At 35.6% G+C, this 72,089-nt stretch overlaps 1 protein-coding gene across 4 annotated transcripts; it reads left to right on the top strand.

Annotated features, from left to right (window-relative positions):
• The first annotated feature begins 13,501 nt into the window (after nucleotides 1-13,501).
• LOC149203165 (protein TIFY 9-like) lies at nucleotides 13,502-43,992 on the top strand. Of its 4 annotated transcripts, none has more exons than XM_089400128.1 (6): nucleotides 13,502-13,839; nucleotides 13,930-14,146; nucleotides 14,244-14,340; nucleotides 14,693-14,891; nucleotides 15,039-15,099; nucleotides 23,650-24,009. In XM_089400128.1, exons 1-6 carry the CDS (start codon nucleotides 13,734-13,736, stop codon nucleotides 23,774-23,776), a joined length of 807 nt encoding a protein of 268 aa, XP_089256254.1. In that variant the 5' UTR covers nucleotides 13,502-13,733; the 3' UTR covers nucleotides 23,777-24,009. The 4 variants fall into 4 exon arrangements, with proteins under 4 accessions (XP_089256254.1, XP_089256256.1, XP_089256257.1 ...); XM_089400130.1 differs by lacking the exon at nucleotides 23,650-24,009 and adding an exon at nucleotides 43,941-43,992 and having other exon boundaries at nucleotides 13,518-13,839; XM_089400131.1 differs by having other exon boundaries at nucleotides 13,524-13,839; nucleotides 23,666-23,687.
• The last annotated feature ends 28,097 nt before the right edge of the window (nucleotides 43,993-72,089 follow it).

Here is a 72,089-nt window from a genome sequence, read left to right as displayed (position 1 = left end):
ATGTCACCCTGAGTACACCACATATCTCCTTCACCAATGCATCCTGACATCCATTGTGAATGAGAATTGATTTGGCCTCATTCATATAAAGGCCCGAAGCATCTCCAATTTTTCTGATAATTTTTTGGTATTCTACCCAAACACTGATACTTTTTTCCCTCCTAGTAATACATCATCAACAAACATCAAATGTGTTACTTGTAGATGTCTGGCAACTTTCACCCCTCTAATAATACCTTTATTCGAAGATTCTTTGAATTTCCTGCTCATAGTATCCACCACCAATAGAAATAGTAAAGGGGACATGGCACATCTCTGCCTCAAACCCCTGTGTGCCGGAAAAAACCAAGAGGGAAATCCATTAATAATCACGGCGAAAATGATGGACTTGATGCAGCTCATAATCTAGTGAACTTTCCTCAATTTTATCCCCATTTTGTATACAATTAGAGTAAAAAATTCCCAATCAATGCAGTCATAGGCCTTTATCAGGTCAACCTTAAGAAGGCAATATTTATGAGCAATAGAATTGATCAAATGTAACATTTCTTGTGCAATGTTGATTGCATCATGAATTTCTCTACCCTCCATAAACCCAAATTGTTTAGGGGAAATAAATCTCGACGTAAGGGGCTTAATTATACATGCAGTCAGCATGGAAATTATTTTGTAAATCGAGTTGCATAGGGAGATAGGCCTAAATTCCCCAAAAGTAGATGGTTTTTTCTTTTTTGGAATCAAAGCAAGAAAGGTGGTATTGATTGCCCCTGAGATGATCCCCCTCATCCTAACTTCTTCTACCACCACCAGAAGATCCTGAAGCATCAAATCCTTATAATGGATAAAAAGCTCAACCCCCCAACCATTAGGGCCTGGGATTTTTTCCTTCGCGCAATCCTTTAATGTTGCTAGTAGCTCATCACAAGTGATAACTTGACCCAATATTACATTTTCCTCCTGTGAGATTAGAGTGGGAACCATTTCTATAAATCCCTCTTGGTCCCCAAATCCATGGTTCCTTGCCTTAAAATGCTCACTGAAATGCGATGTTGCTACCTGTTCCAGTGAGGATTGTGATTTATGGCAATTCCCGTCGGAATCCCAAATCCTTCTAATCGCATTATTATGCATCCTCATGTTAAAGTGCCTGTGAAAATATTTAGTGTTTTTATCCCCTGCTTGGACCCAAATGGCCTGACTTTTCAGTCTAATGTCCTCTTTCTGTGCCTATGACATAACATTTCTGCGGCCCTCCAAAGCTACTATCCTGTCTCGATATAGAACCAAAAAATATAGAGGGTCCTAAGTATTACAAAGTGCACACAGCTCTGCTTCTATCTCCACTAAAGCACATTTTTTCGCTCGCCTCTTAATTTTAACCCATTTCCTAGCTTCAGTTTTCAGCATCCGCAATTTCCGCCATACATCATCCATCAGTGACATAGTTTTCGAAAAATTTGGATCATTCCAAACCTGGTATACTATATCCTTGAATGCTTCCTCCTCTAACCATCGAGGGTTGAAATTGAAAGGGTCGACCCTCCTCGCCTCCATCCCCCTCCACCCTAGTAAGACTCGACATCCACCATATGACTATACAATGTCTGACTAATCAGAAACCGATCAATTTGTTTGGATATGCCCTCCCCTCCAATTCTCTCATTTCTCCAATTAGAAGCCATTTTATATGGAATTACATTGGTCAAAGCATTGGCCTCCATAATGCCTTTGAAGAAAGTTGAGAGTAGGTCTTATTGAGCATTCGAACCCCAGATCTCTGAAGGTTCCAATGTGAAATTAAGATGCCCTACTAGTTTTAAATCACTCAGGCTTAATAATCCTGAATTTACCACTCTATTCCAGAACTGCCTACTCCCGTTATACGACACATATGTTTTAATAATTTTGATCTTGTCCTCTGAACCTTTCATGTACCTGGTTAACAAAATACCTGCACATGTGTAGAGGGCATTTAGTTCAAAATGACATGGATTCCACATCACTCCCAACCCACCTAAGAGTCCTAACGCATCTATAGCACAAATTGCCCATTCAGGGAAATTTTTTAACATGGCATCTCATGCTCTATCCTCCCTCACCATCATCTCCTACATAAGAATCATAGATGGTTGGTAAAGTCTAACCAATCCCCTGATCGAGTTGATTTTAGGGTGAGCCCCAACTCCCAAATGTTTAGAGAGATAATGGTCATGGGGAAAATCCACTATCGGGTAATTCTCCTCTAAGGGCTTGAGTGCAGTCACAATCCGAAATAGTGACCAAACCAGAAGTGAAAGAAGGATCAATAAAGAAGAAGGTGTCACCCCTGACACGACGCAACTGGGAGAGAAACGTAGACTAGCTACAATCCAAGACATTTTTGTATCTAGGATGTCGCTTCTTTCAATGGTTCACATTTGAAACATCGACCTTAAGGCTAGTCTCTCTAGAGGGCATGAAGAAAGACTGCTTGATCACTAAGGGTTCCATTTCCACGGTGGAATCCAGAACACCTATGATATCTCTATCTGGAGAAACGGTCAAGTCATTTCCCCCCTATAAAAGCAAGATAGAAGAAACAAAATTTGTAATAAAACCAGGCAGGTTTGAACCCGCTACAGAATTCTGGACATGACTACACTCCCCAGGGAGGGGAAAAATGACAACAGGGTCTAGACGAATGGAGGAGTCTATATACCCCACTCTCGAAACATGAACAACTGATCCCTTAGCAATTCTCGAGGAAATGATAGTGGTTCCACTATCACCAGCTAAACCGGGACCAATCCCGTAATAGAGAGATGGTCCCCCATTAAAATGCCTATCAATGGACTCATGCATAACAGAATTGGATACAGAAATTTGATCAAGGGAAATATCAAAAATACCTGATGAAACTCTGGAGGGAACCTCATTATCCAGCTCAACATTTTCCGCAGGGCTAGAGCATGAAGAATCCCATAACTCTTCCTCAATCCCGCGACCCAAAATTTTTGCCATCAACTGGCCCGTCTTATGGCATAAAAGACATCGAAAGGGTAGAGCCCAATAGTCAATTTTGAATAGTACTGCACATCAATCTCTGCCAGAAAACCACACCCTAACTCAACTTCTACTAGCACCCAAGGCAAACATTTGTTGAGCTTCCCAAATGAGCTTTCATCCCAAAAATAGAACTTGCCAACTCTGTTTGCAATTTCCGCCACCCCCATTGGATCCCAAAGTTCCAGCGGTAAGCCTGGAAATTTTGTCCAAATTAGCTTACAACAAGGGATTTCGACCAACAGATCAAATCCGGCTTTCCACCTCTACAATTGAAGAAATCCTCGGCCTTTCACCCAAGGGTCCCTAAACTCGGCATCCTCCACACTCAAGAAATGGAAGCATAACCAATCATTCGATATCACACTAACCTTTGGCCGATACTTTAATACAGGGAACCATCTATCTGCCACCCACTCCTTCAATTGTTGTCCAGACATTTTTAGTTGCTGCCACCGCCCCACCAATGCCTTGTTTCTAAGTCTTTCAATGCTCTCGTTGAACACGCTAGCACCCAAAACTAGTAGAGCCTACCCTGAAATTGCCCCCAAAGGCTTGTGTTTTGTATTTGTCCGTCTAGTATTCACCATCGAGCGAACCAGAGTAGGGATATCACCCTCAATAGCTCCCTCAACTAACACAACACCAAGCGACTCTAGGGGAGACGAAGTCGCAAAAATAGCTTGTTTCGCCCAAATAGTGGATTCAATCAGTAGTGCCTCGGCCGATAGAGATCCCTGTCCTACATACTGGCTAATTTTTCCCCATCTCTTTCCATCCCCTACCAACAAGATGATGGAGCTTAGTGGAAAGGAGTTGCCTTCACTAAGTGGGCCTGTAGGCAAATTATGGCACAAAGTCTATTTTTAGACATATGGATCATGGTCTATGAGTTGCAGGATGCTGTTTATGGATGATTGGTCATGTTGGGAAAAATAGATGGACTTCTATTTTTGGATCACAGCACGAGTTATCAGAGTCTATTTTTAGACTGCTAGTCAAAAATAGAAAAGTCAAATATTATTGTCTCATAATAATATTTACACTATAAACTTTATGTTATCCTCTTGGAGCACTTCAGTTTGAGCTACAGATGTGGCACATGCAGCTGTCAGAAGGAAATACTCTTTTCTTATGAGTCAGTTGAGCTATTGCATGCAGGACATCAATTAGAACTCATGCATGTGAGTTATGTGGAGTTGGATGTGGAGTTGATGGAGTTGTGTTTAGTTTGAATTGGTTAAACTAGTTGTAATTAGTTTAACTGCAAATAGACTAGTGATGAGTGATGTGAATTAATTGATTAAATTAATTCACTAATTATTAACTCATAATGCAACTGAAGAATACATCAGTTAACTCAGTGCATGTACAGTTCAGTGGAGACAGGTGTTAGAGGTTGAGATTGCTATTAGTTGTGACTATAGTTGTGCATGAGATCTTGCACAAGAAATGTATTGAGTATGCCCATGATGATTGCCCAGTATATGCCCAGTAGAATAGCCTGTGCTCACATGATTTCCAGTGTGAGTGATTCTTAGCAGGTATTGTGCAATAGAGGTAGGCAAAGCAGCGGAGGAGATTTGAACCTGTGACTTGTTCGGATTCGAGCTAGTTTTGTTTGTAACAGGTGGAGATAGTGCTGGATACTTGTGAGGAGTATTGTACTATATATTGTTGCATGTTCTCAATCAATATAATATACAGATAGTTGGGGGTTTTCAGCTGTATGCTTTCCCCGTGATATACTGTGTTGATATGTGTGATTGATGCTTCAATGTGCGCATGCGATTGTTTCTGAATACTGCAAAATTGATGATCAATGTAGAGGAGGTTATGTATTATGAATGTATTCGCAATAGTGTATAATCGGGATAATCTCTGTGAATAAGTGTTTATTATTCAAAATTTCTACATGGTATCGGAGCTGTTGATCATCAAATCTATTATTCAGAAAGTGTTTACATCTTATTTCTTCAGGCAGAGTCTATAATCGGGCCAGGTAGCCTCTGGATTCATCCTTCCTTTGGAAGGTGAGATATCCGGTAAAAGCCTATACAGTCAATCTCTGTACGAGAAATACTTTGTTCTCACGAATCTTAGATTAGAGGCGGTTGAGTTTGGAGCTGGTGGAATTCGAATTTGCGACAATGTTTTCTTGGTGTCAATGTTGCAATGTCTTTCAACGGATTGCGATTGGAGTATGCTCTTGAGGGCAGCTCAAACTATATTGCATGGAAGGACAGGATGGAGGTGGTGTTGGATGATAATGGGCTGAAGGATTTCATAGAGGCTGATGTCCCAAAGCCTACTGATGCTACGCAGGTTGATGCTTGGCAAAAGAAGACAACAAAGTGTCGAAGGATTCTATTGGAGGGCATGAAGGATCACATTGTGTCCAGCCTGCATGGAAAGGCTTCTCCATACTTGATGTGGAAATCTTTGAAGATCTATTCCAAAGCAAGAGCGATCAGAGGAAGCTGGCGTCAAGGATAAACTCAGAAACATCAAATGTGAGAAGGGAGATAGTATGCCCAAGTATCTCACGAAGTTCACTTAGTGCAGAGATGAGCTGGGAAGTGTGGGGGTGACTGTCGATGATGAGGACTTGGTGAGCTTGGCTCTCCTTGGTCTTCCGAAGAGTTGGCATTCCTATCAGGACTCTGTCAATGGTCGGGAGAAATTGCCAGGATGGGAGAGACTTTGGTCAGATCTTGTGCAAGAGGAGATCAGGCGGAATACTAGGGACATATCTTCATCAAAGGGAACTAATGAAGAAAATTGTGCTTTGGCTGCCAAAGCAAAGAAGGGGAAGAACAAGAAAGCTTCTTAGTCTGGTGCGAAAGGAAAGAAGCAAGACATGTCCAAGGTGAAGTGCTTTCACTGTCACTAGCACGGACACTATGCCACTAATTGTCCGCAGAAGAAGAAGAACAAGCAAGCTATTGGATCTGCAGCAGGAGAGGCTCTAGCCTCGCAGTTTGAGCTTGATTTTTCATTGATCGCATGCTTGGTTTCAAGTGTGATGGGATTGGTGTGGTTCTTGGACAGTGGTGCGTCTTTTCACATGACAAGAGATCGAGATTTGTTTTCTGATCTGGAGGACAAAGATCTTGGAGTGCACATCGAGATGGGTGATGATGGTAGATACAATGCGACCGGTATCGATACCATTTCCTTTGAGAGGGAGTCTGGTAAACCCTTCATATTGAAGGAAGTGATGCATGTTCCAAGATTGAATAAGAATATTATCTCTGTGGCGATGTTAGAAGACAAGGAATATGATGTTGTTTTCAGCGAGGGAAAGGCTTTCCTATGCAGCAAGACAATTGGGGAAACCCAGAAGATAGGGGTTCGAGTGAGGAACATTTATCAGTTGCATGTAGATGGATGCACAGCAATGGCATGCAACGCAGAAGGATTGGTGAGCCGGGATGATGGCGAGTTATGGCACAGGAGATTGGGTTACCTTCACCATGGAGCCTTGAAGATACTGCAGCAGATCACTACAGGGCTTCCTAAAGGCACTCTTGCGCAGTCAGATCAATGTAAGGGGTGTACTTTGGGAAAGTTTGTGAAAGCCACCTTTCACGAGAAGGATAGTCGCGCCACGATGATCCTTGAGATAACTCACACAGACGTGTGTGGACCTTTCTCAGTAGCTTCGATAGCAAAACACAGGTATTATGTGATTTTTGTTGATGATTTCTCTCGTAAGTGCTGGATCTTGTTCATGCAGAAGAAGAGTGAGACATACTCAAAGTTCTGTGAGTTCAAAGCACTGGTCAAGAAGGAGTCAGGGAAAAAGGTGAAGGCTCTTAGGAGCGATAATGGTGGTGAATACATATCTAGCAAGTTCAAGGATTTCTGCAGTGCAGGAGGGATTCGAAGAGAGCTCATAGCTCCTGATAACCCACAACAGAATGGGGTTACTGAGCGGAAGAACAAAACGATCGTGGGTGCTGCACGGGCGATGTTGCATGATCAGGGCCTACCCATTCACTTGTGGGCGGAAGCATGCAATACTGCAGTATATGTGCAGAACCGTTGTCCTCATAGGATACTTGGCATGAGTACACCCAAGGAGGCTTATTCTGGTAAGAAGCGTGATCTTTCTCATTTGAGGATTTTTGGTGCTAATGTTTACATGCATGTGACGAAGGATGCTAGGAAGAAGTTGGAGCTGACCGCAGAGGTTGGGATATTTGTGGGGTACACTGATACGCCCCACAACTATCATGTGTATTTGCCAGACAGTGGTAAGACTGTTGTGCGACGAGATATAAAATTTCAGGAGGAGAAAGCCATGAAGTGTTCGCTTGAGAGGGAGCCACACTTGCATGCAAATGAGGAGCTATTAGTTCCTAAGGATGAGCTTCGGGACATGGATCAGCCACAGGACGAGGTTCATGGAGTGGAAGAGACCACTCATGCAACGCCAACCATCAGAGGGCGAAAGCGCTTGACAGAAGCTGAGCGATTAGCTCAAGATGCAAAGAAAGGTGTAGGACCACCTACAACCCAACGCACGCAGAGACAGTCACCTGATCGGTACACTGGATACATGGATCTTATGAGAAAATGTGTTGTGACCGAGCCATCCTCTTTCGAGGTAGCTGTGGAGGATCCCGCATGGGTAGTTGCCATGGTGGAAAAGTATGATTCGATTGTCAGAAACAGTGCATGGGAGATTGTTCCAAGACCGGAAGGGAAATTAGTGGTGGGTTCGAGATGGATCTACAAAGTTAAGCAGGCGGCTGACGGGAGTGTGGAGAAGTACAAGGCAATATTTGTTGCCCGAGGCTTTTCACAGATAGAGGGGATCGATTATGCGGAGACCTTTGCACCAGTCGCAAGGTATTCTTCCATACGGACGATTCTTGCTTCTCAGTGCAGATGGGGTGGCACATTCATCAGATGGATGTGAAGACTGCGTTCCTCAACGGAGTCATTGAGGAGGAGGTGTACATAGAACAACCGGAATGTTTTAAGATCTTCAACAGCGAGTACATGTGTGCAGGCTCAAGAGAGCGTTGTATGGGTTGAAACAAGCACCACGTGCTTGGTACACACGAATAGACAGTTATTTCACCAGACTTGGATTCTCCAAGAGTGAGGTGGATCTTAACCTATACTAGATTGTGGTGGAGGGTAAGTTGCTTATCATTGTACTGTATGTAGATGATTTGATTCTAACGGGTGATGAGCTATTGATACTTTCATGCAAGGATGATCTTGCTAAGGAGTTTGAGATGAAGGACTTGGGTCTCCTTCATTATTTCCCGGGATTGGAAATTTGGCAGCGCAGTGATGGAATATTTGTTTCTCAGGGTAAGTATCCTCGGGAGCTACTGGAGAAGTTCAACATGCAGGGCTGCAAGCCTGTTGATACTCCTCTTCTTGGAGGTTGGAGGAAGGAGGATTCCACTTCAGCATAAGAAGTGGATGCCACTGTTTATCGACAGTTGGTGGGGTCGCTTATGTATCTGGTCAATACACGACCTGATATATGCTATGCTGTTAACCAGCTTTCACAAGCTACGGTTAAGCTAACCAAGCTCTTCTGGAAGGCAGGAAAGCATGTATTTCGTTATTTGAGAGGCACATCGGGATATGGTTTGTGGTACAGACAGGAGGATGAGGTGAAGTTATGTAGCTTCACGGATGCAGATTGGGCAAGGAGCCCAACGGATAGAAAGAGAAAATCAGGAGGGGTCTTCAGTATCAGGTCGACAACAGTTTCTTGGTACAGCAGGAAGCAGAGATCCGTGGCACTTAGTTCAACAGAGGCTGAGTATATGGCAGCAAGTTTGGCTGCATGCGAGGCTATATGGATGAGGAAGATCCTAGTCGGTTTGTTCGGTTCTCACTTGGAGCCTACTGTGATTTACTGTGATAACCAAAGTTGCATTAAACTCTCGGCTAATCCTGTATTTCATGATAGATCTAAGCATATTGACATCTGATACCATCATATCAGAGATTGTGTGCAGCGGAGAATCATGTTACTTTCATACATTCCAACGGAGGATCGAGATGCTGATATCTTGATGAAGGCGCTCACCAGGAGCAAATTCGAATACCACCGAGGCAGGATAGGGGTTGCTGATAATCCATATCTTGTTGAGAGGGAGTGTTGAGAATGCAACAAGATGATGGAGCTTAGTGGAAAGGAGTCGCCTTCACTAAGTGGGCCCGGAGGCAAATTATGGCGCAAAGTCTATTTTTAGACTATGTCTATTTTTAGACATATGGATCATGGTCTATGAATTGCAGGATACTGTTTATGGATGATTGGTCATGTTGGGAAAAAATAGATGGACTTCTATTTTTGGATCACAGCAGGAGTGATCAGAGTCTATTTTTAGACTGCTAATCAAAAATAGAGAAGTCAAATATTATTGTCTCATAATAATATTTAGACTATAAACTTTATCTTATCCTCTTGGAGCACTTCAGTTTGAGCTACAGATGTGGCACATGCAGTTGTCAGAAGGAAATACGCTTTTCTTATGAGTCAGTTGAGCTATTGCATGCAGGACATCAGTTAGAACTCATGCATGTGAGTTCTGTGGAGTTGGATGTGGAGTTGATGGAGTTGTGTTCAGTTTGACTTGGTTAAACTAGTTGTAATTAGTCTAACTGCAAATAGACTAGTGATGAGTGATGTGAATTAGTTGATTAAATTAATTCACTAATTATTAACTCATAATGCAACTGAAGAATACATCAGTTAACTCAGTGCATGTACAGTTTAGTGGAGACAGGTGTTAGAGGTTGAGATTGCTATCAGTTGTGACTATAGTTGTGCATGAGATCTTGCACAAGCAATGTATTGAGTATGCCCATGATGATTGCCCACTATATGCCCAATAGAATAGACTGTGCTCATGTGATTTCCAGTGTGAGTGATTCTCAGCAGGTATTGTGCAATAGAGGCAGGCAAAGCAGCGGAGGAGATTTGAACTTGTGACTTGTTCGGATCTGAGCTAGTTTTGTGTGTAATAGGTGGAGATAGTGCTGGATACTTGTGAGGAGTATTGTACTATGTATTGTTACATGTTCTCAATCAATATAATATACAGATAGTTGAGGGTTTTCAGCGATATGTTTTCCCCGTGATATACTGTGTTGATATGTGTGATTGATGTTTCAATGGGCGCATGCGATTGTTTCTGAATACTGCAAAATTGATGATCAACGTAGAGGAAGTTATGTATTATGCATGTATTCGGCAATAGTGTATAATTAGGATAATCTTTGAATAAATATTTATTATTCAAAATTTCTACACAAGACTCCAAACAAAGCGACTCACATATATATATATAATATAACCGATTCTCATATTATATATATATATATATAACAATAATTTCACGTAGAAAAGCAACAACCACGACGAGAAACAAACGCTTAGAAGGGTAAACATAAAATGACACACAAAACTCGAGGTTCATGAATCTATAAACCTGAGGTTAGGAGTCTATTGTACGTAAAAACCATATCAGACGGCTCCTATAGCGAAGGATCTGCAAGAAAACCTACAAGGTTAACCATTTCATTTTATATCACTTTTTCGTTGTCTTTTTTTGCAAAGTAACCCTTTTGTCGTTACCAAAAATCTGGTGCAGAGAGACAAAGTAGTTAGGTAGAAGGACGCTTCATGGCAGAACACGGGACGAAAAGTCATGAAATATAAATGTAAATTGAATTGCAATGTGAGAGATAAGAAGACACGTTTTGAAGAAAGTTCATCTCAGAACACCGGGATGAAAAGTCACGAAATATAAATGTTTTGAATTGGAATATAAGAGAGAAGAATACACGGTTTGACTGGAAACATAAAGGCAAAGCTTGCACAGACAAATTTTAGGGAAACCACCCCAACTTTTGAATTTTGAATAAAGTGAAATTTAAAATGGTGACAGATATATTGAAAATAAACAACATGGACTGAATATTGTATCACCTAATACTCATATTTTAATTTAACAGAGCAAAGTCAAATATCCGTTGAATACCAAAAATCATAATCAATATAACCTAAGTCTCACTTAAATATATATTATGAAATATTCACCTTCACTGCTCAGGAGGAAAATATTTTTTAATATGATATTTTTAATAGTGTATTGCTTAAATTTAAGTTAAAAAAAGTGTTTAATAATTTTCTTATATATTTATTTTGAACATCATATGAGGGAGTTTGCAATCAACTTTTCTAAAAACTATATTTTCTTTTTTCTTTTTAAAAAAAGAAAATGGTTTAAATTTTTTTATTTTTTTCTAACTTGATTTTTGGTGAGATTATAATGTTTTATTATTTAAATTTCATATTTAAATATTTTTTTATTTGTCAAGTTGCTTATATTTTTTATATTTTTTATTTAAGAAACTTCTATTCAGAAACATCAAAATCACTAAGGAATCGCACTTTAACAGGCTCACTCTAAACCTACCAAACTTTAACATGACTAGATTTTCTCTCACAGAGTTTTGAAAAAGTGACTTTCATATAAGAAAATGACTTAACAATACACCCCATCACTATCTATTATAAAAATAATTAGCTAATTATATATTAAAAAAACAATAAAAATTAAATCTTACTTTATTTCTAAATTAATTACTTATTTAAAAAATATAAAAATAAAGTCATCAAACTACTGCTCTGAATTAATTACTTATTTAAAAAATATAAAAATAAAGTCATCAAACTACTGCTCTGGAAAACAATAAAAGACAATATTACTAGACTAGTGCTCTGAAAGACAATAGAGACAATATTCATAATTACAAACGATTTCTTCCACATGGATTCTTCCTTCAACCTTATGCATTGTTTCACATGGCTTCCGGTTCTCCACTATCGGTTACGTGTAAAAATCCATAATTTCTCTTTCGAATCGGTAGCTTTTGAAGAACCAATCAAATGATTCTGTCAGTCTTCAGAGGACAATTCATGGAGTGGTTGCGTAGGAAAATGGGCAAAGAACAGTCAAAAGTATAAAAACGAGCACCATGTGACTGTCTTTAATATTAAGACATTTCAAAAGAGAAGTTCTGATATGCATACAGAGCACGTGGTGGAATAAAGTAGAAGTTGAGCTGTAAACGAACACATCTACCCCTATCAACACCCAACAGGAACATGTTTGGCCTTTAGTTCAACTGATCTTTCCCTTATACTTTCGCTCTAAATAAGTTAAATTTAGTAACCAAAAAGTTATCATTTTTTAATAAGCTTTCCCTTATACTTTCGCTCTGAATAAGTTAAATTTAGTAACCAAAAGGTTATCATTTTTGAATAAGTTAAATTTAGTAGCAAAGTTATCCCAGAGAAAAAGCTTTTATGTGCATGGATTGGTATGTTTATTTTAATAAAATTTTAATTTAGTTAATCATAATAATAATAATTTAAATTTAATTATTGTGAATTATTTTTAGTAATAAATTAAAGTTTGAAATTTATTTTCAAAATAGTTATGAACCTTTTTTCTAATTAATTAAAAAAATATGTGATAGGTATAAGTGTCATATGGAATGAACTATGAATTTTTGTGCATATACTGTTGATTAGTCATGGTATTTCTCCATGCTATTGTAATCAATCATATTTATAAATTAAAAATCTCTATGATAAAGTGGGGATGATTCTTCATAATTATAATATAGTTAGTTCTTATGTTTTTTTTTTTTAATTTTAGCAATTTGAGATGTATGATAAATTAAGAATTTTTATGCTTATTATAAATTAATGTTTATGGATATTTATAATTATAAATTTAAATAAACAAGATTAGATCAATTTTGTTTAATACCCAAAATTAAACGCAATTAACATCAAAATTTTGATTCTATTTTAATAAAGGCATCTTTAAGTCCATTGCAAATTCCAAAAATATTTTCAAAATAAACTAGGTCAATTTTTAAACTTTGACCATATCCATGGAATCCTAAAATATTCCAGAAATCCAGCTAACCAACTTAAACTCAAAATTTTTAATAATAAAAACTATAATTATACAACTTTATTTGACCTTGTTTTAAAATCTAAATCATACAAATCTAAAATTTAAAACAACTTAAAATCTAAATAATTAAAATTTAGAATTTAAAACAATCTAAATAGTTTGAAAATCTCTTTGAATATATGTTTCTCCTCCTACACAATTTATATCCAGCCAACCAATATTTGTTAAGATTTGGGAAAAATAAAAAGAAACCTATTCCAAAAATTTGCCCTACCAAAAACCAAATCTCACTCTCACTCCATACCTTCTTAGTTTTGGTCAGATCAATCTCCCATTTCCACATTGCCCTCATCTTCTCATTTGCGTTTGTCAACGTGGTCAGATCACGCCCCCATCTTCGATAAGATTCGCCCATGCGACGAGTGGTGCGCGGTTGACCCAAACAAAATCTGGTCACGCTTACTCACCAAACTCCCACTAATTAATCACAATCAATACAGTGAATTCAGATCATTTACTAGGGTTTGATTCATTACAATCAATAGACTGAATTCAGATCATTTACCATAGTTTGGGAAATTAATGTTGTGTGTCTATATATAGATCAAGTAACTTAGGCCACAGCTCAGTTGTTTTCTCCAGAGATCAAGTAACTGAGGACACAGGTCAGTTGTTTTCTCAAGAGCTGTTGTGATAGTTGCTGGATTCGTCAGAATGTCTCGAGGGCAGGAGCTGGTTACCATGGACTTCTTAGGAATGGACGGGAGCAAGAAAAGCGCTTCGCAAATAGAATACTGCACTCCAGGCCCCATTGTAAACTGTACGTAGGCTATTATGCCTTCAAGCGTTCAGTCATTTCATGTTGTAGATTTGTATTAATGTTGTCGGTTTTCTTTTGTGATGGACGCAGCCATTCATTGGATGAAGCCGCAGATGGTGCAGCAGGCATTCTCGTCGAGAGGGTTATTCAAGGAATATTGCAAGGCTTCAACGGATTCTGAAATCCCTAAATTGTTGGCCGCATCAAGAATAATGAAGGAACTGTTTCCCCAGAGCACGGCCCACGGTTCGAACCCTACAGCCGAACAGAATATTGCAACAACCCTTGGCAATTCTTCCATTTGCAGGTATATTCATCTTTCACTTTTCCCTCTGCGGTTTTTATTCAACCGGATCCTGAAAGTCATGTCGACCTTATGTTTTGCTGGCTGTTCTTCTGAGCAGATCTGCTCACGCAGCTCACCCCGGCGAACCATCCACCGCCCAGCTCACCATATTCTATAACGGGACCGTGAACGTGTACGATGTTGTTGAAAAACAGGTATAATTGGAATATTTGCAAAATCTCTGCATATTCGTTTTGTAAAACTTTTCATGTTCAGGGATTTTGGGTCGTTTTGTAAAACTTTTCATAAGTTCAGGGATTTTGGGGTTTGGTGAAATTAGTTTCTTTGAGTTCAGGTTTCCGGAGACATAATGTAATTAGCTTATTTGTATCGTTTCAAGGGTTGGGTGAAATTAGTTTTTTTGAGTTCAAGTTTCTACAGACGTATTGTAATTAGATTATTTGTAACATTTCAAGACACATATTAAATTAGCTTATTTGTAACATTTATAAAATAGTTATATTTCATCTCATTTATTTATATGTTAATCTATATTGTAATGTTCAGGCCGAAGATATCATCAAGTTCGCCTGCAATGATACTAGCTCTCAGCAATTGCATTCTGTCTGTTTCGACGGCCATGCCCCTTCCAAAACAAGTACTATATCGTCTACGAGCACAAACAATCAATCGGAAGAACCATTGCCGTTGAATCCTGCAAAGAATAGTACTGCTCGACAAGTAGTTATTCAAAAATTAAATACAGGTAAGAACGATTTCCAAAACGTTCAAAAGATCAGTTCAATTGATTAGAGTGAACGAAGGAATTTAATCGCTTTCATAATTAGCATAGATTTATATTATTTCCTGTCCATGATTATGTTTAATTCCAATTTGTTGGGATCATCTGCAGATCTTCCACTACAAAGAAAGCAATCTCTGCAGCGCTTTCTACAGAATCGCAAGGAATACAGGTACATTGGATTATTATTAAAATAAATTGGGTTTTTTTTAAACATTTGCTTGTCCTTGCTCTTGTTATTGAGAAATTCAAGAGCTAATTTAGTTAGATAAAGAACTAATTTAGTTAGATAAAGACCATTATAAGAAGCTCAGAACTAATTTAGTTAGATAAAGACCATTATAAGAAGCTTCCATGTTGTTAGATTTAAGATTTTTGTGATTCATTGTCCATCTTTAGGATTAATCACATGGTTAGGATTGGATCGATATTTCGATTAATCCACCCAATCTTAACCATATGATTAATCCAAAAAGCTACTATCTAAATTATTATTATTAATATATCTTAACCATCACCATTAAAATACATATACATATAAGCTGTAAATCTGATGGTTCTTGGGTGGTGCATTCGCAGAATGAATAAGGCGGCTCCTTATTCTCAGTCTCATACGCAACCCCTATCGAAGAAATTAAGCCCAGACTGCGAGCTGCTGGATTATGATCGGCACGATTTCCTCGAATATAATTGACAGATTAGGTCATGAGATATTTGAAGAAATCGCATTGCTCATGCAATGGTTGTTCACGTCAAGATTCTGGGCTGTTTTGGTGGCGGCCACATGAGCGTGTGGTTTTCGCTCACTAAATTTACTGTTGAAGTCTACAATGACATTTCTAATTTTCTAGTCGTGGGCGGCTAAGGACTCCACTGAGTCAAGAAAAGCGCCCATCTTTTTGGCCGTTCAAACTGCTAATTGATTCCTAAGTCTTTTTGGTATGTAACGAAGTCCATCGAGTTTCGATAGGAGTTCCCTTTTGCCATTGACTCGTGGGCTGAGACAACGCCAAAAAAACACTGGTCGCCATTTTCTGGGCTACCTAAAAAGCTAGTAGTTGAGTATTAGTGGATTATTCTTTGTAACCAAATTTCATTTCAATAATTAAAGCGTGTATGTTACGGGCTTTGATGTTTACGTTTAAACTCAATAACATGCAACTCTCGTTGGCCTGGTTGGTTATTGAATGGGGCAGAGAAATTCAAAGCAACGTGTCATTTTTGTCTATTTCGCCTATTTCGCGACTTTAGCTGATTATCTCAATAACACGAGAGAACATTCAAAGCACATCAAGAAGATGCCATTCTAGTTTACACGGTCATACATCAACACTGAAAAAAAAAATGCAAGACAATAAGTGTAATTCATATAAAAGGGTAAATAAAATACAAAATAAAGTGTGAATCATATAAAATGGTAAATAAAATATAAAATAATGTGTAATACATAAAGTGTGGGAGAGAATGGGATGCATATATTATCAAAGGCGGTAGTTTACTTCTAGTTATATTTTGAGAAAATCTGCTAAGGGATTTTGTAAATCCAAGTTATAGTGGTTAAATTTCAAAATTTTAGGTGCCTTGGACGTTTTTGATGGTACCGAATCTATTTCCACCATCAAAAACAAGATTCAAACACTGGTTCTACAAAACTTTTTGAATTTTTCTTGCTTGGATTCCTTCGCCTCTGTCCATGACTCTTATCAAAAGAAACTCGTTAAAAAAGCCATCTCCGGTTATGTTCCACGTTGTTTTAACTATTTATGATATTTAGTATTTTACGTTTTAATTATTTAATTAATATTAATATACTTTAGATTCATTTTAATTCTTAATTTATTTAGCTTAGAGAAGGATTAAATTTCTTTTCAATGTAAATTTTTTTATGTTTCTGGATGTTGGCTAGATGAATGGTTAAAATGAATTTAGATTGGTTTAAAATAAATAATTAAATAGTCATAAATAATTCACACTTTATTTTTAGATAAAAATATCATTGCCAAAATCATGGGTTGTAAAATCTTGGAGCCTAAAAATAGCTGAAAATAAATTTCCTATTTTGACTCACAATTATTTTTATTATTAATTTTATTTTTTATTTAATTTATTTTTATTTTTATGTAATTTCATTAAATCAAAATCCCTTCTATACTATTACCTATATAATAATATTTGTATTCAATATTTAATTTGGAATATATCTATATATTATGTTGTGTGTTTATTATTTTATTTTATAAAATATATATTTTTATAATATTTATATTTTTATAATATTTATATATTTTTAGAAATTGTTAATGTTAATTTTTATAGTTAATAGATTAATTTTATTCCAATTTTAATAAGTTCTTTTATGATAATTTCCTCATTATTATTTATAACATTCATTTATATATAAGCAAATTTTACTTAACAAAATGGTCCATTTTACAATAAAATGTGTAATTCTTTTTTTTTTCCTTAAGTTAAAGTTGATCCATAACCTAAAGATGTGTATTAATAAGACATTCTTGGTATTGCAATAATTTTTTAGTTATATTTATAAAGCTTTTGGCTATATCAACTACATTTATATTTTTAATGTAGTTGTACTAATTTTTATAGTTAATATATTGATCTTAAATAATTTCAACATTTCAATGATATTATTTTTTTAACTAAAGTCCTCTATTTGAATTTGACATTATAATCAAAGATCATATATAAATTTAGAAAATATTAATAATAATATATATATATATATTTTAAATTTATTTTATTTATAATAGTAAAACAATATTATTTTTTTTGAAATGTTTATGATTTTTCTATTATTAATATTATGGTTTATGGTTTCAAGGTCAGACTTTTTTACATCTTTAATATGAGTTTATCTACTAAATTCAACTATAAACCAAAAAAAATTCTCACTGGTTAGTGTATCTCCATATTACATTATTAATTTAACCTAACCTATATATCGTCCCAAATATTCCTATTATAGCTACAATACATGATTTAACAGGAAAAGTTTGCTCCAGATTTAGAGTTGGATTCTTCTTGCTTCTCTTCCGGTTGCTTTAGCTGCAGGGAAACATCTTCCAGAACTTCTTCCTACCTCCAACTCCTTATGCTATTGCTCTTCACCATCGTTCAGAGGAGCCATCAACTTGACGTCCTCAATTAAAGCCAACCCACATTCCACAACCTCAGTCCCTCTCAAAGCTTCCAAATTCGACAGACGTTGTTCCATATATTCGACATTGATATGCAACCTCTCTACATTGGTCTGTAGAAGACCAATGTTCTCGTTCATAAGTGAAAATCGAGCCTCATATCAGAAGACCCCATTTCCCCTTGCCTAGTAAGTAGAGTCAGTATATATTTTGTGGACTTCGTGAGAAAATCCAAATGTTTTGCAAATTCCTCCTTCTCGGAGACGGGCGATTGAGCCATGACGAGACCAATTCCACCATAGAATTTGCCTGCATGCAACTTGGTAATGACATATTGATGAGAGAATGCCTCTTATAACTCAAACCTGCTACCTCGAATTCTTGATGCGGTCTCCAATTTCGATGCCATTAATTGCTCTGCACAGGCCAGGACCAAACATTCAATCACTGAATTTACTTCCCGGCTCATTCTTACTTTTGCCATAACAAATCTGCTTTGTTTACCGAAGTGGAGGATTGCTGTCAAAATAGTAGTTGTAATTCGGATAAAAGAAAATTCAACAAATTTTGTAGAAACAGTATTGAAATTATATTTCTGATAATAGAAATAGATTCAACACCATCAAAAATTCTAATTCTCAAAATAAATATAATTTAGATTTACAAATTTTTTTATCAAAATATTACAAAAATTTCTATAATTTTTAACCCAAAAAAAAAAAACAAATCTGTACTACGGCTTACAAATCTATATCTCAAACGTGCAAGCTTCTCCTCGATACCACGATTGACAACCTTTCACATCCATTCATATTTCATGACGAATTTGGAAGAGATCCATCTGGCTCTTCGGATGTATGGAAGCACATGGGCGCCCAGACTCGTATCCTGGCGAAGAGGTGGGGGAGTAAGAAGTCGGAAAAATGAAGAATATGGCTGACAGAAAACCATCGTTCCAATCACCATTTATGGGCAGCCTTATCAGTATTTAAAAAAAAAAAAAAACTTTTTCTCCTATATATTCTTTGAATTTTCACGACAATGATTTAAATAACCCATCTAAGTTGTCTGGTACCAAGATGCCTTATTCTAGGGCGGCTCCCTTGTTAGCCATAGTATCCATTTTTGCATTGAGGTGTGGCTTAATAGGGTAGAATTTAACTTTTTTAAATTTTGCTAGTTGAAGATTTATTTTTTGCAGGATGGAGGGGCTTATTTGGTGTTTTGTTAAAGTTTTTTAATTTACTGCGATCGTTTCTATAAATTAATAACTATCTTTATAAACCAATAATTATCTGATTTTTTTTGAAATACCCAGATCTAGTCTTTTTCACAAGGTTAAAAATTCAACTTGATTGTTTGTAACTTTTCCAAGCCCATACATTTTGGATGTGTACTTCTTCATTAAGACACAAGATAACCCCTCGTGCTCCTTGCTTCCCTTAAAAGAATAATTTTATAACATATTAGATTTCTTTAATTATTAATACATTTTATGTAAAATAATTTTAATATATTTATATTCATAAGAAATATATTTTATATATATGAAATTTATTTTTTCTTAATAGTTTGATAATTGATTATAAAAGTAATGAATAATTTGACAATCAATTAATTATTTTTTGTTCTATATAGTTCACAGATCTAGGTGATCGCTACTTCTACATAGTATTGTATTGAAAGGATCACTATTTAGCAATTCAACTATAAAAACTGTAACCTCTTAATAACAAAAATACTTTAATAATAGTAACTCGATGAAGCAAAATAACCCTTTATCTCAGATCAATTAACTAACTCATAAACCAATAATGTTTAATTAAGTACCTCATAAACAAATACGAACTCTATTTCATGTATAAAAAAATTATATTATTTGTTATTTATATTAAAATTAAATTAAAAAATTAAATATGGAATTTAGTTTTATTATGCCAAATTGTGTTTAAGAGACTCCATACAGTGGAAAAATGTCGAGTTACATCTAGGTATGGATTTGGTGAAGGTAATGCCATATCAACTTATAAACCAATCGGCCCTTGCTTCATTGCTTTATCGACTGAATAAATTCGATATTGTCATTATAATCTTATAATTCACATTAAAAGTAAGAGCTTTCGTTTCTTTGTTATATTATACTAAGTTTTTGACTTAAATGTTTTTGTGTTTATATTTAAATTAATTTTGTACAATATACTATTGGTTAATATGATTGAGGGCTTATTATCATCATTTTTTTTTGTTGTTGGGTAAACTAAGAGAGGGGGTGGGGGCTCATAATTGTGTGAGAAGAGGTTAATGAGATAGGGGTTTTGAAAAATTTATATGTAATATTTATCATTATTTCAAGATGTTTTTGTAGTTTTAGAATAAGTTTTTATGAGGCATTTGGCAATTTTGGAATAGTGTAATTTTTGAAACCAAATTTTCTAATTATAAATATATTTCTATGAAAATAGTGGCATACTATATGGAAGTAGGCCTTTGCAAATCTGTTTTTTCCTGACATAGAGTGGCTTTTAAAGAGTTTGATAATACCCATTAATGGGATATTTCAACAGAGCTACTACAAATAGATTATGTGGTTGTAGGGCTATCATCTCCACTAGTCCCTCCATGGCCTATCAATTCCACTGGTCTAGGGGTGTAGGTACCAACACAAGAGCTGAAGTGTTGGCGTTATGGAGGTACTCTATTGTGTTAGCTGACTTGCACTTGAGGATATTGCAATGGCAGGGGATTTGAAGATGATGATTGAATGGGCTATTGGTCGAGAATATTTGCAAGTGCCTACTCTCCTCCATTGGATGGAACAAGTCCATGTGTTAAAGGCCTCCTTTGCATCCATCCATTTTTTCCATATCTAGCGGGAGAAAAACGCCCTTGCGGATAGGCTATATAAAAGAGGATCCTCTACTCATATGGGGAGGATTTTCTATGAGTTGTATATCAATGACACCATTCTCAGTGGTGGATCATTCCCTTACTAGCAGCGTAGTCTTTTGCATGCTTTTCTCATTCAAGTTATTTATGGTGGCAGTTTGAATTTTTCATTAGATAGTAAAGCGTTTGTCTATGACACAACCTTCTTTTTTGTAATTTCCAGAATTTTAATGATTACCCTACTTGATGGCACATCTAGGAGAGAACTGGTTACATGTGGTGTTTCTTTTTTTGTTGAAATGATTTTGCACGCCAATGTTATAGAAGAAACACTTTTTTTTTTTCAATAAAAGATTGCTGTTTTTTCCTTTGGAAAAAAAAGACCTTGTGGGATTTAACTTTTTCAAATGTAAAAATTTCTCATTCTTTCACCATTGGATCTAATCTCTTTGGACATTAACCATCCATTAATAGGTAGTCTTCGATTTAAATATTTTAAATAATGTGATTATATTAGTAAATAACCTAAGTTTGAAGTCTTATTGGAAAATACCTTGTGTTACCCAATACCATGGACTTGGAAACCTTAAATCATCGACATTAAATCCATTAATGAACAAAACAAAATCCATTAATGAACAAATCAAGATGATCTCAATTACCTTATAACCAACTCAATATCAAACAAACATCCCTCTTTATATTTAATTTTGGATAAATCCCTATTCCACTTAACATTTATTTTTACAATGTTTCTACATTTCAATTGGAATATTAGTTTAGTGACAACATTTACAAAACCATAGAATCAAAGGATTTTGTATTTCACAATGTTGAAAAAACATGCTAGTTTATTTTGTGTTAAATGCAAAACAAATCAATTTTCAAATTTCAATGGGGTAGGTATTAGTTACAATCTTGTTCAAGTCTTGAGGGTTAGCTCGATACCTCAAGTCTTTTTCCTCAAAGTACTTTTGCTATTGAGAAGTCACAGGTTAATTCACAATGTTGAAAAAACATGCTAGTTTATTTTGTGTTAAATGCAAAACAAATCAATTTTCAAATTTCAATGGGGTAGGTATTAGTCACAATCTTGTTCAAGTCTCGAGGATTAGCTCGATTCCGTGAGTCTTTTTCCTCAAAGTACTTTTGATATTGAGAAGTCACAGGTTAACTTCTCTCCACACTATATTTTAATATTTGTAAGAATTGTTGTAACAAGAGCTATATTTTTCATAATCAAATATAGTGTGGCAAATATTTTGAAAAAGAAAATGGGTGTGAATAAGAGCCAGACAATCCAATCCAAAGAAAAATGATTTTCTTGTGCTATAGTTCCTTTTCTATTTAATATAAATTTAATATTTAACATTTAAAAAAAATATTTCAATACCAACCACTATAAAAATATTTCAATACCAATTAAATGAAATATTTTTTTATATAAAATTAAAATAATTAAAAATAATAAAAAAAATATTTACATCTTTACCGATTTTATTTATATCAATTTATAATAAATTCAATATTAATTTTCATAAAACTTCATCTCACTATTTTTTAATAATTAATATTAATATTTAATAATTTACTAAATTATTTAATAATTAACTACATAAAAATAAAAATAATTAATATTAATAATTAAGTACATTATAAAATCCTCTCCATATAACTTCATCTCGCTATTTTTTTAATTGAGATATTCATTAATCTTATTTATGTATTGTGTTACTTATTACCTATATTAATGCTTATATATCCTTAATAATTAACGAGTACATTGATAGTTAAATTTAGATTTAAAATATGTTTTTTCTATTTATAACATATTTTAATGTTTACAGTACCATTAATAGTTGAAGTGTCTTCAAGATTGAAACTGCATTTAATTATTATTATTTTTTTGAAATATTTTCAAATTAATTTTAAATAAAATTTTCTAAATGTCAATTATATATACATTTAAAAGGAGTTGTCTATAATAAGATTTTTTGGAGATTCCGGTGACCAGAATCCGGCGAAGAAATTGAGGTTAAATCTTTATTTGTTGTAGTTAAAATGTTTTTTTAACTGTATATTTGGATTCAGCACCCTGGAAAACCCCTGGGACACTTTGATTGTGCAGAAACTAGCTATCAAACTTGTGATTCCAATAAATTGCTACCAAATTTTGACAGGAAAAACCCACTGAAAAAGCTTCCAAAAAATCGCATTATAAACAACTGTGATTTAAAATACTAAACAACCAAAAATTACAATTTCCCAAAATATTAAAGTATTGGATGCTCCGATTCCTACCCATAAAAAAAAACCAAAACGCAGACTAGCTAATTGGACAGCCCTTTAAATTTTCATCATACACATCAAAATTGTACAATGCACTTTTAGCTGAATCGTTTAATCGTTGACACATCTCATACAAAGTGTACACTATCTCGTATTAAAGTCCATTGTTAGGAATTTCCTTTACTCCTCTGGCCTTCTACTAAACGTCTTGTGCCTTTCATATCAGGTTATTCGTAAGCTTTAAAAACAGTCAGAAATCTTAACTAGAGGCGTATTGTCCATTTTGGTGCGACTAATTGTTGGGAATGGCCGGTGCTGTGTCATTGTTTTGTGGCTTGTATTTTCTGCAGGGAAGTTGTTGCTTTGTCTCTAATTTGTTGCTCTGTCAGTTCTGGTTGTACGCAGGATGTAATTGTCAATGCCAATGTTGAGAGATATTATTGTGTAAAGAAAAAGGACGCGTGGGTGGTTGAGAAGTCCATTGAGTGCACATGGTCCCATTTTCTTGGCCATTAAAAGGGAGAATTAATCACTGTATTTACCCTGCAAATAACTTCATTGAAATGAATGCAACACGTATAGTTGAAGTCTAAAATGCCATTAACTTGTGGGCTGCCGAGGACGCCGAAAAGCTGTCTGGTCACCATCTTCTCGGCTATTTAATTGGCACATTGATAATTTATTTATGCTTTGTAAGGAATTTCAATGTAATGAATCTGATAAAATGGTTTGCAAGAGACATGTTTTTGTTAATTTAAAGCTTGGATGGTACATGATCCATAACGTTACTTTGAAATCAATCACCTGCCTTTTGTCGACTTGGTTAGTGAATGTGAGAGAATTTATGTAGGTTGCAAGGTGTAATTAATAAGGGTGTTGTAACACCCCATGATGATATTTGATTTACTATATTTACATTACTTTGTATTATTTGAGACTATTGTAAATGGGGTCGTGGAAGTTGGTTTTGTGGAAGCCTAGTGAAATTTCTGTTAAATATTTAAATACATAGTAATGTTATTTTATTATGAGAATTTTGAAATTTAAGAGGGTTGACCAATAAATGAATTCCAACTTCCACGCAGTTAGAAACAATTACTTCTCTCTTCCTTGGAGAGAAAGAAGGATCTCAATTGGAAAAAAGGGGTTTTGCTTTTTGTTGTTCATGATAAAAAGAAAGAAAAGTCTGTGAATCTGGCAGGATGCTGCCAAGAAGGGACTTCTTGAACTGGACTAGAGCCAGTGGAGAACTCCGGTACAGACAGAGTTCAGTAAGTACTAGGCTAGACTATGGTCTTGATGCTTATTACCTGACTCTAAACGATTATTTCTGTCTAATGTTCTAGAGCGGAAGCTTAGGGGGAGAAGTGGACGTAATTGCCATTCTCAAGGTTGGGTGGAACGATCTTAGCCCTATCGGATTCGTGGGATAGTCATTATACATATAAGTATTTGTTCCTGAATATGTATGTATTGTTTGGATTTAATTTATGTTGCAAAGAAAAGGTTGTGGTTGCATTAGTTGCAATGTAACAAATTCCACGAAAGAATCTTTGAGTTTACCTACTGAAGAGTGAAAGGCTAAACTAATTACTGGTTGTGGCTGACTGTATTTCCTTATTGTAAATGGTCCCTATGCTCACTTATTGTTCTGGTTACTATGCTTACTTTATTTATGCACTGTACATGGTTGGGATAAATTGTAAGTAAATTATTAAGAGATAATATACACCATGTGTAATGGTGAGGCAGGGTATTGTGGAGACGTCTTTCCTACGAGCACTGGAATGCAACTATGAAACCCGCAAGGGATTACTTATATGAAGGGAGTCTCATCAAGTTTGGGCAGAGGTAAAACTAAGGGTATTGGTCGTGGATGGGAATTGTTCATTTACCCTGCATTCCATGTAAAAAGGGGTACGGGTAGCCTGGGTCAGGGTGTTCCTGGAGTGAAGATGTGGGTTGCAGTGACTGTTATGATGAAGGTTAGATATCACTGTGATGGGTAGAAATTACTAGAGTGAGGCTGTAGTGAAAAAAAACTATATAGTGAGATTGGGTGGTGGATTCTGTGAGGTAAACTCAAAAATATAGTTAAAAAATTATTAGAATTGTTTTCTTACTAAACCCATCTAATGCCGAAAAGACTGTGGTGAGGAAGGCATGATGTTGGGTATAAGGGGACTGAGGGGGTTGAGACCATGGGCCATCAAAATGAACCAGTAGTCGGGTTCACTCTCCCTCATATCTCTATTACATTTTAATCAATATAGGAAACTAAAATATGAACTTAAACATACTTGTCGAGAGCCAATAAAATATACGGGAATTGTAAATGTAATAGAAGGAAAAATAAAGCCTGGTTGAAGAGAAAATAATTTCAGAATGACAAAATCAATTATATGCACAGTTCTATAAATGTAAAACACGTTGAAGAAATTATATGCAAACTCTCTTCTTTCTTCAGAATAAAACAACTTTACACATGTATGAACAAAGAAATTCTTTCCTAGACAAGGTCTGCCTCGAGGCCCAAATCTTAACAGGAAACAATAAATTCGAGAGACAAACAATACTCCAGCTTTGGCTCTAAGAAATGACATAAAAGCCTATACAAATTTCTGGGCCATTACTTCTCCCAAGTCGGGAGTCAAAGTAAAACTTACAAAATACTACTACAATTTTCACTTAAATAGTAAACTCGTTAATAGAGTTTCAACACCTGGTCAAGACGAAAGGATATAGTCTTAGGTAAAAACTTATCCATTTGCCTCAAAACGCTTACTGAAGGAAACCTATGATGAGAAACAAAAAGATTATCGATGTTATTTGTGAAAAACTTAGCAAGTATAGGGTTAGACAGAAGACTGTGTATCTAGGTAACTTACCATGTGTCTAAAAAGGTTAAAACCCCAAAAACCCTTGCTTGCAACTTGGAATTAGCTTCCTCTATTTTCTTTGCACTGAAGTCTAAAAAAGAATGAAGTAATTGAGCAGTTAATATAAAGGAAGTGTTATACTTGCATGGAAGTGCAACAACAACCCACAGGTAAACTATTCTTTCGTAGAAGGGATATACCTAAGTTCTATTCATGAATTAAGGGAGGCACATGCCACAATTTTCAACCTCCACATCCAAAATGGAATTTGTTGCAAGAAAATAATACTAGGAAGGTGGATTTCAACACCAAGCAAACACCTACAAGAACCCATGTCATGGACATTAGTGAGAGCTTAGCTTAAACCCTAACTTACTTCGTAATTCCATAAAAAAACCCAGGAAGACCTCAACTCACCCGTGCTAGTGTTGTCATTGTTAGTAACACTTGGAAGAAGCATGTGTAGTGTGGATTGCAGAGCTCGACTAGTTGGAAGTGCTAAAGCAAATGAGCATGTTGAGCAGTGGATGGGGTAGGGATTAGTTACCCTAACCATTCACCTTTGATTGGTGACTGTCGGATCGGAAACCTTGTAGTCTACATGGAGGTCTTTCCACTTGTCATTATCCCTTGACCGACAATTGCTAGTTGTGGCCCTTCAAGAAGATTCTAGGTGAACTTCATCTTATATGCTTAGGTTAAGGAACAGTTAAGTGTCGATTAAGGTCTAAACATTAACTCTAGCAATAATCGCTATTTATATTATTAACCATGGGAACCCCAAAAGTATGATATAGTAATGTCATATGTGATGCATGTTTGGTTGTAGTGTGTAGTACTAATAATTATTATGATGTAGTATTATAATGTTACTATTATGCTTTAGCATGTTACAAGTGGTATCAAAGCCACAGGTTGCATCATTACGACCTCGTGGGAAAAATATTGTAAATAACCAAAGTGTTTATAATGCATAGAGAGAGAAAGAGAGATAGTTGAAGTAGTATGAGGAGGGGAGTTAGAGCCACCCCACCAAGTGGACCCTCAGCAAGAGCTGGATCCAACCTAGAGATGTGGATCCTGTTAGGAGAATGCACTAAAAATGTGAATCTTATGTTGTTGGAGACCGTCCAACAGTTTCGAGCTGAGATGACGAATTTAAGAGCTGATAATGAGAGACTGAGGTTGGAGCAGGAAAGGATCATGAAAAGTCTCTCGAATAAACAAAATACAAGGAACCTAGATCCTAGTCCAAATAATGGGAATAGGGAAGAGACAAGGTGACAGTAGGGGGATCATCCAGAAGGTGAGGGAGATCAGATGGATAATGAGGAAGATTATGGCAATACTTCCAGTGGCAAGGGGCCAAGAGGCCAAAAATTGAGTTACAAGGGGAATTCAAAAAAATAAATCCCTCATTGTTTGATGGAGAAGTAGAAGAGGCTGCGGAAGCCTGGTTGATCAATATAAATAATTACTTTCAAATTTATGAATATGAGGATAATTTAAAGGCTTGAGTAGTAGTCTATCAATTGTAGGGTAAAGCCACACTATGGTGGGAAGAAATTAAAATAGTCTACAACATCGATGAGCAAGAAGTGACTTGGGATACCTTCCAAAAATATTTTAAGGAGAAATACCTAACCGAGATGTTTTATGATGAGAAGGTGAAGGAATTTCATGATTTGAAATTGGGACAACAATCCATGGATGAGTTTATAACCAAGTTCACCTCTTTGTTACGCTATGTTCCTTACATACGAGAAGAAAAGGAAAAGGTGCAGCAATTTGTAAGCAGTCTGCTAACTTTTATGAAGGAAAGGCTGGAGTTCGATAATCCCAAGACAATGGATGAGACCATAAGAAAGGCTCATATTTTCTATCAGCAGATGTGGAAAAAAAGAGAGAATAGTAAAGGTTGGATGGGTAAAATGGGAGAGAGGAGTTTTCAGAGTAATAATAAGAATACCAGATTTACTGGGATAAAATATGCACCCAGAAAATCTATGGGAGAAACTGTGGGAAAGGGTCAGTAGCGAAATAGAGCATCAAGTGAGCCTAAACAAGCTGAGGCATCAAATAAATTAGAACCTAGGCAGTCACAGAAGCCTCCCTTGCAGTGTTGGGGTTATGGGAAACCCCACTACTATAAGAATTGTCCTCAACACACTAGAATCAGGCTCACTACAAGCGTTCAAGAAGCCTATATAGTCGGAGAAGTGGCCAGAAACATACCGAGTATCAATGCCTCCCCGAAGGATCATCAAGAAAAATATCAACCCGCCATGGTGGAGCTTGAAGGTAAGATAGCTAACCAATCCGTGTCTATTTTAATTGACCCAGGAGCAAGTCTTAGTTATGTTAGTGCGAAAAAGTTGAATTGTGTCACTTGTCAAGTATTAAGTTTAAAAATTCATAGCTAGTGCAACTGGCCACTGGGGAAAACGCAAGGTGACAACCAAAGTGGAAGGTTGTCCTATTGAGATTAGGGTGCAACAGATTAAGGTAAAATTAAATATATTACCTGTAGGATCATATGATGTGTTGATTGGGATGGATTGGCTGGAGGGACATTGGTCCCTAGTAAACTGTAAAGACAAAACCATCAGTTTCCTCATAGATGAAAGAAATAGACAAGAAATTCAAGGTATTAAAAGAAATGTTAAGTTGTGATCCATCACTACTAATCAATTGAAGAAATGTGTCAGAAAAGGTTGCCAAGTTTTTACAGTACAGGTGGGTTATGCTAACACCAAGGACAAGTTAATTGCTTTAGAAAATATACTTGCCATTCAAGAATTTGTAGATGTGTTTCTTGAAGAAATGCTGAGACTACTCCCAAAAAGAAGTATTGAATTTACTATAGAACTTATTCCTGGAGCTACCCTGGTGTCGAAAGCACCATATCGTATGAGTATACCTGAGTTAATTGAACTCAAGATACAGTTGCAGGAACTACTTGATAAAGGGCACATCTGACCAAGTGTCGCCTTGGGGGGCACTGGTGTTGTTTGTCAAGAAGAATGATGGAATGTTGCGACTGTGTATTGATTATAGGTAGCTAAATAAGTTAACTATAAAAACTAAGTACCCTTTGCCAAGGTTCGATGATTTGTTTGATCAAGTTAAAGGTATCTCGGTATTATCTAAGATTGATCTGCAATCGGGACATCACCAAATCAGAATTAAGGATGAAGATGCTTGTAAAACCACATTTAGAACACGCTATGGCCACTATGAATTTATTGGGTTTCCTTTTGGTCTTACAAACACTCCTGGAATCTTCATGAGTTTGATGAATCTGATTTTCCACCTCTATTTAGACAAATTTGTTCAAATTTTTATTGATGATATTCTGATTTATTCGAAGAATGCAAAGGAGCATAAGGAACATTTGCGGATAGTTCTACAAATCTTAAGAGAAAGCCATCTCTATGGAAAATTCAGTAGATGTGAATTCTTTAAGGAACAAATTCAATATTTGGGACATATAATATCTTCTTAAGGTATTTTTGTTGATCTAGAAAAGATCAGGACTATCCTAAACTCGCCGTTCCTAGAAATTTTGCGGATATTCGGTCTTTTATGGGATTAGATGGTTATTATCGTTGTTTCATTGAGGGGTTTTCTAGAATTTACTACCCCATAACATCTCTACAAAAAAAGGGGAGAATGTTTAAGTGGACAACTGAGTGTCAACATAGTTTTGAACAATTGAAACACTTATTGACATCAACTCCAGCGTTAAAAAAATTTGATCCAGAAAAGGAATTTATTGTATGTACCAATTCTTGTCAAGAAGGAGTGGGAGATGTCTTATTGCAGGATGGAAAATTAATAGCCTATGAATCACAGAAGTTAAAGGAACATGAGCAGAAGTATTTGACTTAAAATTTAGAATTTATTGCGGTGGTTCATGCTTTAAAAGTATGGCATCATTACCTAGTTGGGAAGAAGTTCATGTTAATTATAGATCATAGTAGTTTAACTAATTTCTCCCAAAAACCTAATTTAAATGCACAACAAGCTAGGTGGACTACGTTCCTGAGTGAGTTTGACTTTGATATAAGACACCTTAAAGGGAAGTAAAGCCGTGTAGTTGATGCCTTATGTAGAAAGGTGGGACGTGTTTATGAAATTTGATACCATCGCATTGAATTTGATGTGTTAGAACAACTTAAAGAAGTTGCTCTTAAGGATACAAAATATGAATTCTTATGGTAGAAAACTAAGTAGATACAAGATTCTGGAAAATAATCTAAGTATGGTATAAATGATAGAAATTTGTTGAATTTCAAGGGAAGTGTTTATGTTCCTAATCAAATGGTCATTAAACGGTTGTTTCTAGATGAATTTCACCGTAGCCCTTATGATGCTCACCCTGGGTATCAAAAGTTATTCTATGCAATTAAGAGATAGTACTTTTGGCTTGGAATGAGCTTGGAAAGATATCACTATATATCTAGCCAAATTTGTGGAGTGTCAACAAGTTAAGGTTGGACATCAACACCCTGCTGGTTTACTCTATCCACTTCCTATTCCTAAATGGAAGTGGGAAAATATTAAATTGGATTTTATAAACGGATTACCCAAAACCTGGAAACAACATGATTCCATCATGGTAGTGGTGGACAAATTAAGAAAAAAAACTCATTTTATTCTTGTTAAATCTACCTATAAAATTGTGAAAATTGTAAATATCTTTATGAAGGAAATATTTTGGTTGCATGACATGCTGAAGGTAGTAATTTCAGACAAGGATGTAAATTTCACATATGCATTTTGGAAATATCTTTTTACGAGGCTGTGTACAAATATCTAATTTAGTACCGCTTATCACCCTCAAAACGGATGGACAAACTAAGCGGGTAAATCAAATATTGGAAGATATGTTACAGATGTACATAATGAAGCAACCAACCAAATGGGAAGAATATATTCATTTGGTTGAGTTTTCTTATAATAACAGTTACCATGAATCATTAAAAATGAGCCTGTATGAGGTATTGTATGGCAGGAAGTGTAGAACACCTTATAACTGGAGTAGGTCGGAGTACAAAATGATTTTAGGGCCTAACATGTTGGTAGAAATGGAGCAAGAGGTGAAAAAAGTTCGACAAAATTTAAAAGTTTCCCAAGATAGGAAAAAATCATACGTAGATAAAAAGAGAAATCATAAAGAATTCCAGATAGGAGATCATGTTTATGTTTGGATAAAACCCAGGAAGAGCACCCTATAGTGGGGTAGTTGTGCTAAGTTAGAACCCCACTTTTGTGGACCTTGAAAGAATAGAACCAATAGCTTGCCAACTTGCCCTTCCAAGCCATATAAAGGTTCATGATGTATTTCAAATTTCTCAGTTAAAGAAGTATGTGTATTATTCCAGACACATTATTAAGTGGCAAGATCTAAAAGTAAGTATAATTTGAATTCTGAAAATATATGTACAATTGGATGAAGAATATATAAACTAATGATAATAATAATGCTCTGATAGGTCAAACCGGATGGGGAGTTCCTGGTCAAACCTCTGGGTATTTTCGACCAAAGAGAAACAATGTTTTGGAGGCGAGCTATCATCCAAGTTAAAGTGCAGTGGAGGTACTTTAGCCTAGAGGAAGCCACCTGGGAAGACAAAAGTCTTATGTGACATGCTCACCTTGACTTGTTCCATGGGCTAGAATAAACACTAACGACAATGTTTTGCCTAGGGGGGGAGATGTAACACCCCAAGATGATATTTGAGTTATTGACATTTACATTATTTGCATTATTTGAGATGGTCATAAATGGGGCTCATGGAAGCCTAGTGAAACTTTTGTTAAATATTTAAATACATAGTAATGTTGTTTTATTAGAGGAATCTAATAATTTAAGAGGGCTGACTGGTAAACGAATTCCAACCTCCAGGAAGTTAGAAACAATTACTCCTCTCTTCCCTAGAGATAAAGGAGGATCTTAGTGGGAAGAAGGGGGTTCTGCTTTTCATTGTTCCTTATGTAAAGAAAGAAAAATCTTTGAATCTGTCATGATGCTATTAAGGAGGGAATTCCTCAGCTAGACTAGAGCCATTGGAGAACTTTGATACAGAAAGAGATCAATAAGTACTAGGATGAGCTATGGTCCTGATGTCTATTACCTTACTCTAAACGATTACTGTTGTCTACTGTTTTGGAGTGGAAGCTTAGGGGGAGAAGTGGACATAATTTCCCGTGTCAAGGTTGGGTGGAATGGTCTTAGCCTTGTCGAATTCGTGGGATAGTCATTATATAGATAAGTATATGTGCCTGAATATTTATGTGCTATTTGGATTTAATTTCCATTGAAAAGAAAAGGTTGTGGTAGCATTAGTTGCACTTTAACAAATTCCATGGAAGAATCTTTGAGTTTACCTATTGAAGAATGAAAGGCTAAACTAATTATTGGTTGCGGTTGACTGTATTTCCTTGTTGTAAATGGTCCATGTGCTCACTTGTTGTTCTGGTTACTGTGCTTTCTTTATATATTCACAGTACATGGCGAGGATAAATTGTAAGTAAATTAATAAGAGATACTGTGCACCATGTGTAATGGTGAGGTAGCATATCACGAAGACATCATTCCTACGAGCATTAGAATGCAACTATGAAACCTGCAAGGAATTACTTATATGCAGATTGTCTCATTAAGGTTGGGCAGAGTTAAAACCAAGGGTATTGGTCGTGGATGGAAATTGTTCATTTACGCTGCATTCCACATGGATGGGGGTACGGGTAGCCTGGGTCTGGGTGTTCTTGGAGTGGTGATGTGGGTCACAAGGATTGTTACAATGATGGTTTGATATCACCATGATGGGTAGAAATTACGAGAGTGAGGCCATAGTGAAAAAAGACTATGTAGTGAGATTGATTGGTGGATTCAGTGAGGTAAACTCAAAAATATAGTTAAAAACTTGTTAGAATTGATTTCTTACCAAACCCATATAATGTTGAAAAGACTGTAGGTGAGGAAGGCATGATGTTGGGTATAAGGGGATTGAGGGGGTTGAGACCATGGGCTACTGAAATGAGCCAACGGTTGGGTCCAGTCTCCCTCATATCTCTATTACATTTTAATCAAGATAGGAAATTGAACTATGAAGTTAAGCATACTTGTCGAGAGCCAATGAAATAAATGGGAATTGTAAATGCAACAGAAGGAAAAATAAAGCCTGGTTGAAGAGGAACTAATTTTAGAATGACAAAATCAATTATATGCATGGTTCTGTAAATGTAAAACACACAGAAGTACTTATATGCAAACTCTCTTCTTTCTTCATAATAAAACAATTGTACACATATATAAATAGAGAAATTATTTCCTGGCTAAGGTCCGCCTCGAGGCCCAAATCTTAATAGGAAATAATAAATTCGAGAGACAAACAACACTCCACATTTGGCTCTAAGAAATGACAGAAAAAGCCTATAAACATTTATGGTCCATTACTTCTCCCAAACCGGGAGCCAAAGAAAAACTTACAAAATACTACTACAACTATCACTTAAATAGGAAACTTGTGAACAGAGTTCCAACACCTGGTCAAGCCACAAGGATATAGTCTCAGCTAAAAACTTAGTCATTTTCCTCAAAATGGTCACTGAAGGAAACCTGCAATGACCAACAGAAATATTACCGATATTATTTGTGAAAAACTTAGCAAGTATATGGTTAAACAAAATATTTTGTATCTGGGTAACTTACTGTGTATCCAGAAGGGTTAAAACCCCAAAAATCCTTGCCTGCAACTTGGAAAAATCCTCCTCTATAGTCTTCGCACTGAAGTCTGAAAAAGAATGAGTTAATTGAGCAGTTAATTTAAATAAAGGGTTATATTTGCATGGAAGTGCAACAAAAACCCACAAGGAAACTATTCTTGCACAGAAGAGCTATACCTGAGTTCTATTCATGAATTAAGGGAGGCACATGCCACAATTCACAACCTCTACCATCAAAATTGAATTTGTTGTAAGAAAACAATAGGAAGGTGGATTTCAACACTAAGCGAACACCTGCAAGAACCCATGTCATGGAACATTAGAGAGAGCTTAGTTTAAACCCTAAATTACCTCGTAATGCCATAAAATTACATAGGATGACCTCAACTCACCTGCGCTAGTGTTGTGGTTGTCAATAACACCTGGAAGAAGCCTCTGTAGTGCAGATTGTTGAGTTCAAATGGTTGGAAGTGCTATAAAAAATGAACAGGTTGAGCAGTGGATGGGGTAGGGATTAGTTACCCTAACCATTCCCTGTTGATCTGTGACCACCAGATTGGAAGCCTTGTAGTCTATAGTGGAGATCTTTCCACTTGCCCTTATCCCTTGACCTACAACTGCGAATTGTGGCCCTTCGAGAATATTCCAAGTGAACTTCATCTTATATGCTTAGGTTAAGGCACAATTAAGGGTTGATTAAGGTCAAAACATTAACTCTAGCAATAATCACTATTTAGATTATTAACCATGGGATTCTCACAAGTATGACATAGTAATGTCAAATGTGATGAATGTTTGGTTGTAGTGTGTAGTAGTAATAATAGTTTTTTTTACTATTATAATGTTACTGTTGTGCTTTAGCATGTTACAGATGTTTATTTTTGGTAGGGTTTTAGATTTTTTTTTTTTCAAGTGAAGAAATGTGTCTAGATTAGTTTTTAGGAATACATAGTCATTCTTAGGATTGGACCATACACCCTGTGGAGACCAAACCTCCCAACTTAACCATTTTGACCATATCCACACTATTTATTTAATTATCAATAATTATTTGCTAGATGATAGAGATTTATCCTCCACCAAATATTTTAAAATATTTTTAATAGTAGTTACAAATTAAAATTGATATTTATTTTAAAAATAGTTATTTCCTTTTTGTTGTTTTAATTAACTTGATTAATTAAAAAATGTTATATGAAAATGTGTCATACATGGTTTTTTTGGTATGTAGTATTGGTAAGTCATGATATTCTAACAAAGCCTAATTACAAGTTAGGAATCTCCATAGTAAAGTGAGAGTGAATATCTTTGGTTAAAAATCTTGTTATATATATATATATATATATATATAGATATAGATGTTAAACTCATATATTAATTTTTTTATAATTAATAATAGTAATTTAAAATAAAGTTATAATTTAGTTAATTTTTATGTTTTTTCAATTTAAGATGTATTATGAAATAAGTGTGAATGTTTATTTACTAGTTATTTAATTTAATATATTTGCATAATATTTTTTATTTTTTATTTTATAGTCATCTCACTTTACTTTAGTGATTGTTGGAATAAAATAGATAAGATATTTTTTATTTTTTCATTTTTAAGTCTATTGATTTGAAATTTAATTAAAAGAAGCTGTAATTTTAAATTGCTAAATTGATTATTTTAAATATTTTAAATTTAATTATTTAAAATAATTTTTATGGTATTAAATTTTATTTTATTTCAAAATTATAATTTAAATGATAAAATAGTGACACTTTATCACAAATCATATTATTCAATAAAAGTTAAAAAAAAATCATCTCATTAATCTATTTACAATAAAAATAAAAAAAATGATATTATAAATTATAAAGATAATATTATAATTTGAAGGATTAAACTTTTGGAGAAATTTTTTGCGAAGGAGAAAAATGGCAATCCGAAAGGTTTTATAAAAAGTGAATTTTAACATTTATTAATTCCCAATGTTTTCTTTAAAAGTAGATCAATTATTTCGTGGAGTTTTCCATGATGCATTATAAATGATACTTCACATCCGTGTCTTCACATTTCTAAAATGAGCATCTTTTTCAACACTAATATAAATTAATATATCACACACTTATTGTACATTGTACAATGCAACAATGCAATTCTTAAACGTGTTATTTCCTGTGATGTATATGTATACATGGTAAGAGCACTCAAATTTCTAGAAGGAGGATGTATAATTGATGAATGTTTTTTTGGGAATAATCTTATGTTTTCTAATGTATGGGGTACATCGTTTCAAACGATGATGCTTCAAATCTTTCAATTTGCATGTAGTCACGCATTTACAAATTGTTTTAATTTTCAAATGTGTATCATATGGCTAATGTTATTTTTTATTTAAATAAGAGTAATAGTTGTAATGTATTATAGTTTTGTTTTTATTGTTAATTAATTGATTAAAGTAATTTGGAGTATATGTTTTGTCGTTATTTATATTTCTGCATTGTGCACAAAATCTAACATATGTGGTTATTTATTGTTATTATCGTGTCCATATTCCGCATTCTGTATTGCGTGCAATAGAAGACGACTTTGCATAGTTTTCTCCGCACTTCCGCATTTCACACATGTGACCGGTCAACAAAATGTCTTAGAATTTTTGATACATTGTTCGAAGTGCAGAGCTTCAGATTAAGGCCATGCTTCTTTCTGCAAGGTCTGGATTTTGTCATGTACATGTTCACATTTTCATATTTTGTACAATGAAAATTATACTGAGCTAATACTAAGAAATATTATATATCATATGTTGGGAGCAATATTATATATGAGTTTATTTGCGGAGAGGGGAATGTATGCAGAAGTGCAAGTTCGTCCATTGTGCAGAGTTTGAAAATTCATATTAAGCATATATTGAGGAATACTAAGCCTGGAAAATTACAATCTTCCTTGTGTGGATTGATACATTGTGCGAGTCTCGAGATTCATATGAAGCAAATATTGAGCAATGTTACATATCAGTTCCACAATGAAGTTTTTCTTCGTATAATGGAAGGTTTATTGAGTTATTTCCGCACAATGAAAGCTTACCTATTTATCCAATTTATCTTTGCATAGCTTCGTCCATTTATCCAACTGCACTAGGAAATGCAGAAATAACTTTTATTGAAGGTACAAAGTTTTTAGAGTGCATAAATGTTGGATAGAATAATAAATTGTTTATTAGAGGTTAAATAGATAAGGTAAAAATATGCAAAGGAAGGAGAAAGAGTCTGCGGAAAGTTTAGAGTGTGGAGGTGAACTCAATTTTTTTATTATGCTTCGTGCTTCTCCTTATTTCCTTACCTTGACATATAACCATTCTCCGCATAGGAGAAAGAGTGCATGGAAAGTGTAGATTGCGAAGGGCAATGTGAAATTTTTATTGTGTTCAGTGCTTCTCCATATTTCCTTACATCGACATATATCCATTCTTTTCACACAATTTCTCTGCACACTCTTTCTCCTTCCTCTGCATATCACAAAATTAACATTTTTTGTTGATGCCTTGAATCTGCGTACTAAATTAGCATTATGCAGAGTGCGGAGGAAGAAAGTTTAACTTGATACAGTCCCTACTCTTTAACAAACTCTCAAGCTTAGATAGGTTTCGTACTTGCAATAAAATTCATTGTTGACACAATGAAGGGTTTACTGAGCTACTGCTGCATAATGAAAGCTTATCCACATTATACCAAGCATAACAATGTCAGAGCAGTCAGTAATGAAATGACCACTAACAAAATCAACTTTTTTTGTCCATGCCTCAATTATGTGATTAAAGAAATACGTGGTAGTCCTTGTTATTTAACAAATGTTGCACACAATTTCTCCACACACTCTTTCTTATTCCATTGCATGTCACAAAATTAGCATTTTTTGCTGATGCCTCGACTCTGTATACTAAATTACCATTACGTAGAGTGTGGAGGAATAAATCTTAAATCGATATAGTCCGTGCTCTTTGACAAATCCCCCCCTTACATCAATTTCGTAGATGCAATAAAAAAAAATTTGCATGGACCGTCGAGATTGATATGAGGAAGATATTGAGAAATATTACATATCAATTCACAATGAAGTTCTTCTCCATACAATTAAAAATCTATGAGTTGTTTGCATATAATGAAAGCTTAATCATGTTGTGCATAACAAAATATTTTTCTACATTGGTGTAGTGAAAGCTTCCTCCAAAGATGCGAATTCCACACAGTAAAAGTCTCTCTTGTATTGAAGCCACGAAGATACAAAACATTGCATGGAAATATTTTATGTTCCTTGCTCCGCACACCTGTTGTCCCATACAACACTTCTTCCTTACATCTATACACGTGTTCTCACACACATCACTTATTTCTTATACACATCAAAATGACACTTTATTTAATATTGGATACTAAGTTTTTGATTAAATACCGCATTAAAAAGACACTTAATTGAATATTCGATAATAAGTATTTAATTAATAGTATTTGAAAGCATCCGACATAACGAATGTGCGGAAGAAATTTGCCAATAGGAAATTTATGTGGAGGAATACGATGTTGTGGATGAAATTTTATGTCACATTACGAGTTAAAGTTTATGTTCCTTGTTGTGCACACCCGTTCTCCCACACAACACTCCTTTATCACTCACATAAAAAAGACACTTCATTTAATATTGGATACTAAATTTCTAATTAAAGTTTAAATAATTTAATATGTATTGAATAAATTTCCGTGTGCAACATTGCCCCACATTATTAATTTATTAATAATATGTACTATTGTGTAGGACATATATGTGCGGAGGGAGGACTAAAACATTGCAAATGAAAGTCTCTGTTTGTTGCTCCTTGATGTGATGTTCCTTGATGTTTTTTTTTGTTATGAAATATAGGTAGTCATTGATATTGATTCCCTAGGTGAGATGCCAAAATTGATATTGCAAGTCCCTTAGGTAAGTGAGGGGCGGGGGGAGAGGGAAGGTCTAAGTGCTATTATTTTGTTGTGCGGAGAAGGGTGTATAAGAACTGCGGGACTAGGGAACATATTGAATCAAGATTTATTCCTCTGCATTATGCATAATGCTAATTTGAAACCGTAGGATAAATTTACTTAGCAAGAAGAAATGCTTAGAGAATATCACATTTTAATATAAATCGTATTATGAATTATAATGTGCTTATATTATTGTGCAGAGGAGCGGAACAAGTAACATTAATGCATTGTACATAGTGCCTAAAGATTATATGGATCCTTAATACAGTTGCATGTTTTGTTTGATATTTGCAAAGCAGCTGGATATAACAGATTCGAAGGAGACTGGTCAAGTTTTAGAGTGGAAAGACTTTTTTTTTTTTTCTCTGAAAACAAAATTAATAAATTAATATGCATATGCATAATTATTAATACTAATAGTAGATTCAAAGGAGATGGGGAAAATTGTGGATTGAAAATTCTTTCAAAGGAGGAAGTACTCATGGAGAATTATTTAGGAAATGTAGATGCAAGGCTATTGAAAACTTTACATTTGCTATTACTTATTAGTAGTAGAATGACGATGCTTTTATTCACAATTTTATGTAATATTAAGTGAAGTGTTGTTTTGTGTGGAAGAATGCTGGTGCGGGGCAGGGTTTTATCGTATTCCTCTATACAACATTACATATCACATAGTAGATAGAAAAAATATAAAAAAAAAACATAGGTATGTATAATGTTATAATAATAGTCAAATGAGAATAAATAGAACATAAGCATATCTCTTAGCAAAGTTATCATTGTCTTAATTTAAATGATTCTTGATTGAAACAATTGAAAACACTAAATACACTTGGACACTCAAGATTACGGAAATACTTAGCAGTAATTCCTGTGATTATCGCTCTTCGTTAACTCTTTTACTATTTTTTTCCATTTTCACTTTTTTATGATATTTCATATTAGCATCATGTATAGGGGAGTGAGCTTTGATTGTGAAAAATGGGGGAGTGCGGAGGAAGCACAATCAAAGCTTCCTTTGCACTTCCATATTCCACATAATGAAATTAATTTGATTCTACAGACATGGTGTTAGAATACTGTATTCTTTAGAGATGTATGCCTAAGATCCAAAATTGTTGTCAAATTTTAATTTTAATTTTAATCAATAACACAACATTAGATATAATACAAAGGCTCAAAGCATATGTTCGAAAAATTATACAAAACATTATCATAAAATTGGTACAGACTTAGTTTTGTGCTTGAGAAGCATTTAAGAGTAAGCAATATAGTTACAGTAACAAGAACTGTATCCAGATTCAAATTCCAATTAGTAGAGCTATAATTCGAGATCATTTTCAAAACATAGTCATAAATACAAAATTTCTTAATAGAGTCAAAACTGTAACAACGAGAATTGAAAATATTGATACAATATCATAAAATTAAATGCATTTATCTCAATGGGAACTGGGATTGGGCTCCCATGAATCGTGATATGAAAAAGGAATCTGCAATGAAAAACAAGAATTTGTATATAGGAATTAGCTAAGGTCATGGTAACATAATCAACAAAGTTGAATTATCTAATACAAGTAAATAAAAACTCGAATGTTGAATGATTTGAGAAAACTTACAGTATGTAAAAGCGTCCACCATGACTATGTATTTATTAGATGTCTATCACGTTAATGATTTTTTCACAATTTTTTCCACTATAGTTTTAATGAAATATTTGTCAGGAGCAACTGTAACCTACATTTTCATTTTTTTATTGAATATCTCCTTTTCAATTTTTCCAGCCTCTTCTTGCAATTGTACAACCAAGACAGAGTTCTTGTCATTGATTCTAGAAAAAGTAATTAGCCATTTGGTAATTTCTTCTACAACAAAATCAATTATGTCATCAAACTTCATTGCCTTTGACTATTTTAGCTTGTCCAATTTATCTTTCAGCACGTCTCTTCAGATTAATTCAGAATTCAGTGTGATGTGTGGACCATTTAGGCCCTATATAATATTTATTTCCTTCAGAAAGGAATCACCTCTTCTAGTGTTTATGCTATCACATTTAGAGATGATGTCCTATAGTTACTAATTCTCTCTGACCATCCAACTTCCACTTGATTTTCTCAATTAGCATCTAGAAGTCCTTTATTTTCTTTCTCAATAACAAAGAGTAATTCCATCCTCTGACTGAGAGTAACTAAATCATTTTCCACCAATTTCTTGTCTAGATTAAGATTACTATCAACCAAATTTAATAATGTCTTAACTTCCTATTTCAAACACAATAAATCGAAAGGTACTTGCAATGCATGATCAATAGTTTCTAATATTTGGAATATGTTATTGATGATATATGATTTCACTGCATTAGTAATATTGTCAACTTTATTACATCTATGTTGTGCAAAAGGAGCATAAATCGGCAATGGTGGTGTCTGTATTGCTAGTGGAATCATTAACATAGGACCAAAATTTAGAGTGTCTTCCAACTCATTTATTCTCCTTTTCAGTCTTATATTCTTTGCTTCCTGTTTATTAATAGAATGTGCAAATGCATGACCAGTAGATTGATGGAATACCATGAGCCTCTTTTCTCCAATGCTAGACACATCAATATCCATTTGTTCTTGATCAATAACCTTTTTATTATGAAATTTTACTTTTTCAATTCTCAATTTTTTGTTGCCCTTGTCATATTTTTCATTTTACAATGTGACACAACATTCATCGAAAATAATAACATCTTTTTCAATTTTCTTCATTATTTTTTGATTATCTATTAAACAAGAAGTAAGCCAATCAGGTGGTATACTGCTGTCATTTTCCACATCTATAGCTTGTTCAATGCGTTCTTTATTTGTGGGACTTTTGGATTTGGTTGTTTGAACCATATGCACTTTGCCTAGAGTATGTTCGAAGAGGCTCTTCATCATCTCCATGACCTGATAGCTCACCATGAACCAGGTTTTTAGTGGCAGTAACTTTTCTCTTTCCTAAACTAGAGGATGAGGTTACACTAGTACCAAGCATGGAAGTTGCAGATTGGTGTGTAGGATTTATGACTCATTGCTTGTATTTTGCTTCCCTGTTAACATTGGCTTCTTGAGCAATTTTTTCTAGTATCTATTATCAGATTTTTATTTTTGGTTCTTTGTAACTCTTGTAAATTATCTATTATGCAAATACATTTTGAATTAGATAAATATTTAAACAGACGAGGCTTGGAGATTATGAGATATGAAAATTGCATTGGTTCTTTGTTTAGATTCAATTTAGGTTAATAGTGTAATTTGTCAAAGACATGGAATCAAACTACATCTATTATTGCTGGACAAATTGACTAAATGTAAGGTAAATTCATTGAAAATAAAATTAGCTTAGTTGAATATACATTTTATTGTGTACCAGTAAGAAGGAAAATAAATAATGGATTTTGGGACATTTGTTGTAGTTCTTGTGTTCATCAGGCAGGGAAAGAGGCAATAGAAATCCCTAGATGACTATGTAAATAAATAAATATCTAGAAGAGAAAGATGGGAAAGAACTCGAGAAGTTGACAAAATGAATTGTTGAATAATGTTGACTCCGTGCAGTTCTGAGCTCAAGAAACTATTTGTTTTAGTCAATTTCAAGCAGTTTTCGCTATAACATTCATCAATTTTCTCTTGCAAATGTCATTGTTTCTTTTCTTTTTTGTTGACAGATTCACATACCACTAATATGTAGATGACCAATGAAAGTTATCATTTATATGAGCAAATTAGTTAATTGTATGAATGAAAACAATTTCTTTCCTTTCTCTGCTACCCATTTTTGCTCTCAATCCTGCTTAACTTTTCATTTCTCCACTCTAATCACAATCATCGGCTATTACTGTTTCTCGTTTGAAAAATTTAACATATGGCACTCTTAATAAATAGCAATTGAAGCTATCAAAGCTAATATTTATGGGAAGTAATGGAAATAAATCTCAAAATTCCAAAACCATCTTGTCCATTTACTCTTGCTTTAATATCATTGATATATGTGCCATAACAAGTGGAAACTTACCATATAAAATAATTATGAATTATTTTGTGATTATGACAATTAGATTAGAAACTCTCAATAATAAATGTAAATATAAAATTGTGCAAGGACAATTGCAAAAACGTATTATGTGAAAACGCGCTCAACTACCTCTACCATGAATCAACTTAGTGGATGAACTGGTACCCACCACTATGTCAATTTCGATTCGTTTTATTTGATATGAAAGTACGAAGAAAGGTTGAACCAAATTTGATTTATGAATAACCTGACATGCGATTTTGAAGACTATGATATGAAGCTAACTGTCACAACACGTTCAAGATGGTTACACCAAGAAAGCAATAGAAACTCTCCTTCGACATACTCTATATCTGCATACACATTTAGTTCACACATTTCTTTTTCATACTTCCCTTATAAACTTCATTACATATTAATCAATTGGTTATCTGTTTTCACGTATTAAAGTTTCCATAATGAAAACTTTGGTTTATGTGTATATCAGATATGAATATTCACAGTGTACAAAAGAAAAGATTGTGATTGTTAAATATGACAACTGTCTTCCGCATCCATGATTTCTAAAAAAAGTATTCACCAACTAATGCTACCAATCATGAATTAATAGTTTATGCCAATAGTTCTATGTTCAATGTGATTGTCTATTTGTCTGAAATCAAATACTTTTGGAGAAACTCCACATTTTTCATTTGCTACTTCAAATATTATTTCTATTCTTATCCTTCATTGTTGGGTTCAAATCCTATCTATACACACTCGATTACTAGAATTCATCATTGATAAAAGCAAGTGAGTTATTCGTATCAGTGCAAATAACTTATTTCATTTAACTATAAATTTCTCGATATGCTTGATGAGCCTCATAAATGGGTAATTATATGGGCTCATTTTACCTCCTAACCTAGTCAAATCAACCATTCTCTTAGCTTATTGTGTGATTTTCTGATTATATTTATGCTTATAGAGTGAGTTGAGTTAGTTATGATGCCATGTGGTCTAACATGTGTTTAATGCAGATTATTGATGATTTTTGAGGTCAAAGTCAAGGATTGAGTGGACAAAGGAGAGGACTTATAGGAGGGAATCTCCCTCATTTATTACTCTTCACTTCGAATTCCCCTTCATTCAACTTGGAGTACAAGCAGCCAAGTCATGCACTAGAAGGTAGCCGAGCAAGTGGAGGATGACTGATGATTATCTCGAGTTTTGGGAGCCAAGCTTCCCTGATTTTAAGGACGTTGTTGGTAGATTCATTTGTATAAGTAGAGAGGCCTAGGGCCTCACTAGGGTTGGATTTTGTTGTACTTTTGCTCATGTAAACTCTGCTCAACTTCGAGCTTATTTTTTGTGACAGTTTCATGTAGTCTTGTTCTTGTTTTGAAATAAAGATGGAATCCCTTTTGAGTTAGCATTGATTCACCTTAGAGGGTTGAAGCTCTTGGGTTAAGGCCCAATCCAAGTAGCCAAGCTCCTCTTTACTTGTATTTGTATGTTTTATTTCAGTTTGTAGATTAGGTTGCTGTTAGATGCATTTCTTTTATGGTTAAGAATAGGTTGCTTTCGATGATTCAATAGTTTGCTTCCATTTGTGCTTTCTATAGCAGGTTAAATAGTGATAAAGAAAAGATCCAAAAGGCTAGCAACAGTGCCTTGGCCTCTTTTCCTCGCTTTGGGACCATGATTTGAGGCAAAGACCCTCTTGCTGCCCCAAAAACACAGATTTTCCTCATTCATAGGACTTCTAGTGTTTGCAGCTTTTTAGTTGGTTAATAGTCTAGTTTGCTTTGCTTCAAAACTTCTTCATCATGCTCACTTCTTTATTTACCATAGTCTTATTCCATGCTTTCCTTCCTTGCAGCAGTTATCAGCATTTCCTTTCCTAGATCACAGTTTAGATCAGTTTGATGCAAAACTCTGTTTTTCTAGATGCACTTATTTCATTGCTTGCTTAATCTCAGTGGTTGAATCTCATTTGTTTATGCAGTAGAGATCTTCTAGTAGCAGGCCAGCCTATCATCCATCCCATCCTCCATCTGATCCATGCCCTACAGGTTGCCCAAGTCTCCCCTCAATTCTACCTTAGTTTCCTGCATTTTCCATAGAATTTCTTCCTCTCTCCTTGAGCAAATCCAATCATATTTCTCTCTCCTAATGATTCTTGGTAGACCCTAGGTGCCCTAACACTTCATTCCAACCTTCATTCACCTTTTCCACCCACTCTCACACCCTCAAAATAGCCAAAACTGCTCTCGGCCTCCTCCTGTAGGCCTCCTGTAGAACGCTGTTTTTCCTCTTGTAGATTTCCTGTGTCCTCCTGTAGATTTTCCTGTAGGCTTTCTTTTGAAGGCCGAGTGTGGAGAAAGCCTCCAGAAGGCCACCTGAGACCTCCTAGGACCTAACTACACCATCCTACATCCTCACAAGTCCCAAAACCGCCCTTCAACACCACCTATCCACTGCTACATTCACAAACAATAAATCACATGCATGTCAAATTCACATAAAAATACATAAAAATACAAAAAGATGTTTTTTGCTCATTTATTTCCAAAAATAGCTTAGTTAGATGTTGTCTACTTCTTTGAATAGATAAATGGCATTCTTTTCATGGTTTTCATAGTGCTTTCTGCAAAAGTAGGATTAGTTGGTTAAGTAGGATTTACTTGGTTTGCTTTACATTTCAGTCTTTCTCCTTTCTGCAGTTAGAGTAGTATCTGTAGAGTAGTCTTTCTTTCCTTTCATCACATATAGAGCTTCTTTTGGAATCCATAAAAGTTGGCTTGAGCTCCTAGTGATCTTGCGCTGGCTGACCAAGTGACAACCTGCAGTAAGAACTAGTACTTGTGCATATAGCACCGTCACTTCCAAGTTTGTTATGAACTACCGGGTTGATAAGAGTAAAGAAGGCAGCCCAGGAGTTGCAGCATTATTGCTGCAATACTGGTGCTCACCATACCTTTTGGCGCTATTGCCGGGGAAGTGTCAGAGTATTCTGTGATTACTGCTTTCTTCTATTTTCTATTGCAACATTCTGCTAATAGTTTATTTAAGCAAAAGTAGACTAGTCCTTTCTTTTCCTTCAAGTTATGCGTTTCTTTGCTTTCCTCTTCAATTCTGCAAATTTCCATTCAGCAAGTTTATTTCATCTAGTTGCAATTTGTTTTGTTCAATCAATTTTAGTTTTGCAGGTACTATTAGTGTGGGGAAAAAGAAACAAAAACCAACCAAAAAGATTTCCTTTCATGCCTCGTAGGAATAGAGATAACTCAGGAAAATTCTTGCCCAACACCTCCACTGCTTCACACAGTTGACCTTCTCTTCTTCAGTGGCTACGATCAAGAAGAACCCTTAGGTGAACAACCAAACATATTTGAAGAACCTATAGGGGAAGAAGAAGAAGAAAACATTCCTTTGGAGCCAATGGATGAACACATAAATGCTAGGGGGAATGGAGAGAGAATAGAGGGTACCTTTCCTATTTGGGAGACCAATGGGGACACCAAAATGAAGAATATAAGACCTTCTGCCCTACCTCATTTCCATGGTCTAACTATAGAAGATCCTGACACCATTTTGTTTGATTTTTATTGTTATCTGTCGAACCTATGACTATGTAGAAGATGAGCAAAAGTTGAAACTGTTCCCTTCTACTCTCAAGGATGCAGCATTGTGCTAGTTCATGGGATTACCTGGCAATAGCATCACAACTTGGGTTCAGATGCAGCAAGCCTTTAACAACAAGTATCGAGACTATTGTAGGTCAAAAGATATTAAAGAAGAAATTTTCCGAATGACTATAGGAAGTGATGAGTCCCTGGAAGACTATGAAGAGAGGTTATAGCTCAGTTACAAAAGGGTCAGGTGTACACTTGACCCTGAGTCTCTGAAGCTGGTCCTGCTCAGGGGAATTCGGGAAGATCTTCTAGACACCTTCCATCTACTGGCTGGGACAGACATCTACCAACTGTCCTATGAGGACATAAAGACTATTTTCAGGAACCATTCTAGAGCATCCAGAAAGAAAGGTAGGGGGAGTCAACCCATAGCCAGTACCTCTTCCTCTAGCTCATCCATTAAAGGAGAAATTGGAAACATGCTAGAAGACTTCAAGAGTGAGATGTTGCAGACTCTTGCCATGCAAATGGATACCTTACATATCAAAAGGAAACAAGAGGAAGCAGAGAGGGCTTTGGCCATTTTTTGTCCTAGATGCACCAGGAGGCACCCTATGAATGAATGCTCATTAAACTCTATAGATGTTTTCTCAGTCTGTGAAGAAAATCATTCTACAGATAAGTGCCCTTCCTTACCCAGACTTAAAGCTGTATATCAAGGGGCTGAGGGAGTCACTGAACAACTCTATTACATAAACCAAAGGAGGCCACATGGACCTAGACCATACCAACAGGGGATGCAAGGGACATCTCAGGCATACTACAACCCCAACCAAGTCACTTCCATACCTTCTTGGGCCCCCCCTGCTCATCCTTCCTGGTCCACACCTCCTCCTTGGTCCTTCACATATCCATATCATGCCCAACCAGCCACCCATTCATTTCAATCCTATGCTTAGCCACAACCTCAGTGGAATGCATCTCATCAAGGGTGGAGGCCCTAATACAACTCTCCTTTCGCTCTTTTGCCTCCACCACCTGCACAACCACAATTGTTACCTCCTGCTCCACCAAAGCAACCCCAAATGCTTGCTCAGCCGAATCCGAACCAAAACAATAGACAGGCTTAGCAAGTGTATAGTGGGGAACCATCATGCCCGACTTATGCTGTGGAGATTCAGGAAATTAACTTGCGATCTGGGAAAGTTCTCCCAGATAGCTAGTCTCCACCCAGCGAGGTTGAGGAAGATAAAGAGGAAAGTGAACCTAAAGAAATTCCACCCTTTCCTGAGAGACTATTCACAACAGTCCAGCGTACCCCAGAAGAAACTGAACTCCTGGGAGAATTGAAACATTTGTGTGTGAAGATACCACTTCTCCAAGCCATAAAAGATGTGCCTATCTACAATAGGTTTATCAAAGAGAAGTGCTTTAGGCATCCAGGAAGGCACAAGAGAGATGCCCCAACCGTCAATGTCATAGGGCAATTATCGGACCTGATGTTAGGGTAGGTAATCTTTCCAAAATATCTGGACCCTGGAAGCCCAGTAGTTGATGTCCACATCAATGGCACCATGATCCCACACACCTTGATTGATCTGGGAGCTACCATTAATGTGATTCTTGGGAGTACCCTGCTGATTTCTTAGTTCTCCAACCAAAGGAAAAGCTCACTGGTTATCCTATCATTCTAGCAAGACCCTGGTTGGCTATCGCCAATGCCTACATTAGCTGTCGAGCTGGGAACATGACCATAAAGAACGGGCATATGTCCAAGCAGTTAATTCTATATCCTCCTGCCCAAACCTTGCTAGAACATGGTCTACCTCTCTGGTTGGAGGAGGAAGGTGAGGATGAAGTCTATTCTTCACCGCTTTGTGCATTAGAAATCACCATGGGGAAAATCGTAAGATGAGGATGATATGATTGAAAATCTGATTCAGAATCCACCTCCTAGTGTATCACCATTAGAGGAAATAGTAAGAGAAACCCAAAACAACCCCTCAACTAATCTCTGTGTGGCTGAATCCACTCCTCTCCGTGTTAAGAATATAGAGTTCAGCCCAAAAAGAACCTTGAAAATCAATCCATCCCTATCCACTTCCCAGGAGAAGGAACTGTGTAGCTTGTTGAGAAAACACCTAAATGCCTTCGCCTGGAGTTATAAGGAGATGAAGGGAGTGCACCCTTTAGTATGTACTCATCATATATACATCAAGGAGGATTGCAAGCCAGTCAGGTAGCCTCAAAGGAGGATGAATCTAACACTTAAAGATATTGTTAAGGAAGAATTGCATAAATTGCTTGATGCAGGATTCATCTATCCCATCTCTGACAGTGAATGGGTCTCTCCTTTGGTGCTAGTGCCAAAGAAAAATGGTAAGTGGAGAATCTGTGTTGACTATCGGGAATTGAATAAAGCCACTAAAAAGGACCATTTCCTTTCACCTTTCATAGATCAAGTGTTAGACAGTCTGGAAGGGAAAAAGTTTTTCTCTTTCCTAGATGGGTTTAGCGGGTACAATCAGATTCAAATCAGCCTAGAAGACCAAGATAAAACCACTTTCACTTGTCCTTGGGGTACCTTTGCATATCGGGTCCTTCCTTTTGGTTTGCGTAATGCTCCCGCCACTTTCCAAAGAGTGGTATTGAGTATATTCTCTGAATTAGTTCATGATGCAGTAGAGATATACATGGATGACTTTACTCCTTATGGCTCTGACTTTTAGGAAGCCTTATCTAATCTAGGAAAAGTTCTAGACAAGTGTATTGAGATGAACCTATCCCTCAGTCTGGAAAAATGTAAATTTTTATGACTGAAGGGACTATGCTAGGTCATGCAATATCTCAACAGGGATTGCAGGTGGACCCCAACAAGGTTGCAATCATCCAAAGGGTCCCACCTCCTCAAAAAGTGAGAGATGTCAGAAGTTTCCTAGGTTTAGCGGGTATTACCAGAGATTCATTAAAGATTTCAGCAAGCTAGTCTCTCCTTTGTTTGGCCTTTTAGGTAAAGATGTCAAGTTTATATGGTTGGAAAACTGTCAAGAAGCCCTAGATATCTTGAAGAGCAAGCTCATGACTGCTCCAATTCTGAGAGGCCCAAATTGGACCCTACCTTTCCACATTCAGACAGATGCCTCAAACAAAGTAATAGGAGCAACCTTGGGACAAATTGATGAAAAGCTACCTTATGACATATACTTTATAAGCAAAAACTTATCAAAGGCAGAGTTAAACTATACGGTGACCAAGAAGGAACTCCTAGCTATCGTGCATTCTTTAAACAAATTCAGACATTATATCACAGGCTATCAAAATTTTGTGCACACTGATCATGCTGCAATTAGATATTTAATGAAAAAACTGGATGTGAATGCTCACATTATTAGATGGTTGCTTTTACTGCAACAGTTTGATTTGACCATTATTGATAAGCTTGGTAAAGAAAATGTTGTTGTTGACTTTTTGTCTAGAGTAAATTTGCCTGTAGGTGAAGAAGAAATGTTGGATGACCAAATGCCAGATGAACACCTATTTGCTATCTCATTACTCTCCTAATGGTTTGCTAATATAGCAAACTACTTGGTTTCAGCATAGTTTCCACCACATCTGTCCTCAAAAGATAAGAGAAAGATAGTGAGGAAAAGCGCCCCTTTCACTTGGATTGGGGGCAATCTCTTCAAACTTGCCCCAGATCAGATCTTGAGAAGATGTGTCAGGGAGGAGGAAGTCTTTGACATCCTCCTAACCTGTCATGATGGGCCTTGTGGAGGTCATTTTGCAGCAAAAAGAATTGCCTTCAAGATACTGCAAGCAGGCTACTACTAGCCCACTCTTCATTAGGATGTGAGGAGATATACCAACCAGTGTGATTGGTGTCAGAGGATGGGAAACCTACTCCAAAGGATGAAATGCCCATGCAACCTCAAGTGACCTTTGAGCCATTTGAGAAGTGGGGCATGGACTTTGTGGGGACTATCAACCTTCCCTCAAAATAGAAGCAATATATCATTGTGTGCACCAATTAACTGACAAAGTGGGTAGAGACAAAAGCAATCAAAGCAGCGACCGAGGAAAAAGTAGCTGAATTTTTGAGAGAGAACATATTCTACAATTTCGGGTATCCAAGATAATTGGTCATAGATCAAGGTAGTCAGTTTACTTCCAATTTGATTGAAGACCTTCTCACAAACATAGAATCAAGCACAGGACTTCGACCCCTTACCATCCACAGGCCAATGGATAGGTGGAGGTCACTAACAGAGCATTGGAAGGGATCCTGACAAAGGTAGTGAGCAACAGAAGAAAAGACCGGGTGGATAGATTAGTTGAGGCCACTTGGGCCTACAACACAACATGGAAGACCACTACAAGGTTCACACCCTATGAGCCAGTCTATGGGAAGAAGGCTTTGCTGTTAATTGAATTCGAATTCAATACCTTGAGGATGGCAGCTCAGCTGGACCTAGACCTCAGCCATGCACAAAAAGAAAGATTACTTCATCTCAATGGATTGGATGAACACAAAATGCAGACCCTTCTCCATACAGAGGTAGTTCAGCTTTAGAGAAAGATATGGCATGAAAAAAATATCAAGGAGAAGCAATTCCAAGAGGGAGATTGGGCACTACTATATGATTCAAGATAAAAATATTTCAAGGGCAAGCTAAGGACAAGATGGCTGGGACCCTACATTGTGGAGAAATGCAATGACAATGGTTCAGTTCTGATCAGAACTATTGATGATGAAGCCATCTCCATGCTTGTCAATGGACATTGGTTGAAAGTCTACAAGAAACCCCTCTCCAAGAAAGAGTTCATTGAAGATTTGAATAAGACAGTGATGGTAGTGGAGCATGTCTTAGCCTCCACTTCATCCACTCACTGAAGAAAAAGAAAAAAAAAAAAGGACTCAAGTGAAAACGTCCATGAGGCACTTGAGTCCCATCATTGGGTTGAAAACCTCTTCTGAGGTGACCTAGTGATGTCAAGAAAAAAAGAAAAGAAGAAGAAGAGAGAAAAATAAGATCCTTGGGTGAAAACCTCCCTAAGGTGCCCTAGTTGTTTTCAAAAAAAAAAAAGGAAAAAAAAGAGAAAAAGAAAAATGAATTTCCAGTTGCATTGCAGGTTTGCAGGAGGACTACAGGAAGCAGCAGAAGGTGCCAAGGGAGCCCTGAAACCAACACCAGCACCTATCCTACCTTCCCACACATTTCTCCATCATTCTTGGCATTTTTTTCACCTCACTGTGCTTATTTTCCAAAAACTGTGTTTTCTACAAGAGGCTCCTGTAGGAATTACAGAGAGCCAGAAATGGATATAAAAGGTAGTTTGAGGGATAGGGAAGCTTCATAAAAAATCTATAGACCCTCCTGTAGTCTTCAAACCTCCTTGCCATCATGTCCAAGCCTGCATCACACCCCAAGCATCATTCTTCTTCTTGTCCAAGAAAAACACAGAAAAAACAGTTCTTCAGGAAAAGGAAAAAATAGAAAGGGAACAACACCATCAACCTCACCTGAAGCCTACCTATTACCTCTCCATATCTATCTACATCTCTGGCATCATCCTCATAGCTCCAAGCATAGAAAGAAGCTGAAGTTTCAAGGGGAGAAGCAACTACAAGAGCTCCTGTAGGAATTCCTGTAGCAACTGATCCCATTAAAATCTAGCATCAGCAACAAGAGGGTGCAAATATGAAGGTTGAAGAAGACACCTGAAGCTTAGATCCATCCAGAGAAGAACCTGCACAAGGCACAACCACACATTAGCAAGCAGACATCATGCATCAAAAGAAACAAGGGCATGCAGCAGAGAGAGAGAGCCACAACACCTCACAACAAACACATTCGGATCTCAGGTAAGTAACTAACCAGCTCCTCTGTTTGCATTTGTGTAATTAGAAGGCATGTAAAAGTAATGAGATGGTTGAGGTTGAACGAGGGAAAGGTGGCCAGTTAAGTTGGCCACCTTCATCTGGTTGACTCCACTCATACGAAGATGTCACCCATACGTGTGCACTGTCAACTCAAGAAAGATGTCAAGGACAAGTAGTGGAGGAAGTGTGAACTCCGATGCAATCAGGAGGGATGATTACGAGGAAAGGGAAATGATGACAAGGCTGGTGGGGACCAACGGTCTGAATATGGCCAACGTACACTTGGCCATCTCACCCTCCATCACCGGGAATATCCATAAAAAGCAATGAGTACTCCTCCCCGAGCACTCTCACCACCTTTTCCTTCATTCTCTCCTTGAAACTCCGCTCATGCAATCTCCTCGTGCCCCCACAGCCTCGTAACCATCGTTCTCCATTGATCTCTCCCATATTCCTACTCTCAACGTTTTCTACAGGAGCACTTATAGGTTCTACAGGAGAACCTACAGGAATTCTACAGGAGGGCCAACAGTCTTCTACAGGAGGGCCAGTGAGTTGTTTTGAAGGGAGAAAACACGGGTTTTAGCACAATTCTCGAGCTAAGGAGGTAGGTTCTATGCATACCCTATTGAATATCAACATATGCAAGCAGTGGTTTAATTTTGAGGAGGAAATAAGGCCTTTAGGTGGAGGAAATACATAACAGAACTTCTGCTTATTTCTTAAAAAACACAGTCTCTCTGTTTTTCTTAAAAAATTGTTGTCTCCTTGTCCACATTTGGTTTCCCAACGAAGCATAAAAAAAATGACGGGAGGTTTTATGAGGAAGGAGCCCACCAACTTCTCCAAGCTCCATGCACATCCCCAAGTAGTGTACATATTCACAAGAGCAAATTGGATGAACTTTTTTGAGAAATTACGAGGGTTTGATGAGGAAATTGCTCAAGAATTTTCCCACTCTTTGATCCTTCGCACTAGAACACATGCTATTGTCACCTTTAGAGGTCTTTCCATGGATATTACCCCTGAATTTATCAGTAGGGTCACTACCCTTCCTCTTGGATTGCCCTGGAGTAAGGAAGAAAAATCAATTGGCCAGGATGCCAAGAGAAACTTCTTCCAAAATAATAAAACCCCTGTAGAGGATAAAAATGGCATTATAAGGGCTAGCATACCATATCCTTGGGATGAGGTTAGCTATCAAATAATCAAATATATTTCCTGTGAGGGGAGGTACAACATTGTATATGGTTACCATTTTAAAATCCTTCATGAATTAAGATATGGCATGGACACTCCAGCCCCTCAAAAGCTCAACATCCCCTACTTCCTCCTACAGTCTCTCATTGACTCTAGCACTAAAGTTCAAGTAGGGAATTCAGAGCAGCTCACTCACCATGGGTTAATCAAAATTTTGGTGGAAGAAACCCTCCATACATTTGCACTCCCTATAGCATGGGAAATCTTCCGAAACATGACAGCAGAAGATGACATAAAAGCCCTAACCTATGATATCAGTCCTACTGGCAGTGAGGAGGAAGAGCAGCAAGGGGGAGAAGGTGAGGCAATTGGTGACTTAGCAGAACAAAAAGGGAAGGAGGAAGAAACTAAGATAGAGGAGGAGAAAGCTGAAGAAATAGAGTAGGAAGAAACAGAGCAAACAGAGATAGAAAGAGAAACAGAAGGAGGAGAAAAAGGGGCAGAAAAGATAGAACAAGAAGAAGTGTCCCCGAAGACTCTGGAAAGAGAGGCAACAACTACTCTCACTACCCTCAGCACACCAATTAATACAAAACAGAAGAGGAAGAAGCAGACCTCAATGTATTTCAGGGCTAGGAAGAGCACAAGAATCAAAACAGGGAAACCCCAACCTTCTTCAAAAGTGCCAATTATTATTGAAGATTCACCCTCTGCCCAAGGAAAATAATCCCCTTCCAAGGCACCTATCACATATGAGAGGGGGACTCCTAAATCCCCCACATGGAAAGAAAAGGTAGAACTACAGGACCCAAAAACAGTCCTATAGGAGGCACAGACAGTTCTATAAGAGACCCTGTCAAAACTACAAGAGACCCAAAATCTTGAGAAAAGGGTAGAAGGACAACCACAGGGAAAGGAGGAAGAAACAGAGCTACAAGAACCTGATCCCCAGCCTAGTCTTGGATCCTACTACAGTCTTCTTGAGGGGGGAAGAATAATTCCATAAAAATTTGCAATTCCACTATTCTTTGAATTAGAGAAAGAAAGGATAAGGACCCATAGGTGGATGCAAATAGCCAAATCCAAAGGGGTTGAGGATATTGGCCATATGGAGAAAAAACTTAGAGAGATGGGCAGAGAGTTAAGTGCTATCAGACACAAAGAAGCAATCACAAGAAGCCACCTTGAAGCTGAAAATGAATTGCTAAGGAGGCAGCTACAAGAGAAAGAGATCCAACTGGCATGCATGGCCAGCTGGTCCATGGAGGCATTGCAATGTAGGACACCAGCAAAATCCTATGGCCTATATCTCAAGGACCAATGGTTGCAATTTTAGATAAAGACTTTGGTACAAAGAGGCACAATGCCTTTCCAAGATTATAGGCAGTTTATGGACTCGTGTGACCAAAGCACATCAGAAGAGAAGGAAAAGATGGCAGAATTCTACCTACATAACATGGCCCATGGATGAACCCAGCACACCATCATGAGCATTAGACATGGCACTCATTAGCACACATAACCTGCTTGCAAATAATCCTCAGATTTCCCCTAGATATATAAGTGATCAGGCACAAGCCATTACACATTTTGAGGATATGGAAAGGTTACTTGGGGATGACTATGTGCATTCATGTATGAGGAGATGGAACACCTTACCACACAGTCTACAGATCAGGGAATATCATTCCCCATTGAGGATGAAGGAGGCATTAAAGAGAGTGCCAATGTAGAAGCACTCCATGTAGAGGCTAAAGGTCAACTGGATTGGCCACAAACTGAGTCCCCCACTGCTGTTAGGCATGCTGGAAGGCAGAAGAGAAGAAGAAGAGGAGGAGCAGTGGGAAGAGATAGAAAGGAAGGTAGGATTCTATGAAAAGGAAGAAGAGACCACATCAGAGGCTTAGGATGCTAGGGAGGCCACCAGGGCCATAAAAGATGAGGAGATGGACTAAGTTGCTCAGAGGATGAGCAACACTTCCAGTAGGGGGGTGACGATGAGCCTCATAAATGGGTAATTATATGGGCTCATTTTACCTCATAACCTAGTCAAATCAACCATTTTCTTAGCTTATTGTATGAATTTCTGATTATATTTATGCTTATAGAGTGAGTTGAGTTAGTTATGGTGCCATGTGGTCTAACATGTGTTTAATGTAGATTATTGATGATTTTTGAGGTCAAAGTCAAGGATCGAGTGGAAAAATGGCAGCAATAACTAGAAGTGGACAAAGGAGAGGACTTATAGGAGGGAATCCCCCTCATTTATTACTTCTCACTTCGAATTCCCTTCATTAAGCTCGGAGTACAAGCAACCAAGTCATGTACTAGAAGGCAATCGAGCAAGTGGAGGATGACTGATGATTATCTCGAGTTTTGGGAGCCAAGCTTCCCTGATTTTAAGGAATTCATTGGTAGCTTAATTTTTATAAATAGAGAGGCCTAGGGCCTCACTAGGGTTGGATTTTTGTTTTATTTTTGTTGTACTTTTGCTCATGTAAACTCTGCTCAACTTTGAGCTTATTTTTTGTGACAGTTTCATGTAGTCTTGTTCTCATTTTGAAATAAAGATGGAATCCTTTTTGAGTTAACACTGATTCACCTTAGAGGGCTGAAGCTCTTGGGTTAGGGCCCAATCCAAGTAACCAAGCTCCTCTGTACTTGTATTTGTATGTTTTATTTCAGTTTGTAGATTAGGTTGCTGTTAGATGCATTTCTTTTATGGTTAAGAATAGGTTGTTTTTGATGATTTAGTAGTTTGTTTCCATTTGTGCTTTCTATATCAGGTTAAGTAGTGATAAATAAAAGATCCAAAAGGCTAAAAACAATGCCTTGGCCTCCCTTCCTCCCTCCGGGACCATGATTTGAGGCAAAGACCCTCTTGCTACCCCAAAAACATAGATTTTCCTCATTCATAGGACTTCTAGTGTTTGTAGCCTTTTAGTTGGTTAATAGTCTAGTTTCCTTTGCTTTAGAACTTCTTCATCATGCTAACTTCTTTATTTACCATAGTATTCTTCCATGCTTTCCTTCCTTGCAACAATTATCAACATTTCCTTCCCTAGATCACAGTTTAGATTAGTTTGATGCAAAACTCTGTTTTTCTAGATGCACTTATTTCATTGCTTACATAATCTCAATGGTTGACTGTCAATTTTTTATGAAAAAGGGATCTTATAGTAGTAGGCCAGCCTATCAGCCATCCCATCCTCCATCTGATCCATGCCCTACAGGTTGCCCAAGTTTCCTCTCAATTCTGCCTTAGTTTCCTGCATTTTCCATAGAATTTCTTCCTCTCTCCTTGAGCAATTCCAATCATATTTCTCTCTCCTAATGATTCTTGGTACACCCTAGGTACCCTAACACTTCATTCCAACCTTAATTCACCTTTTCCACCCACTCTCACACCCTCAAATAAAAAAAAACTACTCTCAGCCTCCTCCTACTGTAGAATGCTATTTTTCCTCCTGTAGATTTCCTATGTCCTCCTGTACATTTTCCTGTAGGTTTTCTTTTGAAGGTCGAGTGTGGGGAAAGCCTCCAGAAGGCCACCTGAGACCTCCTAGGACCTAAACACACCATCCCACATGCTCACAATTCCCAAAACCACCCTTCAACATCACCTATCGGCTGCCACATTCACAAACAATAAATCAATTGCATGTCAAATTCACATAAAAATCCAAAAAAGATGTTTCTTGCTCATTTACTTCCAGAAATAGCTTAGTTAGATGTTTTTTACTTCTTTGAATAGACAAATGGCATTCTTTTCATGGTTTTCATAGTGATTTTTGCAAAATTAGGATTAGTTGGTTAAGTAGGATTTACTTGGTTTGCTTTACATTTCAGTCTTTCTCCTTTTGCAATTAGAGTAGTATCTGTAGAGTAGTCTTTCTTTCCTTTCATCACATATAGAGCTTCTTCTGGAATCCATAGAAGTTGGCTTGAGCTCCTAGTGATCTTGCGCCGGCTGACCAAGTGACAACCTACAGTAAGAACTAGTACATGTGCATATATCATTGTCGCTTCTAGGTTTGTTACGAACTACCGAGTTGATAAGATTAAAGAAGGCAGCCCAGGAGTTGCAACATTATTGCTGCAATATTGGTGCTCACCAATGCTATGTAATTAGTAACTTCTACTATTTGACATGTGAGATTTGTTACACAAAACAATCTCAATAAATAGCAATTGAAAATACCAAAGTGGACGTTTACAGGAAGTGGTGGAAATGAATCTCGAAAGTCCAAAATCATTCTTCTACTTCAAAAATCATTAATTCTTTAATATCATCGATATATTTATACTAAGTGACAGAAATTTACGAACTAAAATAAATATGAATTCAATGTCATCATGACAATCATTGTACAGGATGTCAATAGAATGTCACATAAATATTGTGTGTAGACGTGATTAACTAGCTCTAACAAAATGATTTCATGGTTTTGCTAATGTTTTCTACATGTTGTCACCTCCCATTCTTGCAACTTTCTTTGACATATACTCAACACAAGGTGCACAATGGACTGATTACATGTCAAATACCCAAAAAAATGCCAAAAAAGTTTACATTTAATTTTTTAATGCTGAGTGCAGAGTTCTCTGCACATTGTTTCTTTGTTTACAACTACTAATCATTACATAATGCATTAGGTTAAATGTTATTAAAAACTTGAAAAATGTCTTGATTATGTGTTGATTAAGTACTACTTGCACTATTACATTCCTAGTATTATGTCTATACACATATAAGAAGTATACTTATATTTAGAGATAGTGTATCTTTTGCTAGCTATAGAATTAAGCCTTAATTGGTTTTCTAATATACATTAATTCATATTGCTAAACATTTATTATGTTTATGTGACATTTCACATGTGTCAAAAAATCATGAAAATTGATGCCTTGCATACATGCACAACGAGGGAAAGAAAAAGCTAATCGCCATGGCATCAGTTTGTGGCGTCAGGAAATGTGTGAAAAGATTAAAAAAGAACAACATGAAGGCTATTTCACAGATAATTATTTTCTGCACAGTCATTATTTCAGACACAAAAAACACTTTACATTTTACATTAAAACAATAATTCATTCGGTGTGAACGAATGTCTATTGAATCATTGTTTTGCAGTGTTACTATATAACATAATACTTCAACCTACATTGGAGTTCAATGTATATAGAAATAATTAGTGTCATGTTTTGATTTTGCATAACGTGGAGGTAAGGAAGAATCTTTCGTTGTGTAGAGTATAGAACAAACACGATGAACGTTTCCTCCACAATTTTGCACTTCATACAACGAAATTATTTTAATTAAAAAAAGGGATTTAAATATTTAACATTACCTAAATTTTAAAATATTAAAACATATAACTACAAGATTCTGATAATCAAAATAATAAAACTTTCCCTACATTATATGTTTTCATTGCATTTTTTATTGACTAATGTGACAATCTGCATTGATAGATACTGAGTGCACTGTAGACGATTTAGCAACCAGCATTAGAAAATTAATTATGGCTTGCATTGCATAGCTACATAGATTAGAATCATTTTCAAATCCACTTGTGTAAAACGTAACTAGAGGTTAGCTTATCTATATATTATTCTAACTACTCATATAGAAACATGGAAAAATAAAGAGGGAATATAGACCGATGCAACAAATGTATGGAATAAAAAGTGTCTGCTGATACCTGTATTTAGATTTCAAATTCAATTTACATAAAAAAAAAAAAAAAACAATGAGAAATGAAGGGTTTGTAGGTCTCTTATGTAAGTGTGGGGGTGTTGAAAATAGCAACAAGAAATGCTAAAAATAGAATTGCTAAAAATAGCACTGCTATAAATAGCAGTTTAGCTAGTGTTGATCTTAGCAACAATGGATGGAAAAATGGAAGTTCTAAAAATAGCATTTCGGGATACCTTCCTATTTTAGTTAGTCCCTAAACTAAAATAGTGAAGTAAAATTCGAATTTGATCTTAGCAGTTGTTTGTAAATTAATTAATTAATTCATCTTGAGTTAATTAGTTAAGGAAAATCAAACATGAAGTTTATGTGGAGACATGCAACAGTTTATCCATTAATTGAGGAATTTATCCATCAGTTAAAGAGATAAGTATGAGTTGTAATATTGAGTTGTAAATTGTTGGCTCAGTTAACTGAGTCAAGTCCAGTTAGATTAATTCAAATAGTTTGTTGAATTAATGTAAGTTTAGTTAGTTAATTCTTACATGCATGTAACTACTGCACTTCAAATAACTGAGTATTCTCTCATAAATAACTCATGCATGTCAGTTCAGACAAAGACCCAATTGAGATCAAATGGAGGGGCAGTGTACTATCAGTTGCTAGAATATTCTGTTGTGAATATTCCTTGCATGCAGAAGGAATTCTTTCCTTGAGGATTGCGCAGTTACTTCTTCAGGTTCAGTGAGTGTTATGAGACCAATTCACACATGTGACATCATTGGACCCCAAGAAAAATTGCGCAACAAAATAGGAGGCTTGGAGAGCTTGAGGAGGACATATACAATGTCTATTCAGTCTGTGAGCTATATTTTTTTGATTACAGAGGGAGCAGGATAGCTTGAGAGCTGATTCTTTTTGTAACTTGAACAAGATTTCCACTTGTATGATAATACATAGTTGGGGTTTTAGGCTGAGGCTTTCCCCGGTATATTTCTTCTGTGTTATGTGCGATTGATTTCTCATTCTCAGTTATATGTGTTCTCTTGATCTTTCTCAATTCGATTAAGCTTCCGTAAAGTGTTGTAGAAGTAGATCTTGTATTGAGTTTTAGTATATTGCATAATATGTTGATCTATAGTGGGAATTTCTACAAGGGGGTGGGTGTGTGGAGGGGGTTTAACTTCTATTATTTTGTTGTGCAGAGAAAGGGTGTGCGGGAAGTGTGGGAGAAAGCTATGTGAGAAGTACGAGAAGCATGGGAGAAGGAACTATATTATTTACCACACTAAAAACACTTTACCTTTCACATTAAAACAATAATTCATTTGGTGTGAATGAATGTCAATTCAATTACTATTTTGCAGTGTTACTGTATAACATAGTACTTTAGCATACATTGCCGTACAGTGTATTAGTGTTATGTTTTCATTGTGTAAAATGCAGAGGTGAGGAAGTAGCTTTGGTTGTGCACAATAAAGAAGAATCACGATGAACACTTCTTCTGAATTTTTGCACTATGTACAATGAAAATAACTCAATTGAAAAGAAAGGATTTAGATATATAATATTTCCTGAATTTTAAAAGATTAAAACATATAAGTACAAGATTTTGATAATCAAAATAATAAAACTTGCACTACATTATATGTTTTCATTAAATTTTTCCTTGAATAATGAGAGAACCTGTAGTGACAGATATTGAGTGCACTACAAATGGTTCATCATCTATTATATATAATTTTTTTTTTTTATTATGGCTTGCTTCACATAGTCACATAAATTAGAATAATTTTGAAATCCACTTGTGCGGAAGGTAATTGAAAGTTACATTCTCTATATAATATTTTAACTACTCATATGGAAACATGGAAAAAAGAAAAATGACATATAGATCAATGTAACAAGTGTATGGAATAAAAAAGGTCTATCGATAACTGTATTTAGATTTCCATTGCCATTTACATATAAACAAAATGAAAAATGATAATTTTTCTCATTTGCTAATATCTATTGACCTATGTTGCAAGCGCTTGTGGTTGAAAAAAGCTTATTAGCACCAACATTTGTAAAAGTAATGTATCTATGCAAAAAGAGGTTTGCACGATGCCTTTTTTGGTAATTATAGTAAATATTTTACACAAATTTCTTTGATTATTGACCTAACTACCTAGTATATTTCCTATTGGAAGATGAAAATATTGTTACAATTGTTTGTGAACTGAGTGATATTCTAAAAACACATGTATGAAACCAAGGCATATATGAACTAAATATTGTCAAACACAAATATGTGCACAACTGAAGTAGATATGGTAAATACAAATATTTCATTTGCAAACAGAAAAAATGTAAGTTTGGTTAACCATTAATGACTTGCATGAAAGTGTTGTATGAGATTAGAATGTGCAGAAAAAATCTTCGAAGGGCATAATGTCTATGGAAAATTCAAAAATCGTGCATATCGGAAACAATTTCTTTGCGGAAAATAGATGTATTGAAAAAGTCTACGGGGATGGAAATGTATACAAACATGCAAAATCGAGTATGAAAAGCAATGAATACACACTTCACCCCACAATGTCTCATATCTTTGTATACATTTCTGCATGTTACATATCAATCAATCAATTAGTAGTTTGTTTTGGTTACGTAAATACTTAGTGCATTTGTGTTGATACCTAGTATAATTCGACTAGATATAATTATATAATCTATGGTGCCAATATTAAAACTCGAGTCTTGATACAAATTAAGTGTAGATATGGAGAAGTTCATATAACCAAAAAATATCCACATAAACTATATTAGGCCACTCAGCTCCACATAATGAAAATGTTCACTCCCCCTCTGCACTCTGCACTCTACACTTTTCGATCACCCTTTCCCTTTCCTCTGCATTGCGCTTCTCGCCTATCTCCATATTCTTCATAATAAATTCTTCTTATGCACATGTACAGAGAGATAATATGGAAAAATTAACTGATATACAATATTGATCAATATTTTCTCAATAGTAGTTTCTTGACTCCACATAATGAAATACTAAGACATATTGTTTGGAGGCTACATGTGCGAAGGTGCATAGAAGGGGTAATGATAAGGGTGGAGGTGCAAAAAAGGATTTCAAAACATTAACATTGACATTGTGACTATCATATCTAGTGCTAGTGCTCAATAAAACCTTTGACTCCACCTCGACTCTGCACAATGAAAAAATTAATACTAGTAACTATATCAATTTCTTACCGTTAATGAGTCCTTTGTTTGAAATGCTTTAGAAATTGGTATCAACGTACTATTTTTATTAATATATTAAATCTCATTTTATTTTTATTAACGAAAGATCTCATGCCGATAAATACAAGTCTTTTTAGCATTTATTTAGTGAATCAATGTGTATTTGAGACATTTACTCTGTTAGCTTGTTTTGTTATCGCCCATTTTTTCCTAGAAAAATAGAGTGAATGAAGCTTGGTATTGACATTCTCCAAACACTAAGTGGATTATTGATTTCACATTTGTCAATTGAACTCGTATTATCCAATATTAATTGAACTGTGTTTTCAACCCATGTGAGGAAGAAGTGTTGTGTAGGAAAATAAATACGCAGACAATACTATGGATAAAATTAATTAAGTAGTAGTTTGTGACATGAAAAATTTGGTTTATGTGTGCATCACATGCGGAATAAATGTATACAACTAATTGTATTAGCTAAATTATGTGAAAAAGTAGACATTGTATACAGGTAAAAGCACAAAGAATATCCTCAAAAACTTTTGCAAAAACATCATTTCAGAGCACATGACAAAATTGGTAAACAGATTCAAAATTAGAATAGAGTGATCATTGTTTGTGCTTGAAAAGTATTTAACAACGATGAAAATCACAAAGAATATCCTCAAAATGTTTTGCAAAAACTCAATTCAGAGAACTTCACAAAATTGGTAAACATATTTAGAATTAGAATAGAGTGATCGCTATTTGTGCTTGAAAAATATTTAACAATAACGAAAATGGTTATATTAATAAGATCCATATAATCGTAGCTATAATTAAAATAAACATCAAATATGTAAAATATTTCTAACAACCAAAATTGTCATTGAATATTCATTTTTCATTTTGATCAACGAAATAACATTAGATACAATATAAAAGCTTAAAGTATATTGTCGACAACTTATCCAAAAAGTCATCTCGGAATTGTCCAAAAAATTGGTGAACAATATTAGAATTTTCATAGAGTAATCAACCTTGAACAATAATGAATACAATTGCACTAACACATACTACATAATTATTCATCATAGGTATGCTTAAAATAAATACTACAAATGGAACAAATAGATTAGATCTAAAACTATTGTTGAATTTTCATTTTCATTGTCACCAATTATTGAAAATTATATATAATATAAATGCACAAAGAATATGCTCCAAAACTTGTCTTCAATCAATGCTTTTAGACAACATTAGAGAATTCAATTGCAAAACATTGAATATAGTGTAAACGCTCAAAGTAGATTCTCGAAAACTTGTGTTCAATAAATGTATTTGGTCAATGCCACAAAGTTCAAACTATGCAAGATATTATGCAAAACATTTCTTGAGAACCTTTACAAAATTGGTAAACAGATTCACAATTGGAACAAATAATAAAAAATGCAACTAGGATTGAATACATTCATTTCAAATCCTAGTTTAACATTATCACAATTTTTTATTCCGAAAGGTTGCTTATGTCCATAATGAGACTTTTCTGATATCCCAACTCACTAGATTATTCACTACAACCATTTAGCTTTTTTGTCTCTTTAAATTTTTGTTAAATTATGAAAATATCGTCAACTTCCACTTTGGACAACTTGTTTGATGGATATGATGACCACATTGAATTCCTCATTTTGAGAGGACCAAAATTGACCTAAATAAAACTCAAACTGGATAAGGGAAAGGATACTTATGGAGAAAATCCCACATATGTACATTTGGACAAGGTCGGCCCTAAAGAAAATTAGACAACCTTGGAAGCCTATAAATATAAGTGACCTAAAGCTCATTTGGACATCCCAAGCATCCTCTTCTCTTATTCATTGATTGGCTCACACAGATCTAAGGCAGGGATAACAACAAAGGTTTGCAAAGGGTTTTAACTTATAGGGTCCGAGCCTCACATTTGTTTTAGGGTTTTTTGGGTTACAGTCACAGGCACGTAATATGGAAATTTCAACTAGTTTCGCTGGATTGTAGGCATCAAGGGACTGATAGAAAGCTTCCAATCACTCATACAATTCCTCCTGCATGCGACCGAGAAGTTTGACTTAGATTTGACTGAAGATCAAAGTTGACCGTAGAAAGGAAAATCTGTCTCTGATATATTTTGATGCTGGAAACTTATTTTTGGATGTTATTGGGTTGTTTTTCTAATGATATTGTATTGGGCTCATTGTACTCTCTGTTGAACATTTTATGACAATCTAATAGAAGAATAATTTCAAAGGGTTTCCCCCCTAGTGGGGTTTTTCCCTAGTCTTTGACCAAAGCAGGTGTCTCTTGTTGATGTGTTGATTGCCTTCTTTGTCATTTCATCTATTTTTCTATCTTCAATTATTGTTGATGAATGGAAATACTAATTGTAATTAGAAATATTGCTAATTGATGTATTGAATTGGGCTAAAGTAATTGATACAACATGGAAAAATCTGAAAATTAACAACACCTGCATTTCAAAAAATAGAAACAATTGTTCTTTGATGAATTGAATACATGTAATAAATGATAATTTAACTATGAAGCAAATCTATCTGGAAAAAGGACGGCATGTGAAAATGGAAATTGTCATGTATTTGAATTTACATTTTTCTATATTAAACCACTTTGAAAGTTTTTGGTGCAATGAATAATGTTTGATTCCTAAAGAGCTTATCAAAATATTTATATTTAACTACAAAAGTAAATGAATTTGTCTCAATGAAGACTAGAATTGGGCTCCTGTGAACCGCAATATGAAAAAAGTAATGGCAAATAAAAGCAAGAAACTACATCTATAAATTGGCTTAGTTTATGATAACATATCTAACAAACCTGAACATTTAATTGCTAGTAAATAGGAAAAATGAATGTTCCAAGACAATCAAAATATGTAAAAGCATAGATCTTGATTTTTTAACTACTAACTATTTTTTGGATTTTTTATTTTTTCAAGGAATTTCTTTAGCTTGGTTGGGATGTATTCTTTCATAGGAGAAATTGTAATTTCCTGTTTGACATGTTGATGGAATATCTCCTTCTCAATTTTGTTAGGTTATTCTTGCAACTGTACAGCTAAAGTAGAGATTTGCTCATTAACATTAACAAAAGTAATTAGTCATTTTCTAATTTTCTCTATCCAAAAATCAACTATACTATTATGTTGCCTTTGACAATTTTAGCTCATCCAATTTAGTTGTCATCGTTTCTCTCAAAATTAATCTAGAGTCACATGTGATGTGTGGACTGTTTAGATCCCGCATAATCTGCATAGCCTTGATATAGGGATTTTCTCTTTGATTCCTTATGTTTTCACATCATAAATAATGTTATATAGTCTTCGAATTCTTTGAGACCATGGAACTTTGATTTTCCTGTTTGACATGTTGATTTAATATCTCGTTCTCAATTTCCATGGGTTCTTCTTGCAACTTTGCAGCTAAAGAAGATATTTTTTCATTAACATTAAAAAAGTAATTAGTCATTTGCTAATTTCCTCTATACGAAAATCAAATATACTATCGAATTATGTTTCCTTTGACAATTTTAGCTTATCCAATTCAGTCTTCATCGTTTCTCTCAAAATTAATCTAGTTCACATGTGATGTGTGGAACATTTAGATCTTGCAAAATTTGTATAGCCTTGACATAGGGATTTTCTCTTTGATTCCCTATGCTTTCACATTCATAAATAATGTTCTCTAGCCTTCAGATTCTTTGAGACCATGGAACTTTGATTTTCTTCATCGGATTAGTATTTTATAGTTCTTTCCTTTTTTCTCTAGATTAGAAAGTAAATCAAGCCTTTCGCTAAAATCATGTAAGTCATTTCTTACAAAATACCTCTCTCCTTAGAGATCATGTTCAATGCACTTGAAAAATGGCTTAGTTCTGTATACCAAATACTCTAAATCGAAAACTTCTTGCCATGCAAGTTCAAGAATTTGCAATGTTTCACATATATTATTGATAATAAATGTTTTTACCACATTAAGGAGATTAATAGGTTTATCAAATCTATGTTATGTGTCATGGGTATAAATTTTCAATGGTGTTTTTTGTATTGCTAATGGAGACATCAAAAAAGGACCAAAATTTAGAGCATCTTCTAGGTCTTTTATTCTTGTTTTTAGTCTTAGGTTTTATGCTTCTTGTTGCCTAATAGGTTGCGAAAGTACATCACTCGTAGCTTGATGCAATTTAAGGAGCCACACAATTCAAACTCTAGAGAGGTCAACATGCATTTTTTTTTATTATCAATAACCTTTTTGTTATGAACCTTTACTTTTTCAATTTTCAATTTTTTACTACCCTTGTCATACTTTTCATTTGCAATGTGACAAAACAATCATCAAAAGTAGTAAATTCTTCAAAAATTTTGCTGCATTATTTTCTGATTTTATGTTAAACAATCACTAACCCAATTAGGTGGCATATCGTTGTCAACTGCTACGTCTATAACTTCTTCAATGCTTCTTGATTTCACAGGACATGGATTTGGATGATTCATTTGTATATGCTCTTTCTGGAGTGAATCCCCATTTATTCTCTTTTTAATTTATGCTACCTAATAGCCTAGCCTGAACCAATTTTGTACTTGTAGTATATTTTCTCTTTTTTTGACATAAGGATGAACTTGCATGGGTATCTTTTGTGGAATGTACATATTTCTCTGTAGAAGTACCAATTCTTAAATATTCAGCAATTTCTTCTGCATTTATGACTAGCCATTGATTTTTTGTTGATGCATTTTGACTTTCCTTGCTTTTCTCTCTAACTTGTGGAAACAATTTCCCATACCCAATAATTTATAGGTGTGCGCTATATAGACCCTCCTTATCAAACACTTTAATGGCTTACGCTTCACCTAAGTTAAAATGATGTAAATTCTCTGTGAGCTCTACAACATGAGTCGAATTCTTCACTGTGCTTTCTCCAACAGTAAACAACAAAGAAATAAATTGTATTTTATTTTTGCTTTCAATATAACCATCCAGTCATTGTATTTCCAATAGACTTCAACAAAAAAATACCTATCTATAACAAATTTTGGCAGCAGCAATGACTTACCTTGAAATATAATTCGAATTAGTGTATTAATTTCTCTTTCTTCATGCATACCTTTGCCCCATAGGAAAACCCACGCATGTGAAAATATTCAATGATGCTCTTGTCTAGTTATCATGAAATTGACTTGCTTTACAAAGAGATCTTGAATTAGACAAAGTTTTAAAGAAGAATTATGCTTCCATAGTATAGGATACCATAATTGCATTGGTTCTTGATTCACATTGAATTTAGGATTATACAACAAACCGTGAAAGAAATGGTTGGAAACAGAAGCTATTATTAGATATTCCATCATGACAAACCTATTGGTCCTGGATAAATTGACTAACTAAATGTATAATTCATTAGAAACGATATCAACCCTGTCGAATATACAATATTTTTTGTATGTGCGATAAAGCATAAAGAGAATGCATTTTGGAACATTTGTTGTAATTTATCATCCCAGATGCGTGCACAGAGCCAACAAAACTCCATAAATGGATGTTTAAACAAAGAAATGTTTAGAACAAAAATATCTAAAGGATCTTGACAATTTAGCAAAATGAAATCTCCAACAATGTTGTCATCTCTTGTCTTTGACTTCGGGAAATTCTTTGCTTCTGACAATCTTAAGTGCATATTAGGTTCTGGTAGCTTGAAGATCCATCTGAATGCTTTTGGATTCATAGAATTATTTTTTGCTACTAACACAATTTTTCTTGTTCTTGAATCAAAATTGTTTGTGCACAAAAGACAATTTCCTTGAAATCAAAAATTTCTAGCACACATGTAGCATTTTCTAATCTGCTAGTCCAACTCTTGTTGTTATTATTCTCTTCCATCAGTAGTTTCACATATTGCTCATATGAAGTTGAGTAGTGAAAGTTCTGATCAATATGAGCAAGTGAGTTAATCATATTATGTTGAAAATGCAACAAGAAAATCTTGATTTAATTTTGTGCTTGAATTAAATTAGGAATAAAATTGTAATTCAACATCACAAGACAACTTGTATGAGTTAATTAAATTAATTTGACTTAGTTGGTTCAGTTAATTCAATTTTAGGGTCTAACTAGAGTCATGTAGAGTGTATCCTACTTTATAGGAGCCCTAGTTGAGTTTATTTTGAGTTGTAATTAATTAATTCAATTTAATTGAGTTAAAGTCAGTTAAACCAGTTCCAATTGTTGGAAGAACTAGTAGGAGGTCTAACATGGGGTGTTACTTCATGTGTTCAACCAGTTAATTGATAATTAATCCATAAATAACTCATGCATGTCAGATTTGAGAGTTACCCAGTTGAGATTGGAGTTCAAGGGCAGTGTGCTATCGGTTGTATAATCATCCAAATTGTATAGGTGGTGCATGCAATCAGAGGAAGGCCTATGAGGATTTCACAATTCATATTGGGGAATTCCCTAATTAATAGGGGGATAATTCCCAAGGAAACAATGCAAGGAAATAGCAACCCGAGTAAGAAGAAATTTGGTTAAGTATTGGCCTAGGCTTGTCTAGGAAGCAGTGAGACAGATAGAGATAGTGCAGAGGTTTATTAGGCTTGAGAAAAGCATTGTAATCTTCTCATATTTTTGGCCAATGCAATATACAAATAGAAGGGGGTTTTAGCCGTGTCTTCCCCAAGAAATAGTTGTGCAATGTGTTGATTGAATTCTTTCTCTTGTATGCTTCGTGATTTCTAAATCGATTAATTGTTTTCGTTGATGAATAGAGTAGATTCAAGTCTATTGTTTTAGTAAATTACAATAAGAAATTTGAATCTACAAGTAATTTCTACATGGTATTAGAGCATAAATCTCTCTAGAAGAGGAGAATACGAGTTTGTCTTTTGCAGGTGAAATTGAATATGTAGTATCATTCTTTATAGCCAGTAGGAGTTGTTCTACAAAATGAGACTTGAATATGCCCTTGAGGGTAGTTCAAACTATATTACTTGGAAGGATAGGATGGAGGAAGTGTTGGAAGAAAATGAGTTGAAGGAATTCATAAACAATGATATTGCTAAGCCTCCAACAACAGATGCTCAAGATCTGGTAGAGTGGAATAAATGTGTTGCAAAGGCAAGGAGCATCATACTAGAAGGAGTTCGAGATCATATTGTCTCAAACCTCCATGGGAAGAATACACCATATGCAATGTGGCAAGCCTTGATCGACTTGTTTTAGAATAATAGTGACCACAAGAAGCTAGCACTAAAGTACAAGCTTTGGAAGATCAATATGGAGAAGGGAGATACAATACCAAAATACTTGAGTAGATTCACCCAATGCTAGGATGAGCTTGGGAGTGTTGGTATTACAGTTGCTGAAGATGATATCGTCAGCCTAACACTTCTAGGCCTTCCCAAGAGTTGGCATGACTACCAGGATTTAGTAAATTGGAGAGAACATCTACCAAAGTGGGAGCGTTTGTGGTTTGACTTAGTGCAAGAAGCGATAAGGTGGAGCACCAGATATGGAACCTCATCTAAGCATGATCATGAGGAGAATTGTGCCTTAGTTGGAATGGAAAAGAAAGGGAAAGGAAAGAAATTATAATCCAAAGGAGATTCCATTCAAGAAGGCAAGAAGAGGTACTTGTCGAATATTAAATGTTTTTCACTATCATGAGATGAAACATTATGCCACGAAGTGTCCGCACAAGAAGGATGGAAAGAAGTCGTTAGGAGGAGTGGTAGGTGAAGATCTTGCTTTACAATTCGAGTTGGATTTCACCCTCATTTCTTGCATGGTGACATCATTGATGGGTAGTGTGTTGTATCGAGATAGTGGAGCCTCATTCCACATGACTGACAACAAATATTTTTTCAGTGAATTAGAGGAGAAGGTCCTCCAGATGCACATCAAAATGGGAGATGATGAAAGGTATAGCGCGATCGACATCAATATTGTTAATTTTCAGATGGAGACTGGTTCTCCTCTCACATTAAACAATGTCATGTATCTTCCAAGTCTAAAGAAGAATTTAGTTTCAGTTCCTATGTTGGGGGACCATGGCTATGATGTGATATTTAGTAAAGAAAAGGATTTCCTTCATCACATAGCCAAAGGACAGGTGAAGTGGATTGGGTTTTGGGTGAAGAACCTCTACAAGTTGGATGTAGAAGATTGTCCAATATTGAGAAAAAAAGTAGAGAAGGTGCAGAGATGAGACATCAGTGAATTATGGCATAGAATATTGGGCCATCTTCACCATGGAGCTTTGAAGATCATGCAACAGATTTCTATAGGACTTCCCAAGGGTGCACTAGAGAAATGACATACATGAAAAGGATGTACATTGGGGAAGTACACCAAAGCCATCTTTCATAATAAGGATAGTCGAGCACAAGCGATCCTTGAAAGAGTTCACTCAGATGTGTGTGGATCATTCTTGAAAGCCTCCATGGCCAAGCATAGATATTATGTAATATTTGTAGATGATTTCTCGCATAAGTGATGGATTTTGTTCATGCAGAAGAAAGATCAGACGTTCTCTAAATTTTTTGAATTTAAAGCACTTGTTGAGAAATACAATGGTAAGAAAATGAAGGCTCTCAAGAGCGATAATGGTGAAGAATGTGTGTCAAATGAATTCAAGAAATTTTATGCATCGGAAGGCATTCGATGGGATTTAATAGCACCCCATAATCCACAACAGAATGGGGTGGCTGGAAGGAAGAGCAAAAGTATTGTGGGAGCTGCATGGGTGATGTTACATGATCAGGGCCTATTGTTTCACTTGTGGGATGAAGCATGCAACACAATTGTATATGTGTAGAACATGAGTCGTCGTCGAATTTTCGGGATGAGTACACCAGAAGAAGCATTTTCAGGTAAGAAACTAGTTGTATTACACTTCACGATTTTTGGTTCATCAGTTTACTATCATGTTACCAAGGATGCAAGGAAAAATCTTGAACCAACAACTGAGTTGGGCATATTTGTGGGGTACACCTCACAACTATCAAGTGTACCTTCCATCTCATAGGATTATAGTGATTCGTAGAGATCTGAAGTTCAATGAAGAGAAGGCCATGATATGTTCCCTTGAGAGGGAGCTTCAGTTGCATGCATATGAGGAGATTTTAGCTCCAAAGGAAGAACCTCAAGATGATGTGAATCAACCACATATAGAGGAGTAGAGAGTGGAAGAACCCACTCATGCAGAGACTTCCAGTGATGGAAGAAAGCACACTAGAGAAGTTGACATATTGTTGCATGATTCTAGAGAGAATGTGGGAGCACCCACATCACATCACAGACAAAGGCGGTCACCATATTGGTACAATGGATACATGACTCTGTTGAGAGAGAGTGTAGATATTGAGCCATCCTCATTCGAGGAAGCACTACAAAAACTAGTATGGGTTGATGCCATGGTAGAGGAGTAGCACACCATTATTAGAATCAATGTTTAGGAAAGGGTCCCAAGATCAATAGACAAGTCAGTGGTGAGTTCCAGATGG

The sequence above is a fragment of the Pinus tabuliformis genome, chromosome 2_1 (assembly GCF_031772625.1).
Source record: "Pinus tabuliformis cultivar Carrire ecotype Pingquan chromosome 2_1, CPIR1, whole genome shotgun sequence".
In the NCBI taxonomy this organism is placed as follows: Eukaryota; Viridiplantae; Streptophyta; class Pinopsida; order Pinales; family Pinaceae; genus Pinus; species Pinus tabuliformis.
Note: the sequence above shows the minus strand (reverse complement) of the source record. Positions and strands in the feature narration are given on the sequence as shown.

Excerpts from the sequence above, each read along its gene's own strand:
- LOC149203165 (XM_089400128.1), top strand. The coding sequence starts at position 13,734 with ATGTCTCGAGGGCAGGAGCTGGTTACCATGGACTTCTTAGGAATGGAC. Across the intron at positions 13,840-13,929 it reads TCCAGGCCCCATTGTAAACT|CCATTCATTGGATGAAGCCG; the intron begins GTACGTAGGCTA and ends TGATGGACGCAG. Across the intron at positions 15,100-23,649 it reads CAGAATCGCAAGGAATACAG|TTCTGGTTGTACGCAGGATG; the intron begins GTACATTGGATT and ends TTGCTCTGTCAG.